The sequence below is a fragment of the Echeneis naucrates genome, chromosome 18 (genome assembly GCF_900963305.1).
Source record: "Echeneis naucrates chromosome 18, fEcheNa1.1, whole genome shotgun sequence".
Classification (NCBI taxonomy): domain Eukaryota; kingdom Metazoa; phylum Chordata; class Actinopteri; order Carangiformes; family Echeneidae; genus Echeneis; species Echeneis naucrates.
The window spans coordinates 1013030-1084150 of NC_042528.1; the positions used below are offsets into that span (position 1 = coordinate 1013030).

A 71121-nucleotide genomic window follows, 5' to 3' on the forward strand; every position below is an offset into this window, starting at 1 on the left:
TCATGTCTGTTTAATCTTTATAAAGATTGTGTGTCTTTTGTCAACATCACATATTTAGGCACACTGTTTTTTAAATCTAGCTTACAATAAAATCATGTATGCAACCTTTTTTAAGCATTTTTGTGTACGTAGCAGTTTTTTGTTTAAACTTTATTTTACATGGTTTGTGCCGATGATGTACAGCTGACACATCAAACAATACACAAACACACGTCACACCCTCAAACATAAGATATTTATTTTCAGTTCATTTCCATAACTAGCTGTTAGCCGTCAATGCTAATGTTGACTATGCAGCGATGGCTCCTCCTGCAAATTAGTAGAAGCTAACACGAAGCTAACATGCTCACAAGGCTATTAATAAAATGCACAACTTTAGCTGTGCTTGATGTGATTTGTTGTATATAAAAACGATTGACAGTAATGTGTAAGAATTAACTCTATTTATTTATTGCAGGGTCTATTTTTAACAGACAATAACAGCAAGAGCCAAAAACAGTACATGAGGATTTTAGATTTCTTTTGCAGCAGGAGTGATTTATTTTCTCCATCTCAGCTCTAACTGTCATCCTCATCCTGGCTGCTGTTCTTCCAACACACATGAAGTTTTCCCGACCGGTGTAGAAACAGAGCAGGTAAGACCAGACTGCAGGGCATGCTAAACCAGTGCAGACCCATCAAAATGAAACAATTGGTGCTTTTTGCATAGACGAAAAACCCGACCCAGAGCAGATCCCCGAAGAACCTGACCATCAGGATTGCTGTTATGCTTATGAGGATGTAAAAGGCCCGGTGCTTTGACTGGCCCACCCTGTCCCTGTCCCTAACCCGCTCCCCCGGTCCTTGACGGGCCAGAGCATAGAGGACAGTGAAGCTGCAGAAGGAGGACATGATGCAGAAGTGAACTACGAGTAAGACATTTAAGATGTTACCGATAAGCACAGTCATCCAAACAATTATGAAGCTGAAAAACCAAACGCAGCCATTGATGATGTTTCTGATTCTGACCCCTCTCTCCGTCCTCAGGCTCAGGTAGGTGACAGGATGAATGACGGCCAGGTATTGCTCCAGACAAGTCAAGACAATGAAGGGCATCTGTCCGAGCCAAGTGAAGGTAACACATTGGCTACCGATCATAAGCACACTGAGATTACTGAGGAAGCCGCAGCAGGACAGGATGTTTCCAAGGACGCCGATCAGCTCCAAAGTCATCATGTTGAAGGTGAAGCTGTCACTGTGACTCATCACCGAGCGCTGCAGCCGCCATCGCTGGAGGCCCAGATAGATGACGAAGACGCACAGAGGGGAGACGATGACGATGTTGGAGACGTTGTACAGGAGGAAGATCGTGGAGCTCGGTAGAGTCGTGGCGCAGTACATGTACAACAGAAGAGAGCTGTTGTTGGAGTCAGAGCCATTGTGATGATTGAAGTTGTTGGAGGAAGAGTTGACCGACATCATCTCCAGGAAGTCAGGAAGTGTTTCAGCTTAAACAGTAACAGAGCAGAAAGAAGGATGAATGTCAGAGTTACCAGAAAAACTAAATAAAAACACCCATCTGTGAAACTGAGTGTCTATGTGTCATTTAATTTTACATACAAAATCTCCCAGTTCCTTAAAATTCCTGTTTGTACTCCTGATGAACTACTCGATGAAAACACCAACCTGTCCGGTCTTCCTCCTTCTGCGTCCGCTCCGTGTTGCTTTATATTCAGCGTCACTCCACCTGTGTACAGCCAAAATTCAAATGCGAAACAGTAACACCCATTTTCCAGCCAGTAACACAATTCAAATGTTGTGTGTACAAATCATGGTGCATCACGTCAAAAGCAAATTCTGGAATAGTTCTGGTTGGACCACTTTTCCCTTCGGCCCCGCCATCATCACGACGACCACGAGATGTTGCCTGGCAACAGAACTTAACCACGAGGTCATGACGACCTGCTGCCAGATGACTGATGGGCTCCTTCCAAAAGTACAAAACGAAGGAAGAATAATCCGTAAAAAAGCTCTGCGGCTGTTTTTGCATGTGGGAAAGCCTCCACGCTGTAAAAACAAATTTTCCGTCCACAAAAGGCCTCAGCGATTCACTGCAGTTTGAATAAACACCAGCTTTAGCTGCGGGTCATTTGATTCCTGTCAAACTGAGGATGACTGCAGCTGCCAAATGTTGATAGCACTGAGGGGTTAGAGCCGGGGCCTCCGAAGACATCATGTTTGGGTTCATTGAAGACTCTAAACTGGCCGTCTGCCGGCTCTGTGACGGACTGCAGACCTGTCAGGGTGATGAACTGTGTTTAGGCTGTTGGCCGGCAGAGGGCATCAATCATTCAGCTGCAAAATATTTATGCATGTACATTTCAGTTCCTTCATGAATGCACAAACTTGATACCACATTTCCAAAAACACTGCATCATTTTTATTTCTGTTTTTATTCCTTCCAAACAATGAAGTCTGAGATTCACACTTCACACCCAGAATATAATAAAACCATGTCCAGTCATTTGACTAAAACCACTCACAACACATTTTTCTTGTTTATTAATTAAACAGGAAACAGATGCCAAAGATTTACAGCAGCAGGAGTTACTTAAAGGAAAGAAGACAGGACACAGTGAAATCATACTAACTAGTGCAATAGATAATGATACAACATACAGATGTGGAGGTAAGTAAGTCTAGTAAGTAAATTTATGCAGGCTGGTCTGGCCGGACGTCCTTCTTCCAGAGCGGTGTAGAAACAGCAGAGGTAACAACAAGCTGCTGGGCTGACTGAACCAGAGATCACACAGAAGGGTGTAACAGTCACAGCGTCCTTTCAACACAACCAGATGGACCCAAACCACATTCCAGGCACTTCTCAGCCACAGGACGGCCAGGATGATCATGATGGTGTAAAATGCCCTGTTGCCCCGCTGTCCCCCCGGTCCTGGACGAGACAGGGCGAAGAGGACAGAGACGCTGCAGAAGGAGATGACCACCGAGAAGAAAACAAAGATATAAACATCCAAGAAGGTTTCATTAGAAGCAAACAGAAAGGTCACGGCGATGCAGAGGAGAGAAACTGATTCTGACGCCTCTCTCCGTCTTCAGTCTCAGGTAGGTGATGGGATGAACGACAGCCAGGTATCGCTCCAGACAAGTCAGGATGTGGAAGGACATCTGCCCGAGCCAAGTGAAGTAAATAAAAATCTTTCCCACAACTAACGCCGTGAAATCAGCGCCGTAGAGGCCGCAGCAGCAGAGGGAGTGACCGACGATGCCGACCAGCTCGATGGCGATCATGTGGAAGGTGAAGCTGTCGGTGTGGCTCATCGTCGCCGCTGAGGTGGAGGAGCGCCGCCACCGCCATTGCTGGAGGCCCAAATAGATGACAGAGATGCAGACAGGGAGGATGATGAGAATGATGGGCACGTTCAGGGTGATGTAAGTGAAGACGTTTCTTTTAGAGTCCATGCAGTGAATGAAGATGTAAACGGAGGTGGCGACGGGGGAAAGTCCAGGAACCAGAGGACAGCCATCGGAGGAGGACGAGTTCACTGACATGTCTTCTCTCGCATCTGAGCGAACTCCTGATGATGATCCTGATAGAAAAACCATCGACCTCAGTCACTTCCCCTGACTGAGCATCAGCTGCGGATATGAACTGCAGCCATGATGAAATTCAAATGCTTTATTTGCATGATATATAATAAGCAGCAATAAGGACAACTATGATGACTTATTCTTTAATTTGAATATAATGTCATCATATTGTAGCATTGAAGTTTAGAACATGCAGCCCATTAAACACCAGATGTAACGCTGCATTAAACTGCAGCCCCTGAATTAAATATTTGACAAATGAGGACGGCAGGACGCTCATTCAGGACAGAACCAGGCACACGGACACACAGATCCTGAGTCAGATTTGAATCTGTGCTCGTGTTGCCCTGTTTCTGCTGGATGAGTAAAAAAGCTAACAGCTTAGAAATATCAGGCTGAACCGGGATGAAGTGTCAGCTATTCCTGGGAATAAATTTAGCTTCGGAGAATTGGAGAGCTCTCAGAGACGTCACGAGCGTGTTACGTGACTCTTTTTGATTTGAATATCCAGCAGGAATTTGAATCCAGTCAAATATTCATGATAATGGATGGATGATCAAATGTAATTCATCACTGAACTGCTTTTTTTTTTTTTTTTTTTGCAGGAGCTGAATGAAACATCAAGTCGAGTCTGATTTTACTCAGCAGGCTGAAACGTTAATGCTGACCGTGTCAGAGCTTCCAATGCTGATGCAGTATTTTATTATTGCTGCTGTCTCTTGTTCAGATGACTTTAGCCTCAGACGTTGATGTTAATGTAACTGAAGTGTTTAATGTCATTTCCCTCCTTCTCCTCTGCAGCTGCCAAACTAAAATCTGCTCTCCGTCTGAACAGCAGCCGTTTGGGGAAACCAGTGAGATTATTTTCTATGTCACTCCACACTTCATCGGCGTGCGTCCTCTCCTCCTGCGGAAATGAAAAACTGAAGCACCATTCATCACATGGAAGCGCTCCTCCTCCTCCTCGGGCTGATGGGATTGGGGCTGCAGCGTTTTTAGGACGAGGTGATAATCTTTTTACCGGCTCAGGTGGAAACAGGACGGCAGATGCTTCGGAGTTGAGGTGGAGAAGACTCGATTAACCCAAGTTAAAAGATGAAAACAAAGTTTATTTAATTCCTTTTTCCAATCAGAGGAACGTCTGAACGTGCACACATACTTCAGACGTCTGCTTGGAAAAAAAACAGAACGACGTGCTGAAAGACTAAAACTCAGCAGAGCTGGTTGAGTCGAATTAGCTAATGAAAGATGAGATCTGTTAAAACGAGCAACACAATGTTCCACATGACTGCACACAACAGGCACCGGGGAACCCCCCCACAGTTTCATCTCACTAAACGAAGGCTCTCTGCGGAATTGCCTTCACCCAGCCAGCACATCATGAAATCTCCTCTCCTTTGTAATTTTCTATTTTGTACCACGTGTGTGTCTGTTGCAGCGTTGAGCTGCAGCGCCAGACCAAAGTGACTTTATCGTAATCCAGCCATTTAGGTTTTTACACAACCAAAACTGGCAGAGAGGCCGGAACAGAAGAAAGGATGAAGGAGAAGGAGGAGGAGAAAGAATGAGAGCAGCTTTACGGGCTTATATAAAGACGTTTCCTCCGACCTCTGCCCTCTGCTCAAGATATCCAGCTTGGATTAGAAAGCCTCCAGCTGCGTCGGACCTGAAATGGTATTAAAGCTTAAAATTATTCTGAAATAAAGACGGTAAAAGCTCGTTTAAGTCACAGAGCTGATGATCGCCAAACTGTTGTCTTTGTTTGCTCTTTTTAAATCCTGATATTTGGACTTTAGTTCGTTTATTTTGCTTCCTGTTCTATTTCCCTCCTCGTTTTTGTTTCCTTTTTGTGCCACCTGGCGTCTTCTCGGTCGTTCCCTCCTGTTGTTCCGCCCACATTTTGGATTCTTTGGATGCAGCCCAGAACAACTGCAGCAGAAATCATTTGGCTCTCCGGCTCCTGACACAGATGGAGTTACATGTGAGGGATCGGTGATTCACACACAGTTATACCGTCTTGGTTTGGTGAAATTGGTTTTGCACTGCAGAAAAATAAACTCTCCAGAAGTAAAACGAGGCTCGACAGTTCTCCAGCTGCACTCACACAGATGCACACGTGACCACACTTAAATGTGAAGACGCACACAAACACACACGGGTCTAATTTACTGCTTGGCGGACCATGAAGGAGAAGTCAAGGTCGACACTTAGCCCCTAAAAGACCAGGATGAAGATGAGACGGAGGAGAAGAGTGACTGTAAAACGGTAAAAGGTAATTAACCCTTTCATTGTGTGACGGAGCAATGCATTCTGGGTCCACTCAGCAGCTCCTTGGAAAGCGTTTGGTTGACAAGTGAATGAGTGAAACCAGACAGACTGGAAGAATCTGAGTAGTTCAGGACGACGTTAGATGTGCTGATGTAAATTCAAAGACGCTGACGCTGGGCTTGTTTGGACACGTCTCTCTGCGAGGCCTCAGCTTGGAGTTCCTTTGGGAGTTTCATGATCCCAGAGGTCAAGTCCTGAAGTGACCCGATGACCTCTGACAGGCGACACGAGAAGACTGATGTTTGAGCTGAAGTCTCTGTGGTGCAGCCATCAAGTCCTCCAGCAGGAGGCGACGGATAACCAGCTCAGCTAATTTCATGACTGGAGAGCTTCCAGATGTGTCCAAAAGTTTGTGGACGTCTGTAGAAACCTGTCCGGACGTTGAAGATGAAGTTGGACTGTGAACGTTCGACTCACAGTCAAAAAAAGGAAAAAAGAAAGCCACAAATAAATGTTCATCTTTGCATGTTTGGAAGACGACAATAAAAGTGAACAACGAGACACAGACACACACACACGCCTCTTCTTCTGCTTATATGGTAACATAGCTCAAAGTGTGTGTGTGTGTGTGTGTGTGTGAGATCCACCTGAGCCAAATCCTGTAAACACACACAGACACACTTTTTACGTCAACAAGTGCGCGTCCTGGAAAATGTCACACACACACAGATCAACACTCTTTCTCTCATCCTCCCTTCTTTACCTCTGTCACCTTTTTCCTTCTTTCCTTCCTTCCTTCCCTTGAATGCTTCCTCCCTCCTTCCTGCTCCACCCTCCGCCGCCTTTCCATTCATCTCCTCATGATGATCCAGTAATTGAATCAGGTCCCCCGTGGATACAAACACACACACACACACACACACACACAGTGAGTCAGGAGTAATGGCTGAGGCACCAGGTGTCTGTGTAATGATGGATTATATGTGTTCACACACACACAGACACACAAAGACACACACTCCAACAAACACATTGATTCCCTTCGGATCATTTAACACCAGATTAGAGCAGGCAGTGAATTCAGTCCGACGGCTGACGGTCCCGTACGGTTACACACTGAGTGGAGATGCTGACAAAATTACTGTTACACAATTCTGTGACATCACAGCGACTCTGGCTGTGTGACATCACAGTCCATTTCCCATAGACTTCAATACAATGTGACTCAGTGGTGGTTTTGGCCAAAGAAAAGCTCTGCTGCTGCCTGATAAATAATCCAACTCTGTGTGTTTTAGGAATGAGGAAGAGTCCCTGAAAAAGCTGCAGGTTGGTTGTTTTTCTCGTCTGTCTCTTCTGGAGACGCCTCAGATCGGCAGTTTTGCTGCGAACAGACGTGGGAATCGACAACAAGATGTCAAAACACAAACAAGTGCTTTATGCGTTGGAGGAAAACATTTTGAAACGAGACTTCTGCCTGGATGCAGGAGTTTTAATTTTAGGATCCATATGGCTGAAGCAGAAGAACCATGCTGGCTCTGATGGCGAACAGGTGGGTTTCCCCGAAGTTCCTCTGCGAAGCTCTGCAGCGAAAATCTGCAGCGGCCATCTTGGGAGTTTAAACCATTTTTTTAATATCGCCTGAACGATCACAAGCTCCATAAAAAAGTCTCGTTCCCCGTCGATGCTTGGTTGTCACGGTTATGACAGTGCCGTCCCCTACCTCTGTCGCCATGGTTACTATGATAGAAGGTCAAGGCGTCGCTAGGACCGGAGGGAAGAAGAACCAGCAGAAACTAGATTTGGAGGAGAAGGTGGATCTGATCTGCTCTGTACTCGATCTGTCCCGATTGGGTGGTGCAGTCTGTCGGTCACACAGTAGCCCCGCCCCCTATTTCCACCCCCTATTTTCCTCTAAATTTAAAAATGAACATCACGTTGTGTTGAAGACTGAAAACTAGAGACTGATCAGGAAAACGCTTTCTGAGGAGGAGGAGGGACACTTTCCCATAGGCTTCAACACAGCCTGAGCAGTGACCCCCTGGTGGTCATCATATAGAATGCAGCTTACAGAAGCCCGAGCTCACAGTAACAGTGGATTGTGCTCACTTCCGGTTTCGAACCCAAAGTCTACGCCCATCACCTGTAGGTCCAGGAGGATGGAGGGCTGTTCCCCCCTCCCTCCATCCTCCCCCCGCCACATCAGGAGCCGCTCCTTCTTCTTCTTCTTCTGCTCCTCCGTCCAGGTAGGGAGGAGGAGGAGGAGGAGGAAATCCCGCGAGAGAAGGAGAGACGGGCGGACAGACAGAAGCAGAGAAGAAGAAGAAGAAGAAGTGAGGAACCGCCGCACGTGAGGTGCGCGCGCCCCCCCGGGAAAAGGACTAACGTTCATTTGAAGGAGAACAACGTCCATTTTTGTGTGTCTGTTTTTTTTTTTTTGTTACACACAGTCGGAGAAGGAGGGTCTCTGAGAGAAAGGTAAGAAACACCAAACACACCTCAGACCGGTCTCTGTCAGATCCGGATTCTGGCGGACCCGGTTCGGACACCTGTCAGCTTTCGGTGACGGACTCACCAAGTCCCGTCAAACAGACACACAAACACACGGCGGCCATAACGCAACACAACCGAGCCGGCTCAGGACTTGGATCTGGATTTGGACCTGGTCCGAGCTGGATTCGGGTTTTCAGGACTTTGGTCCGGAGCCTGTCAGACCGGGATCGTTGTGTAGTGATTGTTGTGTAGTGATTGTTGTGCCTCCACATGTCCGGATTCTGCAGAAACTGGGACCAGTCGGTTTGAATTTGCGGGTCTGAGCGGGGGTTGTGTGTCCGTGGTTGTGCTGAAGCTGCTGCAGGTTGTACAGTGTGTGTGTTTGTGTGTGGTGTGTGTGTATGTGCGCGCACGCTGCTGCAGTGAGGGAGACGCTTTGGGTGACTGGTGGGTGGTTTATGTATCTGAGTCTATTGACTAATGCTGGGGGGGCAGAGCGTGTGTGTGTGTGTGTGTGTGTGTGTGTGTGTGTGTGTGTGTGTGTGTCTGTGCGCGTGCGTGCGTGCGAAAGGCGGGCTGCAGAGTTTGTGTGTGGGTCTCTGTGGGCTCTGCTCTTTGCGCGTTCGTGCGTTTGGCGTGCGCACAGGATGGAGGCTGTGCGTTCTTGTGTGCGTGCACTTGCGGGAGGAGAGGGTGCACTGCAGCTCTCCTGTGTGTACAGACCTGTGCGTGTGCACGTGTGTGAACGCGCATTAGAGAGAGAGAGAAACCCAAAAGGAAAAAGAAGAGATGGAGCTGCAGATTTTGTGTGTGTGCGTGCGCGGTGCTGTGTTTTTACGGGTGCGCGTGCACATCAGCGCGCGCCAGGCTGACCCAAAGGGGTTTTCCCTTCTTGAATATTATACCTCCCAAGTATCCCCCCCCCCCACCTGAAGGAGGCAGAGCCTAAACAATAAGTTTCTGCTGCTGCCACACACACACACACACACACACACACACAGAAAAAGTCCAGCCTGAACATCCAGCAGACAGATTTAATAACGAAGTGCGTCTTTAATTATCATTAATGTCAGAGACGTGTTGGTCATTTTGAACTTCCTGTTTCTGCTGCAGATCAACAAACCTAAAAGTCGGTGCAGCTCTGTCCTCCAAACCAGGAAAACAACAAACAGCTGATTGATCAGCTGCTTCCAGGTTTTTAAAAAATCAACAAATTAAAAAACAGTCATATGTTTCTACTGTAAGAACAGCTCATGTATGTTAACATCATTTCCTTTATGAACAGAAGGACAGTTTTTTCCTTTTTTCATTCATATTTTTGGCTCAACAAAGAACATTCTGGCACCAAATCTCTGAAAACTGATCAATAAATCAGAAATCCAGCTGAAATCTCTGACGTTCGTCCACCTTAATGTTTTCTGACGTTCAGCGTCTCCCCGGAGACGAAATGTCAGATTTTGTTCCTGATTTGCAGCCATGAGATGTTCGTCCTGATGGTGTCGATTGCGTAACAGATTGCACTTCAGCGATCTCTCATCTCTCATTTTTCTTTCCTTATCTTTTTTTTTGTTTTGGGCTCCGTTCCAAATGTTACCTCAGCAGCCGCAGAGACGGACACGTTTGAAATATGCAGCTCTCCTGCCAAGCAGCTGTGTCTCCATCAAAACGCAATAAATAAGGAGGAACAGCGTTTCTCCGGCTCACGAGGAGTCAGCAGGAGTGTCGGTGCTCCGACGCGGTTCCCATCCGGCCGGACTTTAACTGAATGATGGACCTGAGTTAAAAGAGCACCTGGAGCCCAGCGTCTGTGTTTGCATTGCGTCTTTATTGTGCGTTTGTACATCCCTTTGTTTGTCAGTAGTCTCTGCTGCTCCGCTGTGAAGGGCTGTGAAGAGATTTACGTCCGGTAACGAGGATTTGTTTTTCCAGGCTGATGTGGTCTTGTCAGTCCACTCGTTCGGTCCAGAAGTCAGCTCCAACCAGACCGCCTGTTGACCTTTGACCTCCCGACAACAAGAGGATTTTTTTTTTTTTTTTTTTACAAAAATGTAAACATCAGCAGAGAGATTGAAAGTTTTTATCCGTGACGAACTGAAGCTGCTGCCACACGATTGGCTGCCAGCGCCTGTGTTCATAATAAAGTGCTCGGTGAGTGTGTGTAGAGCGTGTTGTGTGTCTGTGTGTGTTTGAGTGTAACCCGGATTTGTTCGGGGCTGCCTGACAGAAAGCTGAAATCCTCTTCCTCTCTTTTTTTTTTTTTACGGTTTGTGATTTTTGCTCATTCCACCTGAGTGGCAGAGGACTTTGAAAATGTTTTTATTTATTTTAAGACAATCACAAATCTCCCCCGTCTCTCTCTCTCTCACACCCCTCCCCTCTCTAACCCCCTCTTCCCCCCTCTCTCTCTCTCTCCCCGTCTCTCTCTCTCGCTCTCTCACCCCCCCCCCCTCTTCACTCTTTCTTCCTCCTCCTCCTCTTTTTTTTTTGCTGTTCGGCGTCTGATTGTTTTGTGCAGCGGAGTGAAACAGTCATTGAGCTTCATCCCACTCTGGACTTTCCCTCCATCTTTATCGTTCTATCTCTTCTTCTCTCATCTTTATCCCTCCTTGCTCCCTTCATCTTTCCTTTCCTCCTCTCCTTCCTCCCTCCTTTCCTCTTCTCTTCTTCTGTTGGACTGATACCTGATTTCTGTCTTCTTCGTCTCCCGCTCTAATTTAAATCGCCTCCTTCGTCCTCTCCTCTCCTTTCTTTTATTCTTCTCCTTCATAGGCAGCTTCATGCCTCCTAGTCTCCTATCCTCGTTGCCTTTGTCTCCTCACCTATAAATGATTTTCTCAGATTCTCTCATTGATTGCAACATGTACCACAACAGACTACGACTCACACACACATTTTAAATTGATGTATTGTAACACACATACTGTATGAGTGTAAATGCACACAGTTGACTGAACATGTGTCACTGCATGGAGAGAGCTGCACGTCCACCATGTGCTGCAGCAGACGCACTCTAATAGTGATGTATCCTGCAGTTGCATTGTTCTCTCTGAATGCAGTTGTTTCTGTGATGCAGGAAGTGCAGCTTCAATTAGTCAGAGCTGAGCGTTGTCATTGATTACACACACACAACCCCTCCAAATTAAAAGTTGTTTCATGAACTTAGCTAAAATCACATAAAAGCTTGATGCATTACAATGAAAAAATCATTTTGGTTTCATGGTTTGTTACAGGTGATGTACGAACGTTGAAAACAGAAGATTAGATTCCATTTGAAGTTGATTTAAGAATGAAAAGTGCTGCGCTGATGGAGGCCGAGCTGTATGTTTAGACTTTGTGCAAAATATGAAACGTTTGTCCCCGAAGCCGCAGCATTTGTTCTGAGCTGTTTTATGAAAATGATCTAAATCTAATGTCAGCCATCGCTGCCGTGTCCCGGTCAGCATAATGATCATTCTGCTAAAACCCGGATTGTAAATAGATGTGGAGGTGGAAGGTTTAATTGTTTCCTGGATTCTGGTTGTTCCGGTTTTTCCCTCCTTTGCATCCCGTCTCCTCGCCCTGATTCTCACCAGACTCCTCTGTCTGGCTGTTGCCTGGAAACATTAGCTAATTAAACATTTTATCAAGAAGCATGAGGGACATCAGGACGCCTTCTTGGTCTCCGGTGATCAGCCTTTAACCGTGCCCTGGTGGGAAATGGTTTGCTGCAGAATTAGCATTTCCTGTACTGGTCTGTGGGCGGACGGATCCTGTCAGTCGTTTTCTCGCCTGCAAATCAAAGTGCGGCATCAACGACCAGTTTCAGGCGTTATGGTGGAAGAGGCTTCACTCTGTGGTGACCTGAAGTGGCCCAGTACTTCCTGTTGGGGCAATTAACGAGCTAGAAGGATTTTTAGTCTTATAAATGATTATTGGGGTTTTCATTTCTGCAAATGAAGCTAATGGATTTACTGAAATCGAGCAGCAACGCCTCATTTCTGTTGCTGATGTAACCGTCAAACGAATCCCATCATTCAGTTCATGTGTTTGTCAGTCAGGCTCCAAATGTTCCAGCTTCACTGGATTTAATAACTGCAGGCTTGACTGTGCTGGACAAATACATTTTATGTGGCCTCGGGACTGTCAGATGTGACAGAGCAGTCAAAGGATCAGCCAGGTGAATGAAATAATCTTTAGTGGCCGCTCAAACTAAATGAAAACGCTTTTCTACAATAAAGATATTATATTGTGCTTTTGTCTTTTTGTCCGTTCCAACCTGATGCGATTATACATCATACTTCTTCTCCGCCTCACCATGTTAATGAGCCCTCGGAAAGAGACAGAGACAAACGAGGTGAGAGCTTTTCGTGAACTTCAGAGTAAATTTAACATCCTCTCCCCACATTGATTGTTTAACGGAGGACAATAGTGACCTGTGATATTCAGAGCGTCGATCCCATTAGAACAGACCTGATGTAATGGAAGAATTGTGAAAGGCCAGATGTTTGGAGCCCGCGAGGTCACAGAGATGGAGGAGAGTCGGTTTCTGTCTTCTCTGTGCTGGCAGTTAATCTGCAGAGCTGCAGGAATAAAATTAATTTTGCTCAAAACTTTTAAAAACACTGCGGGGAAGATGAAGCAGCCGGTTGTTCCAGTAAAATCACCAGGTAACAGAAATCCTGCAAATGTCGGTCCATCACATCCGTCCAAAGAGCTGGAGTTTTTCTTTCTAATGTGAATTCATTGTTCTTAAAATTTACAGAGAATAATGATTAATGCTCCTTTTAAAACAGAAAAGTGTGTCTTTTCTTTGCCGTTTCTGGGCCCACACTTTGGATATTTGTGTGTGTGATTTGTATGTTTAGGTTTATTACGAGGATTTATAATATTCATACACACATCTTTGTGTGTTTGTGTTCACGTGATAAACACAACTCCCTTTGAGTGTCACTGATGATCCGCTGTGGCCGTTTTCTCTGAACTGGAGCAGCGAGCTGGTTTCTCTCTGAGCTTCTCTCTTCCTGAGTAAACGATACACAACAACCTTCAAATCTCTTTATCCTGCACGCCGCCACGGCTGCATGCGTCCTGCCACACAGGACTCCAGCTCAGTCCCGACCCGTTTATGATCTCAGTCTTCAACACAACAAGATGTTCATTTTGTAAATTCAAAAGAAAGCGGGGGATAGATTAAGGGGCGGGGCACCAGTCTGATTGGCAGACTGTGCTATCCAATCAGGATAGAGTGCAGAGCAGGTCAGATCCACCTTCTCATCCAAATATGGTTTCTTTTGGGTAAAAAAAACAAGATGGCCGACAGACAAATTAAGAACTGGAGGCTTCAAAATGGCGGCTTACAAAGCGGCATTTTCTGGAAACAAAGTTTTTCTTTCAGCTTTTCTACCGTTTTGGGATCTGGGTGACTCAGAGATGCAAACTGAGCGATTTTCCCAATCCCACCAGACGTTGGGAACATCAGAGTGAATCTCTGGTGGGGGGTGAGCTGAAAACTCCGCCGACATGTTAATAACGGGAAACGAAGCAGCAGACGCCACCTTCACCCACTTGATCCTCTTAAGAGCAGCAACCTCCATTCACTTCGGCCCGGCGCATTTAAAGTTAACACACAAACACCAATCCATTACTTGACAAAGACAAAGCAGCAGCAGGGACAATGAGTGTCTCGTTTTCGAAATGAAGCAATTTATTTTAGCCGTAATGCGCAGGAAAGGCAGTCATCCATAATTTGATGAACAATGAGCGCAGGGCCATTACAAAAACACAGCAATTACTTTTAGATATAATGGGCTGAATTTCATTTTTGCACGGAGGGAGCGACCCAACAGACGAGCGTGTGCTGCTGTCAGTGTGTGTTTATCAGCACTCATGGCCAATGCATGTGTGTGTCTGTGTGTGTGTTGTGTAACTGCGGTTGCAGAGCGAGGGGGAAGGCGCATTAGAATAATAACCATCTTCCTCTTCAGTTTTCTGTCAGCAAGTAAACAAACAAATATGAGCTGTTAGTTTATTGTTTGGGTTTAAAATCGAGTCCATTTATTTATCCAGCAGCAGTCATTTCCAGGAACTTCGAAAGCCACGAGAGTCCTCTGCAGCAGCTCAGTCTGTTTCAGGACGCTTGAAGCTTCAATTTAGATTCAGTTTTGACAGTAAATAGACGCATTTCTTCTCAGCTCCACCTTCTCCGAATGGCTCCAAAGACGATGTCCGGTGTGTTCAAAGGCCTCAAGTAAAATTTGGCTTATTAGATCTCCAGAATAAGTTCAAAGCCCGAAAATAATCCAAGTACAGTTATTAAAACAGATGCAAAAGTCCAGAAGAGTTGAGCTGAGCTTGATTTTTTTTTTTTTTTTTTTTTTTGTGAAAACTGGAGTTACAACATCCACTCCAGCCTCTAAATTATTGTCTGAAAAAGACCTTTCATTGTTTACTTCGATGTTTTCATTACTTGGTATTTGTTGAATTGTCTTTGATCAAGGCACTGAAACCCGCAGCCTCTCCATATCTGTCTAAATGTGAAGGCAATTAGCCGCATCGAGCGCTCCCTCCGATAATGAAGGTTTGGAAACCGCAATGAGGGATGGCCCTCATTAGAATATCAGAGCGGCGCCTCCGTCGTCACATGGACGCTGCTTAAATGGGCTTTTCCAAAGATCAATAACCCGGAGCGGCTGGAAAACAGCATTAAATTCAGCTTAGTCTTCAGGTCTGTGGAAGGAGACGTATCACAGAAACAATCTAAATCTCCTCACTTCAGGTCTGCCGTGAAAATGAGTCAACAGAGCTGACTTCTCACCAGGACGGGAGCTTTAAAGACTCTAATGCTGCCACATAATCACCTTTGAGGAGCAGGAATTTATTTTACATGTGTATTTATCTGACGCCGGGCTGCTCTGCTCCAAATCCAGACACAGTTTCCGACTTATCAGGCGCCGAGCAGCTTGATGGGCTTCACTCAAGCTTCTCTGTTCTCTCTTTGTCGAAGTCACGCCGTGATTCAAACCAGCAAACAAGTCGCCGTAAAGTCGTGTAAACAAGCGGCTTTATCACGCACTTCGCTCACTAGAGACCCAGAGAGGTGTTTAAAGGGGATTCTGGGAGTTTAATCCTCCTCCAACACACACATTGATGCTTTCGCTTACACTCGGGGTCACTCAGGTTGTTGAGACAGGAAACAGAGATAAGGTGACATTTCTAAACAGAAAAACAAAAGAAGATATCTGTCACTGCGGGTCATGCGTTTCCATCATGGCGTCCTCTGGAGGAAGTCCAGCCTGAGCTGTTAGTGGCGTTGCAGAGATATAGCAGAAAAAGAAGACGTGAGGAATGTAGAAAGTCTCCCTGAAGTAACAGCAGCTGCTTTCTCACCTCTGATGACTGTCTGTCTCACTATATATCTCCATCTCGTCCCTCCCTGCTGTCTCGCCGTCCCCAGACAGCAAATGGGATAAAAAATTAACGCAGTGTGTGTCAGCGACAGGAGAATAAAGTGGTGGCTGCTGAAGCCCATTTATCACTATTTACCACCTGATTTTAGAGCCGCCTCACACGCCTCTTATTTTGAGGATTTTCATTTGAAGTCTGATGAATAGCATGAAATGAGTCCATAATTATCATTGATTAGTTGATCAGCAGTGATTAAGTTTGGTGATGGGAGCGTACACAACTTCCTGTTTGTCCTGTTTGTTACTGAACGTTTTTATAATGTTTTATGAACATCGATTTGTTTCTGTTCCGAATAGAGAGCGGTGGAAGATCGAATTAATCCAAACTCAATCAAAATCTCAAATCAGTTGAAGGCAAATGTACCACAATGTTGTTGTGTTGTGTTGTGTTGTGTTGCTGCAGAGGTTAAGTAGACAAAATAATTGTTTTTTTTTTGTGTTGTCATTGGAGACTTTTTGGAACTATTAAAAACAGAGAGACTCCTGAACTGAGTGCTGGAGGTGGCTGAATGTGGAAAAAGAGAAAAATAGTTGTGTGATTTATTTGTTTGTTTGTTTTCATGCAGCCACGACTCACATGTCTGCAGTCACATACATCATCTTTATTTCATGGCTTCTCTCACACAGCGCTGCAGCACAGATTGACTCTCCTCCCTCTGAGCTGCCACGATCGTGTCGAGCCTGAACTTCTTCATTTGTGTCTTAGTTTTAAAATAAATGCTGGATGTTCGTGATGCCTTCACTGCTGTCAGTGATAACGGGTCACAGACTGTGTTCATACTTGACGTTGTGTGCTTTCCTGTTTTTGTGATAGACGTTTTGTTGTAAGGTGATCCTTCACATTTATTTTTCTTTGCTTCGTCTTTCATTGAAGGGGGAATGTTGGCTCTGGCAGGTTTCTAAGGTTTTTAATAAAACATTCTCTCTGGTGACGTTGACGTCCACCGTACTAACTCCTGTTTGTTGAGGATGGAAAGCTCCAGAACAGCTGCTAATGGACCTTTATGGTGGAACTAAGAAGTTTTTGTTCACCTCAGGTTTTTAATATCGTAAGACAGCTGTTGTTTCTGGTGTAACTTCATCATGAAGCTCGCTGATACTTTCATAGTTCGATCCAAAAATGAAAACCGTTTCCACCTTCGCTGTCTTTCCGCTCTGCAGCTCTGTGCTGAAATTACTCCCTTATTTATTCTTTTATATTCTGTTTGAGTACTTTCTTGCTGCTCTGCTCCTCAATTCTATTACGCCTGCTCCCACAGCAGCACAGCTATTCTTCAGGGATCAATAAATTCTCGTCTAATCTAATCTAAAGGAAGACGTTGTTCAGGGTAATGCAGCTTTCTAAGGAAGACACCAGCTTTCACAGCTCTCACATCACAATTAACACGAGACAAAGAACCCAGATAAACACAAACTGCTGTAATGTAAGAAGAGAATTTAAGTTTGAAGCGATCAGGAATCAGCTGTTTGGTTTTCCAGTCTGTTAGAGCTGTTCTATGAATAAACTTTGCTGCTTCGGTGAGTTTTTAGGATCAGACTGAGCTGGAAACACGATGTAAATGATAAACAGGTAAAAAGTCACTCACACTTTGTGTTCATAATAAATATGACTAGATAAAGGCCGCGTTGTTCAGAGCGAGAGGAGTCCGCAGGAGATTGTTGACAACAAAATGTGAAACTCTGAGAGGAAGGAGGTTCCAGCTCTTATCGTGAAATACGATGCTGTTAACAACTTCCCTGACTTCATCAAGATGTTCTGCACTTTTCTGAGCAATTCTGTATTTTATTGGTCATTTTCTTTGCACTAATAGGGACATAATATTGATTTACACCATATTTAGCCTTTGGTGCTCAGCTCAGCCGATGACAGATTGATGACTAAATTATTCAGAATGTCCATTTCCTCCTCCGGACTCTGCAGGTCTGAGCGCCGCAGTTTAAAGGGATGTTAACTCCACAGTCTGACAACGAGCGTCACATTTCCCATGATGCTCTTTTCCAGCCCAGTTGGCTGTGAATAAGCAGGCAGAGGCAGGTTGGCATTCAAGGACACGCAGCAGAAACTCCACAGTCGGGCTTTAAAAAAAGGAAAGTGATTCCTCAGCCACAGAAAGGTCTTATTAAACCACTTCAGCAGGCGGCTTCTGTTCAAGTTTAGGACTTTGTTGTTTTTTTTTTTTTTATAGACTTGAAGAACGGCTGCCAAACAAAGTGATTTTATATCAGAGTCTCTGGATCAGTCCTGAATGTTTCTGAGTTTATTGTGCTGACAGAATTCAGATATTTGGAGCTGATTTTTCATCATTAATGAGCAGAACTCCTGATCAGATAAATCAGAAAGGACCCAAACACATGAGAGGAACTTTTCTGTGGCTCTTCTGCTTCACACGCAGCTTGTTTCCTGAGCTACTCTCCCCTGTTACAGCAGACGGTCGATCTGATTCAGAATATGACAGGACTTGGAGACAGTTTTAAGGAAGTTAAGAGGAAACCTCAAAGTGTTTCTTCAGTTATTGTGAAGATGACGTTCTGATGAGGAGCCTGAATGGACTCTCTGAAGCTTTTGTCCGTTTTTTTTATGATGCCTCACCTTTGCATGAGTTGCTTGAGTAAGCAGCCGCTCAGTGCAGTCCATCACAGCAAGCCACAGCGTGCTCTGACATTTAATTTAAGTGTCGGGAAAATCAATATCACATAAAAAGAGCTCCTTTAACTCCCGGACAGCTGATTTTATTGAAGCCTGTAATCATTGGTCTTTTGTGTTGGACACGCAGCAGCTTCCCAACATGGACTGAGTCGGAGAAACGGGATTCAGCACGAACGGAGGCCTCCATTTTGTTTCTAGTTTACTGTAACAGGAAGTCGACAAGGACAGACGCTCTGAAGGTGAAGATGTTGTGTAGATGTTGTGTAGTTATTCTGAGATGGTCTGAGCTCCAGACATGATGTTTTAAACTGCAGGATGTTCACTTGGTGTGTTTTAAATTTGACATTCAAAGAGATGTTAGCAGGTCACTGATACTGAATGTCCTCAGTCAGAAATGTGAATAAAAGGCTTCAGCTGTTTTGACATTTCACAGATTTTAATGAAAAACGACTTGTGTCCTAACAAATGACGTCCTTGGAAATTGAAAAGCCGGTGATTGAGAAAGTGCTCGACGTTCAGAGAGCTCATTTAGCAGAGTAACTGATCTGTGGCTTTTTAATCATTGCTGCCATTGATCTGGACATTTTATTACAAAAAAAGCTTTAATGTTTTGCACTTCTTTTTTAAAAAAAATTGCAGACAGATGATGGAGCGACTCTTCATATTTTCGATTGCGCCCAGCGAAGGAGGCGTCAGTTTGTCAACGTCAGGCTGACTGTGTGAAGCAGAAGAACCAAAGAAAAGTTCCTCTCATTCTTTCTTTATCTGATCAGGAGTTCTGCTCATTAATGATGAAAAATCAGCTCTAAATATCTGATTGTCTTCATTCTGTCAACATAAACTCAGATCAGATCAGAAACTTCTTCTAACTTCACGATGATTATCGTCTTATGTTCATTGTTGAATCTATTTTTCAGGCTTTCTGTATTTTCAGTGTCGACTGAATTTATCATTCAGAAAGATTCTAGTAAACTCTTTGCGTCGTTGGTTAAAGCTCATTAGGTTCTTGCAGGACGAATAAAAAAACAGTCCAGCTCAGCTTTTTTGTGACCTCCTGCAGTGAAATGTATTAACGCTGCAGCTTCTGCTCGTCTTCCTCTCTGATTGCACTCTATTGATATCTGCGCCTGAACATGGCCGCTGCTCGCCCATAAACATGTCTGTGCTGCTTTACTGCCGCACAAAGCCCCAAAACTGATGTTCCTCCTAACAGCAGGTCCATACATTGATCTGGACTGGAGAACACACACACACACTCTCTCTCTCTTGCTCTCTCTCTCTCTTGCTCTCTCTCTCTCTCTCTCTCTCTCTCTCTCGCTCTCTCGCTCTCTCTCTCTCTCTCTCTCTCTCTCTCTCTCTCTCTCTCTCTCTCTCTCTCTCTCTCTCTCTCTCTCTCTCTCTCTCTCTCTCGCTCTCTCTCTCTCTCTCTCTCTCTCTCTCTCTCTCGCTCTCTCTCTCTCTCTCTCTCTCTCTCTCTCTCTCTCTCGCTCTCTCTCGAGGATAAAACGATTTTAACTTGCAGCAGTGAATCAGCTTAATGCAGCAAACCAGAATGACCCTTTTCCAGGAAACAGATAATTGGATGTACGTTTTCTTTAAATTCCCATTTTTCTGTTTAGGAATCTGCTTCGATACTCAATACAGTATAATGTGTGTGTGTCTGTGTGTGTGTGTGTGTGTGTGTGTGTTTATACTCTACCTTTTTGGTTTGAGACCAAGCTGATCTGATCCTATTAAACTTTCACTTTGTGTCCAAATCATTTCTGGAAAATCATGTTATCTGCAGTAATCTTGGAATAAAAAACGCTTTTGTTGTTGTGAAGTGGAACGTTATAGTGCCGTGCTTCATTTTTCAAAAACAAATTTGCTGCAGTTAATGTAGATGTTGATGTGAATGAGAATGAAGCTGCTTTACTGACACAAATAATATTGCTTGGACCAAAAAACATAAATTATTCATTAGAACCAAAGAACCTTTAAGAAAATCTTTTGGAGTTTGTCTTAAAAGCAATCAATCAACAGGAAGTTAAAAAAGACAAAACATAAAAGTTTTCTGTCTATCTTTATGATCAAATAAAATTAAATGGAAATGAAATAAAAGTAAAGTGTGACAGCAGATTGAAAACCTTTGCGTTTGAAGACGATATTTTATGAATGCGGATTGTTTCTGTCGGATTAGCGAAGTAAAAAGAATTGAGGACGATGAAAAGGTTTCATTCTGACTTCAGTTTCTTTCTCCTCTCCTGCTGATTGAATTCCAGCTCTGTCGTCTCCCGCCGAACGACTCAAGAGCGCGTGAGTCAAAGGAGGAGATGAATTCTCTGCCGGTGGAAAATCATATTTATTCAGACCTGACGGGGGGAATATTAGAGGAGAATAAAAGGTCAATCCATCTGGTTTTATCCTCCTTTAGGAGCAAACGATGTTTCATTCTATCAGTTCATTCAAGGCAAAAAAGATAACAAGCTGTCACTTCCTGTTTCCTCTTGTGATGTCATCAGGCAGATTACAGACATTCAGGTGGAGAATTTTACGACCAACAATTCAGAAAGCGAAGCCTATAAGAGATAATATCTACATGACGGAGATGATATCTGAGGTGGGTCACTGAAGTGTCACCGAGCAAACAACAAGCGTGTTGGTTAAATGTCACATGTCAGATCGATTGTGGCGGCGGCCGAGTGTCCGACAGCGAGGACGAGGCCCTGAACGCAACATCTGAAATGTAAATGCAGAGGCACTGCAGGAAATTGGATCAATGACACACACACACACACACACAGATTCCTTCACACTTCCTACTACACACTGACCTACGCAGCAACACAAAGTGTGTGTGTGTGTGTGTGTTTGTGTGTCTTGCTGCAATCTCATTATCTTTATTTGTACATGTGTGTGTTTGCACATATTTAAATGTGTGTGTGTGACTGATGGACGGCTACATTAACTCTGATTAGATCACATGACGAGGGCGAGTGAGGGGGACAGAGAGACAGTTTTAGATTAGTGCTTTTGTGTGTTTTTATCTACAGACACACACTGTTCCAGCTGAGTGTGTGTTTTTGTGTGTCTGTCTTTGAGAAGATCAAAGGCAGACGCATGGGGGAAGTGACATTTGTGCTTGAGTTTGTGTACATGTTTCAAATGCGTGTGTGTGTGTGTGTGTGTGTGTGTGTGTGTGTTTCATTTACTGTGTTTATGACGCCACACCAACTGTGTGTCTGTGATTTGTTAAAGGTGTGTGTGTGTGTGTGTGTGTGTGTGTGTATGCTAATGAGTTCTACTGTTGGAATGTGTGTGGACACCTATGTTTGATTTGTGTACTTGTGTGTGTTTCAGGTTGTGCTTTAAAGGCTGGTTTTCAGTGTGTGTGTATGTGATGTGTCATCCTCAGACAGATTGTCCCCAGATGGCGTTGCGTTGTATGACACACCACGCTTGTTGTCAGGACAGCCATGCTGGTAACCATGACACCCGTGGTCGTTAGGGAGCCATGGCAACAAGCGACGGCCCCCAGGACAGGAAGTGCAGCCTCAGTCCGGTCCGTTTTAAGACAGTGATTCGGTCTCTCTGTCTGCGGGAGAATTTAGGGACTGAGCAGCAGCCACTTTTTAAATTTAAATCACAGTTCTTCATTTTAATCAGGTAAAAACAAAATTAACGTCCGAGAAGTTTTATTTTTAGATGATATCAAAAAGAGATGGAAGCTGATCAGCTCTCAAGCTGCCACTTTATTTGGAACAGGCACCTAAAACTGATGCAGCTCAGCGTTAAAGTTATCTCCACACCTCTAAACTCACTGTATTTTTCTATGGAAGCCCGGGAGGCACATTGATTTCTTTTTTTTTATTATTTTCATTCCTTTCAATTTAAAAGTTTAATAAAAAAAAAAAAAAACAAAGAACATTTTGAATGAAGAGATTTATTTAGATTTCTTCCCAGCAAACAGCAAAAACAAAAGAGAGAGAGAGAGAAAAGAAATGCCTCACTGTCCTTTCAGGGCTTCCGTAGTTGTATCTGTCTTCGCTCTCGTTCATCAGTGATGACACCGAGCTTCATCTCCAGAAGAATTCAGAGAGCCAGCAGTGAAATGAGTCAGACTGTCAGACGTGTCTCTGGTGTCTCTTCTTCACCGAGAATATTTGGAGTCTTTTCTTCCTGCTGATTCATTTACAGCTTTGTATTAAACACTGACAGCAAAGCCTCGTTTATTTCTTCAATAATCTCAAAGATATGAGGCTTTAAAAGTCGTTATGTAGTTTAAAAATGACGTAAAAAACGTCTCTTTCTGTCTCAACGCTAACTTTAATTTGACATTTTGACAAGCTGACAGGACGCCACATCGAGCTGAGTCAGTTTCTGTTCCCTCCTCCACTCGCTCCCTTTCAGGCCGTTCCCTTTTCGCTCGGCGGCTTTTTACAACCACAGTTTGATGCTTTTGTCATTTGCCTGCCAGCGGAGTCAGTAATGACTTCTGCAGGGTTAATAGCTGCTTAATGGACGGAGATCACATCACAATATATATGTTTTTTTCTAGGAAAGACAGACAAAGAGACGAGTAAAGGGAGAGCTTAATTCCTGAACCCACTTCAATAAAAGTTACGTTCCCGACCGGATCTGTCAGGGAAACCGGAGCTGGAAGGTCACGCCCTCACCTCGATTCGTTGATAAGATGCTTCTGTTCGCAGATGGACGTGACTTAAACCTTAAATCCGATGACCATCAGTGAAAGATGCACCGTTTAAAAAAAAAAAAAAAAAAAAAAAAGAAAGAAAGAAAGAAAGTTGAAGTCTTACTTTTATTAGCCAAGTAAAGGTTTTCCTGATGAGTTGATGGACTCCCCTTGGAAACCTTGGTTGTCATGGTTACGGTGTTAAACGTGATGTATGGATATAGATGATGAGGCGGAGGGAGGACAGTGGAGACTGAAGTGCTTCGCTGCTCTTTGAACTACACAGACACGCTATCTCTGAATTATCCATAATTAGAAAGTCTGTTGTGCTTCTGCTGTCAGAGAAACAATAACAGTGTGTGTGTCTGTCTTTCCCAGTATAAACACACACAACCTTCTCAGAGTCGTCCTGATTGGGACCAAAGTCTGGGCCATCTGATGGAAAAGCTGATCCCTGATCCAGATCCTGGTTAATAAATGGAGTGTGTGTGTGTGTGTGTGTGTGTGTGTGAGATCAAAGGAAGTCGTCTAATGTCTGCCTGCTGTCTTCCTGGTTAATTAACACGACACACACACACAGCAGACTAATTAGCCTGCGGCCTGTTTTTTATGGACGTTGTTGCCTTTATTTGTGTGTTTGTGTGTGTGATCTTCTCTCTGGCTCTTATTGATCAGTGATTAATGATCTTCAGGTAGATAAAATAAACCCGATTGCTTATTTTGTTCGCCTGCTAAAGCTCAAACTTTCGGTCGTCCAACAGTTTGTGGACGTCTCGATCAGGACAGAAAAATTTGATCATATTTCGCTTTTCTTCGGCAGCTGGACAGTCACCGCTCACTTCTTTTTTTTATTTTTCATTTTTAAAGTCAGGAATTGAACGTGTAATACGTGCGACGGCTCGTGTGAGGCGCTTCAGGAGCTCCGCCTCACACGAGGAAATCAAACCTGCTGCTTTAACCTTTGAACTGTGACTGCTGTTTCCATGGCGATCCTTCTGCCGTGACTAAGCACCGCAAGAGACATGTGTGAGCATCTGTTCACACGCACACACGTGCAGCTGAACTTGCTTAGCATTGAGAGGTTTACTGCGCACACAAGTAGCCTCTTAACACACAACTACACACAAACTACACACCTGACGCCTCACATAGATGTGATAATAGCTCAATGTATCACCCTTTAGGAAAAGTGTGTGTGTGTGTGTCCAACACTCACTGATTGGACACACACACCTGACGATACTGATAGCACCTCAGCCTTTCATTAGCATGCACAGCAACACACAGACACACAAACACATACACGCACACACAGAGGCCAGGCTAATTAAGAAGACTGATGTAGCGCAACAAACTCAATTATTGTTCATTGAATAATTACGAATGGCGAAATTAAAGGTTGGAGGGGACGAGTGCAGGAAGGAAGGGAAAGGAAGAAGGAAGGTTCAATTTGCATTTAACATTTCGCTTCAGTTTCTTCCGTTTTCTTCAGTTTTACTCAGCTTGGTGTCATCTGCCTGCTGCACCGTCCTGAGAGCCAGGAAGTGTTGGAAACTGAACCTGTGGCTCAAACAACAAAAACTAAACTACACAAACGCCACAACGGCGCAAATCACAACCTCCTGTTGGGACTTTCACAGTAAAATTGCAGCAGAAACTGTCGCATAATCTCAGAAGCTGAGATTCATCCTCTGGTTTGAGTTAAATTGATCCCTGTGAGACCTGCAGGGACACAAATGAACACACAATGTGTTGCGGCCAAAGACACACAAACGTAAAGCTTATTTTTACATCTTGAAAAGCTGAAGAAGCTGCTCTCTGTTTCTAATCATGGCAGCTTTAAAAAGGGCTCGTCTTCATCAGCACCATCAAACACAAACTTTTTCTGCCTCTGGCCAACTGGAGAAACAACCGACTGCCAAAACTCTTCCAGTCAAATTAAAGAAATGTGTCACATCAAAGACGCAGAACAAACAGAGTTTTCATTAAGTCGGCGTCCCTGGCCGGGACGGACCGAAGAGTCTTCAAGTGCAAGAGAATTTAAATTTGACTACGGGCAGGCGGAGGAGTCGACTTCAACGGCGTCTGAGGCGTCGCCATGTTTAGTCTGACCTCCGCTCAGTGTGTAAAATGTGAGGACAGAGAACAATGGAGGAGGAGGAAGAGGCGGAGGAGGAATGTTAATTAAATCAAACAGAAGCTGAAAGGAGGAGAGGATGAGCTGAGGACTGTTGGAGGAAATCATGAAGATGACAGAGGAAGGAGGGAGGAAGGTGAAGGAACAGTATGGAAGTCTAGGGGAAGAGGGTGGAGGGATGATGGAGGGATTAGAGGCGGAGGCTCCCCCAGGATTGCAGGTAGCGGCGGGGTTGAGATATTTTCCATTCAGCTGCTGGTCTCGTCTCCCCAAATGCTGAATGTCTTTTGCTTCTATATTTAGAGCGTTACACAACAAGGGTTGCATCATCTGCCAACAGAGTTTTATTTGCCAGAATATTCTCTCTTGTCTCATCTTCCTCCGTCTCCCTCCATCCAGGACGAGGCTGTAAACGAAAGTTCATCTGTGATTAAACCAAGAGGAAAACTGTTTTGGCCTTCAATTGCTTTTAATCCAACAATCGTGTTTCTGCTGATTCTTTTAGATTTAACTGGATTAAACTAAACTAATCTCACTGAATCAGAGGATTCAGAATAAGCTACAGCTTCCTGAAAGAAGCGTGACTTTTGACCTTTGACCGTCGAAATCCTGGAGTGGACATTTAAAGACTAACAGACGTGGACGCAGAGTTTATAGAAGCTGAATATGAAAAGGAAACTGTGATCTTGATGTTCGTCTGATATGACTTCCTGTTGAAACCCCCCCGACAGGAAACGAGGCCCCAGAGGACGCTGCTCGTCCGTCCTCGTCTCCGGCCTCCTCAGGTCTGAAGTTGTTTGGGGACTAATTAAGATTCCAATTAAGATTCCCCCATCTAGCCTTAGCCCTTTTTCATCAAAGCCTGCAGTCCTCGAACACAACACAACAGAGCGGGGGCTCGTCTTCTCAGGTTATCGCTCCCCAACATGAAGTGGGGGCTCATTATGCCTCACCCCCCCGTTTCTTTCTGCTGAGTCAAATCAACCAAACAGTCTTGACTGAACTGTCTCTGTCCGTCCTTCTTTTCTGCTCTGAGTGCACACCAACAGAAACTGAACCCGTCCTTGATGCTGGATGAGGATCAATATCCCGACTCTCCACATCAGCGTGTGTGTTGCTGCATAACAAACATGCGAGTCTCTTTTTCAGGATTAAACGCCGGAGTTCTGCAAAGTTACACGATGTGACTCTTTTTCCTGCAGTTTAGCTTCCAGGTTTTAATTTGTTCAGCAGCCATCTTGGTTTTTTGAAACCTGTATGGACCTTTAAACTTTTGGCCCCAATGGTACATTAACATTTAGAAATATTTTTCTGTGTGCTTTTTCTCCCCTTATGTATTTTATGCTAACGCGTCTGTTTGTGCACAGAAGGAAAAGGGCAAGATGGAGGGAGGAGAGGGTGGCACGGGCTGTCCTCTGAAGATGGAGGGGGGAGGGCGAGATGTTTGAGGCTGTGAGGAGAATACAGAAGGGAGAAGATGAGCAAATGTTTTTACGTGGTGGAGAAAAGGTGGACGGAGACGCTTGGAGAAAAAATGGCTGGAGGCCTCGGGTGGGGTGATGGATTGGAGACATGATGGAGGGAAATATGTGGGATGAATGAAAGATGAGGAAAGCAAAAGGAGGACAGAAGATGAGGGATGTTGCAGGAGGACGAGTCAATGAAGGATCGGTGTCCTGACAGCACCCTCCTAATGAAAGCTGCATGGAGAGTGTAATTACTCCCTTAATTTGGACGACCTGAGGAGACAAGTGACGAGCGAGCTTATTGATTATCATGGAAGGGACGAGTGAGAGTGGGAAAGAGATGGAGAGAGAGAGAGAGAGAGAATGAGAGAAGGAAATGTTAGAGAGCTGTGAAGACGGTGAGGGGGAGACGTGTGAAGGATGAAGGGCTGCTTTGGCTGGAGGGAGACACTCGGGAGAACCTGAGAGGAAGACGAGGGGGGGGCTACGGTGAAGGTGAGAAGAGAGAGAACCACCCACGTGGAATCAGCAGCAGTGAAACGTTGGCTCTTAACTTCTGCTCGCAGCACTTTGTCTCATTAGAGTTTACTGCTGAGTGCTGAGGACAACGGGACACTCTGTTTTTGTCCAGCAGGGAGACGGACCCTCCACTGCATCAGCACATCAGCTCTTTATTTACAGACTTCCTGTCAATAAAATGCAGTTAAAAGGGGATCAATGAGAGATGTGATGTTTGGCCGAAGGTCGCTGATACACTCGGAGACCAGCAGCGATAAAACCTCCTCTCGTAATTTGCTGCCAACAAATGCAGCCACTCTGCAGCCGGAGGGACGTTTGTTTCCTCCAACGTGTGCAGCAGATTCCTGTCACGGATTTCCTCCACGTCTGTTTTAATAACAATGAATCTGAATTATGAGCTTTATATTTCAAAAGTCGTCACATTATGATGACGTCACTGAGCTTTTAATGGTGAACACGTGCTGATTTAAATCCTTGTGTCAAGGTTTGCGTTTTATGCTAATTCATTGCCCCGAAATCGAGAAGCTGTTCGCCGTGATGACGAAGACAAGCAGGACTGATTAGCTTGAAGTCGATGCGTGTTGGTGGAGGCAGAAACACGAGACACTCCTCAGCTGCGTTTTTGTATATTTTCTGAAGATTCAGATGTGTGACTGTAAACAACTGCTGCTGAGGAGAAACGGAGGGAGAGATGTTTCTCCTGCAGTCAGACGGGAAAACAAGATGATGGAAACAGAAGAATTATCAGGAGAACAGTTTTTGTTCAGGGAGGCAAACAAACTGAAAAATAGAACAAATTCTGGAAGATGCTGGAGAAGATTTAGAGGAGGGAGTCTGCGGACAGGAAATGAATGATCCGTGTGGGAAAAATGAAAAGGGGTGGAGGGGAGCGATGGAGTGAGATCAGAGCCGAGGAGGGAGTTTATCTGCATTGCTGTACCGCCGTCACCGGAGCATTGTAGAGCCGTCAGCACAAATTCCCCCCCACCATGCAGAGCTCCAATGCATCTGCATTCCAGCAACTGCACGCCCACCCCTGCAGGATTCATCTCGTCCACATAATTTAGGTGTCAAAGGCCCGCAGCAGAGGGAAGTCCGGCCCGAGCAGATGTCCGCTGCAGGAGGAGTTAATGGTCTGAATCAGAGAACTAGCAGACAGCAGCAGAAAATAAAAAATCCTCGACCGGGGATGAACTAAAAATAGATTTTTGATCCAACAGGAAACGCAGCTGCTTGTTTCTCTGCAAGTTTCTCACTGCGTTACAACTTTTCTGAGTAATCACAAGTTTCCAAATTTGGTTTCATTCATTAGAAGTTCTGCTCCTTTTTGTCTGGGATGGAAATAAACTGAATGTGTTAGCAGCGTCTCTGCGTTGTATGCATGAAAATATAATGAATTGGGCTGCAGCCTTGGAGTGAATGTGAATATGAAATAGAAATGTGCTCAGAGACATTTAGCATCATGTGAGTGGAAAACGGGTTGAAATTCTTTTTTCCTGCAGGTTTGTTGGAAATCTTTCAGACAGTAAACAGGAAGGACTTCATCTCCATCCGTCTTGTTTTGCAGCACAGAACAGTATCCCAACTTACAGACAACATTTATATTTTGGGCTAATGATTCTGACAAACAGGTCTGTGGTTCAGTCAAATCCAGCTCCGATCCCCAGACTGGACTGGAGGTCTTCCTGGCTCTGAATTCATTCCTCCTGAATTAAAACTGCGAAGCTGCAGCTCATTACAGTCGGTCCCTCCTGCTCCTCTGCTGTGGTCAACAGAGTTTATTCTGCCTCATTATAGCTGCAGTAACTGATGCACACCGGGGCTCCGGCTGTGAATCAGTCCTGATGGCGTTTCTACACCAAAGCTCTGTCAAAGCGGCCTCCGTCACTTCAGTTAAGGATTTCCATTCAACTTGACAATATTCCTAACCAGAGGCATTCATTTATCTGTCAGCCGCTGCCAGCAGAGACATCATCTTTTTATTCCCACAAACCTGAAAATGGCACAGTGTCAGGGGAGCATCACTCCCCGACCAATAAATCTCCCGCCCTCCAATCACGACGGCGCTCAGCGATCACTCACAGGATCCATGTTTTTCGCCCCGTGGTCAGCGTTAAGATTCGGGACATTCATCTCTCTGCCATCGGTTCGTCGTCTCACGCTGCTTCTTCACAAGTGAACTGTGTTTGAACCAAAAGTGTATTGAGCTCCACTGTGTGTGTGTGTGTGTGTGTGTCCTTGGAGTATCTTAAAGGTTTATGGTCCAGATTTAAACCACCAGGAACTTGTCAGCACTGAAGATTTCTTCGCTTTTCGCAGCTTCGTTAGAGGTTTTTGACTCAGAGGCAGCAGCAGTGTTCACACGGAGTTGAAAATACGTCACAAACACTGAGAACTGAGCTTAGAAATCCATTTAGAAGAACCACAATTTTCCGCTTCTCCTCCAATCGACAGGACATCATGGAGAGACAGCCGTCCATCGAAGTGCAGAGAAGAAGAATTAAAGAATTTTCAAAAAAAATGCTGTTTTATTCTGTTGTTAGACTTCAAATAAAACGGCTTTAATTATTTTGAACTCTGCAATCAGTGCCTTCGTTTGCTTCCTCAGCGAGGAAACAGCTGGGCGTGAACATCTGTGCAGGTAGTTAATGACATTCAGATGTGACTAAGTTGATTTCAGCAGATTTTATTGTTTATCAAAGTCTCCCAACTTTAAATAGCTTTTCTTTGCACAGTAGCAGCTTCAGTGATTAACTCCGACTGACTGTTTCACAGATTGTTATCGCAGCTTTTTTTTTTTGTTGTTGTTTAAAATGAATCCCCACTCTGCGGAGGAAAATGTAAAACGATCTAAATCCATCTGTCTTCAACAGGAATTCCCAAAATAAACAAATGTGGGGCAATTACAGTGCAAATAAATCTACAGGAGGAAACCTACACACACACACACACACAAATGGATGAACAAGCCCGTGTGGTGAGGAAACAGGCGTGTTAATAGAAGTTCATCCTTCGGCTGTGTCACTAATCTGCACTGCTTCGACTCGCCGTCCATCACCGAGCCGCCTCAGGCTCAGGTCTCAGGAAAACTCACTTCTTATTTCTGTGTTTGTCCCAAAAATATGATGGATCGACTTCAATGCATGCTGAAAATGGGAGTAACTAATCTGCATTAATTTATGTTTCCAAGACCAACAGGGAGTTCTTAAATACAGCGATTTTCAAGTACAGTAGCTCCATCATCTCATTAAGGTCAAAGGTCACGCATAACTGCAAAGCTGGAAAAAGTTTCCACTTCTGGACTTTATTTGGTTGAGAAAATCAGAAACTCTGCTCTCTTCATTTATAAGTGTATTTATTCTTTGATCTCTCAGTGGATTTCTGACGAGTACGAGTCACACTGAGTCTGATCGCGTGTTCGCTGTGTGTGTTCTAACTCGCAGAAGGAGTTTAAAATCTTCATGAGCTGCTGCTGACTGTTGATAAATCAGGAGATAAGAACACGCTGAAACTTTAACCATCACCGCTTTGTTTAATATGATGTGCTCACATGGAGATAATGTTAATTAATTAGCGCTTTTCTACTCACACTAATCTTCTTCAGTTCGGCTCCAGTATTTCCTGCTGCTCTTTGTTTTCCGCTTCCTGACCGGACTTCTCTTCCGTCTTCTTCCAGACCGGCGTGATGAATCCCATGACACAGTTGTACTACAAGAAGGTGAGTCAGTTTTGTGTAATATGTGTTACTTTGTGTATTCTTTGCAGCTGGACGTGTGTAAAAAAGACTGAGATGACAAATCTTTGGATCTTCAGTCGCACAAATTAAACCAGGAAGTTTTGCAGCACCAGTTGGTCTCCGGTGTTTCCTGTTTTCATTTAGTAAATATGAGCTCTGGCAGCCAGACTGACCTCTGACCTTTCGTCTGACCTCTTCTCAGAAACGAGTGGCTCACTTCCTGTGGTTGTTGTTTGTGTTGGGGTTTAGGCGACTTATTCGCCGTACCGCGACCGCATCCCGCTTCAGATCGTGCGGGCCGAGGTGGAGCTGTCGGCCGAGGAGAGGGCCTACCTCACCGCCGTGGAGAAAGGTACAAACGAGTTCGCTCCACGCCTTCGCCGTCAGCTGTTAAATGATGCTGATCTAGCGGCAGCATTTTCTGTCTACGTAGAACCCGTGATGTTTGTCTTCGTCATGGGGTTTCTGTGGCAACCAAAATATGAATGTCATTCAAAGGCCCGTATGTTTTTGTCCCTCCAGGCGACTATGCGGGCGTCAAGCACGCCCTCCGGGAGGCCGAGGTGTACTACAACATGGACGTGAACTGCCTGGACCCGCTGGGCCGCAGCGCGCTGCTCATCGCCATCGAGAACGAGAACCTGGAGATCATGGAGCTCCTGCTCGACCACGGCATCCACACGGGCGATGCCCTGCTCTACGCCATCAGGAAGGAGGTGGTGGGCGCCGTGGAGCTGCTGCTGTCGCACCGGAGGCCCAGCGGCGAGAAACAGGTGTGTGTTTGTGTGTTGTAACAAAAGAGAGAGAACTAAAGATGTATGTCGATCTGTTGCATCCCGGAGCGTTGGTGCATGTACGTGTTTGGATTTACTCAGCCATGATTGTGCGCCTGTGTGTGTCCTTCCATTTTAGTGTGTGTGTGTGTGTGTGTGTGTGATGTGTCATCTATTCATTGTGATGCTCCACGCCACATTCTGCTGAGTGAAGGAAAATTTAACATCTCACATTAAAGGCACACTGTGAAATAGGATTTACACACAGACGGTGTATTTGTCTGCCTTTGCATGTCTGTGTGTGTGTGTGTGTGTGTGTGTGTGTGTGTGTGTGTGTGTGTGTGTGGAGAGAGCGGGCGAGAGACACTGGGCTGAAAAGAGATCAGAGATAGAGAGAGAGACGACAAGAGAAAGGAAAAAACGACGACTTCTTCCTCTAAATTCATTTTCTCGTCCGTCTCGAAGCTGTGAGGTGCCGCGTCACCATGGCAACCAACCCTTGGCCGAAGCAGAGGATTGTGGGAAGGTTTTGGTCGCCTCTCAGCTGGACGAGGACAAGAACAAATCTGCCCTCACTGCATTTCTCTTTCTCTTTTGTATTCTGTCTCTCCTCACAAAACGGCATTTATACGTGAATCGTCTGTAGATATTTGTACAGCGTTAACATTTAGAAACAGGATTAGAGTAAAAAGTCATTTCATATTTTAGAATTGTGACATTAAGTGGAGATGTTCTGCCCCTTCATGTTTCTTCTTGACCTTTAAAACGACGCAGCAGCACAAAGTCAGGTCCAACATTACACCACACAGAGCAACACTTCTGCTGTACGTGATGCTTATATTAAGAGCTGCATGTGTGTGTTTTCTAAACTGCTCTTTAACAGCTGACAGGTACAGTCGATGCCTTTTATCTTCTCTTAGAGAGCGAAACTGTTGACCTTTCTGCCGTCCTCTCCATCTGACTCAAACCGACTCCCTCTTTCTTTTATTACCTCTCCCCCTCCCTCCTCATCCTCCTCCTTCACCCCCACCTCCTCTCCCACTTCATGATTAACACCAAAGCAAATGCAGTTTTTTTACACCAGCGGCTCTCTGGGAATGGAAGGGCGGAGGGAGTGAGGATAGGATGGAAGGGAGGAAGGGAGGAAGGGAGGAAGGGAAGTAAATAAAGGAGGGAGCGAGACGGTGACACTAAATAAAGAAAGAAGAGTTGAGGCCATGGTGAAAACGAGGGAATAAGGAATGAAGGACATGAGGAAGAGTTAAACAGAGAGAGAGAGCGATGCAGATGAGAGCTTTCTCCCTCCCTCACTTCCCTTTGATGTGTGAAGTGTGTGAATAAAAAGATTAAGTGTGTGTGTGTGCACGCAGTCGGAGAACATTTCTGCTTGTTTTGATCTGCGTGTTTACCTTCAGATATGAATCATCCTGCAGTTAGTCGGGAAGTTAAACAAAAGCTCAAAATCAGTTTCAAATGAGTGTTTGAGGGCAGGAGTCTGTTTCTGATTCGGTGGAATAAAGTTAAACTTTCAGTCGAGCTGCAGAACACATTAACAGTTTGAACAGCTTTTCATAAAACCCCTCAAATGATAGATGAGGTCAGACTGTTCTGCCTGTCAAAATGTTCTTTTTCCTGCTGCACAAGATATTCACTCAGTCCTGGTGAACCCCGAAGGCCTCACATGGATCAGATAAAATCAGATCGGATCAGATAAGATAATCTTTTATTTGTCCCTCAGATGGGAAATAACATTTTACAGCCGCAGAAATGGAACCGAATATCAGAGAAAACAGAAACACAACAACAAACCAGGTAAAGTCAAATGAAAGCTGACAAATAAAATATAAAAATAAATGTGTGAAATGAAATTTAACCTCAAAGGAAGACAGACCTTAGTTTGTTTTTCTAGTTAGAGGAAACACTCAGGAGTCTTTTCTGAATAAATAAATAAACATCCCATTTTCTTTTTTTATTTTTGTGCCTCAAGGTAAAACGCATCCTTTCAAATTAAAAGACATCAAATTTTTGCCCCAACCAACACAGATGTACCCAAACTATGTAGGATGTTTTTTTTTTGTGTGTGTGTGTGTGTGTGTGTGTCCAGCCCATGGCAGCTGCTCCCACACTCCTTAAAAAAAAAAAAAAAAAACAAAGAGCGGGATCAGATGAGGGAAAAAGCTTTTGGCAGGAGAGAGGAAGGAGGGAGGGAGGAGGGGAGGAGGTTAGACGAGGAGATCGGAGGTGAGGTGAGGAAGTCAGTGGAGACACACACAGAGTGAAGACAACATGAAGAGGAAGAGGAGAAGCACTCTGCTTCATCCTCCCTGTGAGAGATGAAAGCCTTCGCTGCCCTCCTTCCTTCCCTTCTCTACTCTGCTCCTCACACTTCTGACGTCTCAGAACTTTGTGTGTTCAAATTCACTTTGTGTTTGTAGTTTGGTCTTTTCTGATAGAATCAGCTGATTCTGAATGCTTCACAGTGGGTCCACTTTGGTTCTTCTCCAGGTTCCCTCCCTGATGATGGACAGTCAGTTCTCAGAGTTCACCCCGGACATCACTCCCATCATGCTCGCTGCTCACACCAACAACTATGAGATCATCAAGCTGCTCGTCCAGCGGAAGGTGAACGCACCGAGTTTGATTTGAGTCACACGGAAAAGCAAGCGGTTTAAAAGTGGCGGTTTATTTTACGTCTTTACTGTCGTAGGTCACCATCCCCAGACCGCATCAGATCCGATGTGACTGCGTGGAGTGTGTCTCCAGTTCGGAGGTGAGTCGGAATAAGCAGAACATTTATGTTTTATGAGCCCAGTTCCTTCAGTCCAGCACGACGAGCAGGATCCTCGTTCTTCATCTTAAATCTTTAACATTCGTCTTCCTCTGTAGGTCGACAGCCTTCGCCATTCTCGGTCTCGACTCAACATCTACAAGGCTCTGGCCTCGCCGTCCCTCATCGCGCTGTCCAGCGAAGACCCGATCCTCACGGCCTTCAGACTGGGCTGGGAACTCAAAGAGCTCAGTAAGGTACGGAGATCACCAACCACAGCTTCCTTAAACCCGACCTTCAGTCCTCATCCTCTGATGGAGGCAGAATCAGCTTCAGCTTTTACTGTTCATCAGAAGCTTTGCCTTGAAAAGCAAACAAGCGCATTTCCCATCATAGATCACCTCTCGTGGGCTGAATTTAAAGACATCACACATAAAACATAAACAGAGGCGACATGTGAAGGGCTTTTTATTTTTTTATTTATTGAAAATTCATAAATAAATGAATGCATTATTATTAACGGGAGAAGCAGGTCGTTGTCTCATCCAGTCCTGTGAAGGAGACTGATGTGAACTTTGCTCTCCGGGTTAGAACAGTTCCTCAGTCCATCAGTTATTGGACTCGGATTGAATTAGCTTTGTGATTTCTGCCAGTTTTATTTGTATATCCAGATTAAATGTCACCTCCGTGGCAGCTTCAGTCTCTCAGTCTCTTTCCAAAGGAAACCAAGTGGACTCTCGTGGCCAGGAGCTACATCCTGAACCAGACGGGTCATAATTTCTGTGCGGCTTGTTCAAGAGCAGTTCAGACTTTAGGTTCATTAATGTCAAATCAGTGTTCAGGAGCTATTATTTAACATCTCGGTCCTCTCAGGTGGAGAATGAGTTTCGTCAGGAGTACGAAGAGCTGTCTCAGCAGTGCAAACGCTTCGCCAAAGACCTGCTGGACCAGGCCAGGAGTTCGAGAGAGCTGGAGACCATCCTGAACCACCGAGACAACGACCAGAGCGAGGAGCTGGACCTCAGGCAGTGCCACGACCTGGCCAAGCTCAAACTGGCCATCAAATACCACCAGAAGGAGGTAAGAGCTCGGGCTTCTGTTATTCTTTCAGCCTCCAACAAACGTGTGGAGAAGGTCAGGAACACGTTTTTCCCTGGTTGGCCACTTTGCCCAGCTGACCACAGAGATGTTGTGTTTACGTGTCTGCAGATTCTGTAGAAAACACGACGTTGTTGTTCTTTTGTAAATCTGCACCAGGACGTTAATGAGCACGATTCCAGAGCTCCTTTTGTGCAAACATGCTAACAGGAAGTGAGGAAGTTTGTTGTTGCTGTTGTGGAGTGTCGTTCGTTTGAGGACAGTGGATGAGAACCTTCTGCCCCAGTTATGTCTGTTCGACACACACAGACACACAATCCTGTTTTACCTTGTCATTGATGAGTTGAGGGACTCGTCAGAGGAGAGTGAGGATGCCAGACAGACAGACAGCGTGAATAAAGCAGTGAAGAAGAGGAGGAGGGGGGAGGAAGAACAGGACGGGGTGAGATAATGAGCTGAAATAAGTGTGAAGGAGGGAGGAAGCCGGAGGGATCCGGAGGGATCCCCCCCCCCCGAGGCATCCGTGGGTCCGTCTGCTGCCTGGACGGATGAAAGCAGCAGTGAAAGGACGAGGGGGGGCTGACAGCAGCTGGATGGATTGGAGGAGACAGGTAGGCAGAAGGGCAGGAAGTGAATCGCTTTCATTCTCTTCAGGTGATGAAGGTGAATATCTGAGCCTCGTTAGCCACACAAGCTTTTTATAGGAGGCCTGAATACGGCGCTTAAAATCTCCACAACACCAATAAGAGATCCGTTTTCACCTTGAAGTAAGACATTTAAAGATGTTTCCGACAAAACATTTAAATTTTTACTGAAGCAAACTCAACGCCTTCACTTATCTCAGTTAGAAGTTCGTAAATCTGGGCTCATAAAATGCTGACTTGTTGATCATTGGATGATGATCGTTACATTCAGAATAGTTTGGCCAGTGAAAGGCTTTTCAGAGGACGAAGAACTATGATGTCAAAAGACAGATGAAGACGGAGGGGGAGGAAGGGGATGGATGGAAGTTCCCTTTTTTTTTTTTTTTTTGGAGCGGCCAGGAGTTATGGCACTGGGTGAGATTAAAGGAGGAACTTTATGTCCTGGTTGGCTGAACAAGGACGAAAGAAGGAGGGAGGACCAAGGACAGATAGGAGACAGTTAGAGGAAAGGAGGAAGGAAGAGGAGGATGGAAACTGATTATTTACAGTGATGCAGACATTAGCATATAAATTGAGAACTTACTAACTTCAATAATAATTTTTTTAGTCTAAACATCAACCTGGTTTTGACCAGTGAAGACAAGTTATCATCGCCACCTTAAAGTTTAATTCAATATTAAAGTCGACACAGTGGGACACTTTTGCTTCATGCTGTTCTTTAAAAGATGAGTTTTAACTGGGGGAGAACCAGCTCAGTCTTTTATAATCACTGAATATCTTTATTAGCACCAACAGCTTTTAGTAAAAATAATCAGGGCCAGGGAGCTGCTACCTGACTGTGAGCCTTTGTATATTTTATGTCTGTCATCGGCTCATTGTGTACCAAATGAGGATTTTGTCAAATGAAACTTTAATAGAAACCAGCTGTAAGCCCGTTGTGCCGGCAGCACAGTCGAGAATCTTCCTTGATCCAAATCAGTTCCCTAATTATCCCACCACCCCTCCACTGTATCGCACCATGGACAGTAATACTCTTTCATATTGCGATGTGACTCAGGGAAAACGACTAACGGTCTGCTTTCCTGCTTGCTCTGAACTGATACCATCCACGACACCTTGCTGGGAGGTATAATTGGATGCAGCTCTGGCAGAGAACCGGTCGTACAGAAAATGGGAAGGTTTTTTTTTTTTCCAGAGCATCCCGTGGCGTTGAGAAGGCTGAACTCTCAGCTCTAAAATAAGACACGTTCTCAAAATGTAGAGCGAGGGCAGGAGGGGAGGATTTGGAAAGCTGCTGAGAGGGAAGCTGGAGGAAGAGAGAGCTGTCAGACATTTTTAAATTGTTCAGAAGAGGATGAGGAGGGGAGGGAGAGGATATGTACAGCATGTTGGCAGACGTCTGAGATGCTGAACGTTCTTGTGTTTTTCACGTAATTAGAGGAAAATTCCTGCCATTTGATTTGGCTTAATTGGAGCTTGTCAGACTTCCAATCCATCCGGTCCCAAGGTGGTCTTAGGTTCTAAATCAGGTCTAGGATCTGTGTTAATCCAGTATGAAAGGTCTCAGAACAATGGTGACAGCCTGGATTCAGGAACTGAACCTTAAAACCAGCCGCTGGGACTTCCTTAACTTTGTGATGTCACAATGAAGCAGTCCTCTGCCCAGCTCTTCAAAATAAAAGTCCATTTCTGTTTATGAGCGTCAGATTCTGTTAAAGCAACAATGTCCTAACCAAACATTTTAATTAACTGTGTTAAAAGCTGCAAGAAGCAACAATTCAGATCTTCAGTTTCTGCCTTCGCTCCGACTCCAAGTCCGCAGCTGCCCCAACAAATGTGAGGCTTTGGCAGCTTTGTCTCACAACAACGGCGGTGCCAGTAAAAGTCACTTTACTCACAGAAACAGACGAAGGGATGAAAACAGAGAGATGAACTGAGATAAACAGACAGAAAACAGGGAAGGAGAAAGTGGGAAAAACAGAGGGAGAGACGGCTGTCAGCAGAAATCAGACAAATTCCTCCAGAGAAGAAGAAGAAGAAGGAGAAGAAAGACGGAGCTGGACGGATCTGCTTTCTGAAATCATCAGAGAAGAAGCAAAGGAGGGAAGGGAGGAAGGATGATGAGGCTGATGTTTAGCATCTGAAACTGATGAAATCTCCTGTTGAGTTTTACTCCTCGGACTTTAGTTAAGAGAATAAACAACCTCCAGATGTATTTATCATTTACGATTGCTGAAATCAGAAATATGGCAGCTTCAGATGAAGATGATGATGATGACAGGAAGAAAGCCAACCTGTGGAGGCCATGACGACGACAGACAAACAAACAGATACCACAAGAGCTTCTGCAGACACCTTGTGTGTGTGTGTCAGCCAGGAGACAGCTGACGAACGCTGTCAGTACACTTATGTAAGCCGACTTCTCTCTCTCTTCTTCATTAACTCATTCATTATCTCTCTCTCTCTGTCTGTCTGTCTCACTTCCTCCTTCCTCTCTCTTCCAGATTACACCACACACAGTGTGTGAGTGTGTATCTGTGAAGTGTGCATTGTGATATTGGACTTCCTGTGAGGTGACTGACACCATGACAGAGGTCAAAGGTCAGACTCCGCTGCTGTAAAGTCGACCCCTCGGGAAGGAGCGTGATGCTGTGCACACACACAGAAGCCTTCTAAACTAACACATACATCCAAGATGGCCGCCAGAGACATTTAAAACTGGAGGGCATATGGCGTGTGTGTGTGTGTGTGTGTGTGTGTGTGTGTGTGTATTCTCCAAAGGGATCAATGTAAATTACATTTCCAATTTACTCCCCATTTTTCTGAAGGATCAATGCAGGCTGTGAGGCACACACACACGCACACACGCACACACACACACACACACACACACACTCCTCTCCCACTTCTCCTTCATCGTCCTCCCATTCGTCCCATTTTGTCCTGTCTCCTGGGAAATTTGGGAAATTCAACATGTCCTTCATCCCCTCTACTCCTCCTCCTCCTCCGTCTCCTCCCTTCTCCTCCTTCCTTCCTGTTTCCTCGTCTTATCTCCTTCCTTCTTTTCTTCTCTCACCCTCCCTCATTTCCTTTCCTCTTTTCTCTTTCCTATTGAGTTACATAACAACAAAGTCACTTCTGGGTTTTGACTCAGTGGTTCCAACTTAATGGTTAAATTACACACTTTTCTCACACACACACACACACACACACACACACACACACTACAGGTTGCCCATCATGCCACGGGTCCTTTTACAGCTGACATAAAAATCTGATTGGCTGTTTAACGCACAGGAAGTAATGAGCTGTGTCTAATGGGCCGGTCGCTCTGATAAACAAGTGTAGCTGGAAAAAAGCTGAACGGGTGAAAGAACCAGGACATGATTGTGTCTCTATCAAATATGCTGAGGAGGTAAAGAGAGGAACAAATGAATCAGTAGGGGGGAGAGAGAGAGATGGAAATAGAACAAGTTTTTTGCTGAATATTAAACAATAATTCAGTTCTTCCTCACCTTATGGCTTGGCACTGTGAAGTGTTGCTCATGTGCGATTGTGTATTTGTTTGTGTTAATCCGTCCAACGCTGCTGACAGAGGGAGAAGAGTTTGGAGACTTTCCAAAATTATTCACTGTCCTCTTTAACTGCAGCAGAAAAAAAATAAAACAGAGAGGAAAAATCAAATGACGGAGGCATTCAGCCGGTTGAATTTTAGAACAGATGACACTGTTTGGGTTCGATGGAAGGCAAACAGGAAGTGATGAAGGTGAGGAAGAGGGAGGGAAGCCGAGCCAGAGCGAGGTGGAGAGGTGGAACAGAAATAGTCAACAAAAGAAGGAGTGACTCACATCCAGCAGGGAGGTGGGATATAGATTTCCCTGTTTGCTCTATTTTTCTTTTACTTCAGCTTTACTTTATTTTTTTACTGTCTTAGGCAGGTAAGAGAAAAATATGGACGTCTGCAGGAAACGGGAAGTTTAAAAATGAACATCATGTTGTGTTGAAGACTGTAAACTACAGACTGAGACCATAAATCAATCAGGAAAACGTTTACTGAGCTGATAAATCAGGGTAGACTGAAGCTACGCGTCAATCTAATTTAATTTCATGACCAAATGGTCAAAGGTCAGCGTCGCTGTGACATCATCCCGTTCTGAGGAGCTCGCCCAGACGGTCCTTTCAGTTCAGTCCTCTGTTTCCTCTTGTGGCTTCAGTTATGTCAGCCCATTTTCTCCAGAACACTTCGAACCTTCGATATTTACAGCGCCTTGAAAGAAAGCATTAACTGCCAACAACGGAGGAGAGGCTTTGTCGACTTCCAGCTGCAGCACGAGGGGAATTACCGTAATGACCCGATATTGGCTGTGAAGGGAAACTTCTCAGCTTTCAGAGGCTGCTGGATTTTCTCCGACCGAGCAAACATTCGGGAACTTACGGGAATTCAAAGTGCGGTTGTGTGAATGCCCCGCCGGCGGCAGCATGCTCGATTTAATTGAGGTTAACCTGCAATAAAACCCCTGAAACATTAATGTGTGTGCGTGAGGGAGTCCAGTGATTGTGTGTGTGTGTGTGTGTGGTTGAATAATTTAAATGTCTTTTTTTGTCTTTGGGCCTGTGATACCTGCAGTCCGACTAAATTATATATTAAGAGCTGCCTCAATAATAAATGGATTTTGTGTGTGTGTGTATGTGTGTATGTGTCTAACAAGTGTACTCAAGTGTGCGATTGTATTTGTATGTGTGTGATAATCCGCAGCAGCAGCTGAATAATATATTGACCTTTATTCATGTTTTATTCAGCGTCTCCAATTGAATTATTGCTTTGATTAATCTATCAACATGTGTCCTCAATTAGAAGGATTCACACAGACGCACACACACACACTCACACACACACTCACACAAATACATGTGCAATAGTGACTTTTAGTTCTTCCTCCCTCATCTTCATAAATAGTTTGTGCTGATTGCTTCTCCACAAATACACTGCAATTGTTTCTTCCATAAACATATACAGCAACGACCAAATTAGATGATGACACACACACACACACACACACACACACACACACACACACACAGTTAGTCTACACAACATGTTTCTAATCTGATCAGTGAAATCTTCAGTACAACACAAAACACTGCAGGCAACCTGTTATTTCACCCTCATTGAATTTCCTCCTGCTGTTTGGTTTTTATTGTGTTTTGTTTCATTTATCAAAACGTCCTGCCAACATGTTTCGTGTTTAACTTGAATTAAACTGAACTGTGAATTTGAAGAGTGAGAGAGAAGAGAAAGAGGAAGTAAGAGCCAAAAAATAAATAAAAAATCAGGGAGACAGATAGCAGCGAGGGGAGATTACGTCAGGCTGCAGGAGTTGGTGCTACATAGTGTAGCAGCAGTAAGCATATTTCTTAGTTTGGTGGTCGAAGGCAGATTGCCCAGAAATTGAATTAGCTGGAAAGAAGCTCAGGAGAGCAGATTGTAGTTTAATGTCGGGGTCGCTGGGTGACATTGAACCGGTTGTCTCAGCACATTCACATTCAGACACTGGATTATGGATCGTTGGGATGTGAGGGACTGAAAAGTGACACCAGACGGCTGTCGATGCTGCAGTTGGAGTCCACTTTGGTTTCTTCTTTCTTTTTCACTCTCACTGTATTCCTCTAATTAACCCTCCACTGCAGCTCTTTGAGATGATGGGAGTGGATTTACCCGTCTAATTTGCATATGGTGACATCACAGGGCAGCAGCCATATTGGATGATGTAGCTGTCAGTAAAACTAAACTGTGAACATATTTTAAACATATTTTTGTTTTTGACAAATGACTTCATCACCACAAACACTCCTGACATTTCGCCTGCTTTCTCAGGAATTCGCTCCGTGTTGCCGACTACGAGCACTTCTTCATCAGCAATTTTGGAACTTTTGAGCTCAAACTTTTAATGTCGGCGAACACGCGAGGATGGGAATGCAGATATAATGTAAAAGTCTCTTCATCTTTCAGCACTGCAGGATGCTGCTGCTTCTCTCAGCAGGTTAACGTGAGTCATCAGGACTCGACTGAACCGCTCCACAAAGGCTTTCATTAAAGGGGGTTTGGGGCCTTTTTTGGAGAGCCAAGCTTCCCACTCGGCTAATATCCCCGTCTGCGCCCCCCCCCTCCCCGGAGTATCTGCCGGATGGCTCACTGAATTTATTAGTGATTAAAAATACTTTGACTCTCTGCTCCTGTCACAGCGAAGACAAAAGGAACGTCTCCAGTGGTTAGTGAAGAATGTTTTCAGCAGTTTGTAAGCAGCTCTTATTTAACGTGAGTGAGTGAGTCTCTTTCAGTTGGCAGCTTTATTTCTCCTCAGATATAATTCACAGATAACGCTCGTCTCTGATTCACTGCTGTATGTTTGGAGATTGATTTTTAAATGTCACTTGAAACTCGGTGGGCTGTGAGTGCTGCAGATTTCATGGTATATTTTGTTCTAGTTTGCTGTTATGGTGCGTTGTTGTGGGGGCATCTGTCGCTGCGGGGGTGTGACTTTTTTTTTAACGCTGTTTTATGAAAGAAAAGTAGCAGTGAGATCTGGACCAACAATCAGTTGGTGGTAGATTCTGGATGTTTCCCCTCAACAGCTCCAGCTTTTCTTTAAAGCAACTGGCCACGAAGCTCCATCTGGTCTACAGGTAGACCTCCATGTGGTCTCTGATTCTAAATCAGGTCCAGGTTCTATATTAATGCAGTCCACAGAGAGAAGTCTGTATTCAACCAGCCAGGACTTATTTAACTTTGTGATGTCACGCCGTCTTCAGCCAAGCCCCGCCCATGTTGATCATCATGACAGTCAGCCAATCACAAGAGAGTCTCAGGAAGTTTTGAATTGTAGATTTGTCATTTTGGAGTGATTTTCCTCTGAAACTTTTCTGAAAAGCTGCTGTCCACATCCATGTCTCCTCCTGAGCATCACCGCCAGCTGTGTGTGTGTGTGTGTGTGTGTGTGTGTGTGTGTTTTATGTGAAGCTGCTATTGGATTAGCATGAAAGAATGTGTTTTGTGCTGCAGGCACACTGAGATTAAGTTTAACACTTTATCCTCTGCAGTGATCGTGCTAATCGATTTAAGACGGGCTGTAAATTTATCATGCTGGCACAGTGGCGCTTTTTCACTGCTCAGTAAGAGAGACCTTAAACAGCAGGAGACACAAGCATCTGTGTGCACGAGGAAACAGATTTAAAGTCAGAGTCCCTCCAAAATGGAGCCATAAATTAGTCCACGCTGCTCCATTATTTCATTTAAAGCAACCAAGAAGGCCAAATCACCGACCAACGAGCAGTGACTATCAGATTTTCATGCTTTTCACCAGCTGGGCGTCACTCTGTTTCTCCCTTTATCAAAGTTTTTCTTCCCTGGATCTGTCGCCGGCCTGTGTGCACAGCCGACCTCCCTCCTCGCCCACAGTTCCAGCACACAGGCCTGGAAACAAACCACATATTTATCCTGACGGTGCCGGCTGATCTTCTCCGACCGTCCGCTGATGAAACACTCCGCCCACCAGCCGCCGTTCACTCATCAGTTACGCAATCCGAGCTGATTCATGGGTTGTTTGGTTAAAACAGTCACTTTATTAATATGTGAGGTGGCGCCTGTTTGTTTGTCATGTCTCTGGTGGTTTTAGTTCTCTCCAGCTTCGCCCCGATCTCGACCTCTGATTGGTCGATAACCGGGAACGTCGGGGGAATCGAGGCTGAAATAAAAAAAAAAAAAAGGACAGAAAAGAGCCGACTCCTGTCGTTCAGCGGAGCCCAGAGATCAACTCGCTCATTAACATGCTGCTGCCATGGCAACAAGAAACCAAACCGGAGACGAGCGAGGGATGGAGGGATGGAGGAAGACGGAGAAGGAAAGGACGGAATAAAAGGAATGTGGAGGGGAAGAAGAGACCAGGAGGTCAAAACGAAGATGAAGAGGAGGAGGATTAGGGAGATAGATGAAGAAGAAAGGGAACAAGGAGGAAGAGAGCGAGAAATAAATTATAGAGGAGGAGAATGAAAATGAGCGATGGAGAGGATGAAATGGAAAAGGACCGAAGGTTAAAGGTGGAGGAAAGAGGAAAGAGATGGAGCAGCCACTTTGGTCTGACTTCTGACACTTTTAGCTTCCATCATTTCATCTGTATAATTAGATCCTCTTGTCTTCACCCACACACACAGTGACCCTCACATCAGGCCGACCAAACGGGGACTGCAGTGATCAGTCAGTTTGGAAAAAAGAACACAAAGAAGTTTTTCTAATCTTACTATCGACACAACCATAAATCCCTACAAAGAAAGAAGAACATTCAACTGTACTGATCTCTTTGAAAATCATCACGTTCTGCAGCAGGCTTTAAAACCTTTGCAGAACCTTATTAATATTTAATATTAGTTTAATGAAAACTGCAAAAACCTTCCAACACTTTTGCCTTTTTAATTAATTTCATTTATCTGTGTCTTTATTGTTATCGTCCTTCTGTTTTTATTGTGTTTGTATTATGATTATACTGATTTATGTGTTAGAGCAGTTTGTAAGCTGTCTTTTTAGAGGTGCTGTATTAATCCACTTATTGTTATTAAAACCTGATCCCTAATTCTTTAAGAATAGCGTTGAGGTCGTGTCACCTTTGTGTCACCTTTGCTGTCATGGTAACGGACAGGTCGGGTTGTTGTTGACCAGGAAATGAAACTCCAGCAAAGGTCATCTGACTGCAGAACGTCTTGTATAGACTAAAAAAAAAAAACCCAAACTTTTCATTGAACCAACTCCAACAACACCAGTGAGGAAATGTCATATTGCTCCGGGGATTTTTTTATGTTTTTGTTTAGCTTCTCTGACATTTTCCATCTTGTTTGTTTGTGTGTTTTTCAGCCCGACACAGCGAGCTGAGGGTTCGTTATGGACCGTCCAAATAAAAAGAATCTATTATTTATGAAACAAGCCCACACTTGTAAGAAAACAAGGAAAGTGTGGAAATCTGGAGCCTCCTCCAAATGTTCAGCTGTCAGGAAAAAAAAAGCAGAGCGTCGCATTTGATTGACAGTTTCAGCCTCCGACCTGAGAAGTTTTGGCAGTTTGCCTCTTTAAGCTTTTAGCTAAATGTTTGCTTGATAACAGTTGTTGCGTCCTTGTGTGAAGGTGGGTGTGCAAAAGTGAGCTGGATGTTTATTTGCCCCATTTTCATGATAGGTTTTTTATTTAAAGGGAAAGAAGAGTCACTTTAATGCGGGGGCTCTGCCTCAGTAATAGATAACCTGCTGTCTCCTAAAACCTTTTTAGAGCATCAATCTTAGTTACAGTTCTGGGACTTTTACCAGGAACAATCACCCTAAATGAAATAAAGGGGAGAAGGAAAAGGAAGGAGAGGAGAGCGGGAGATTAAATGCTTTGTGCTTCTGGTTGAGGCAGAAAGGAAAGAAAGGAGCAGAGATGATGAGATGGACAGAAGACAGAAGAGGAGAATGGAGGGCTCATCCGGTTCCTGGTGACTCAGAGGACATCTGAAGGGCTGACAGGGACTAACAGCCTTTGGTGGAACGCCAGCAGTATTAGTGGATCAGCTGTAATGAGATGTAAATGGAAGCAGCATGAACAGCAGAGCGGCCGCGGCCCCGTCAGGGCGGGAAGTAACCTTCGCTTTGTCATTGCTCAAACAAACGACATAAAAGTTTGACCCAAAGACCCGTTTGAGGCCCGTTGGATGGTTTTCCAAGCTGCTGCACATTAGCTGGTCCTGGTTCAGTTCAGGTCACAGCTGTCCAGCCGTAGGCCGTAAACGCTAATGGACGGAGATGCTGCTGAAATGTGAAGTGAATGAAAGAGAAGTCCGAGCTGGCTTTACCTTAAAGAGTCGTAAACAAATAGAACATGAGAACATTAGTGTCTGAAGACTGAAGCTGGAGATGATGAATGGTCCACTTTTAAAACGGTTTGTGTCCCAGCGTGAGGTAAACGGGTTTAACGCACTTTGTGGTTTCACTTTTATGCCTTTATTTGGACATTTGTTTCCAGAAAAAGGACAAACCGTCTCTGTCTCTGTCTGTCTTCAGTTCGTGGCCCAGCCCAACTGCCAGCAGCTCCTCGCCACGCTCTGGTACGACGGCTTCCCAGGCTGGAGGAGGCGACACTGGGCGGTCAAACTGGTCACCTGCTTCATCATCGGACTCCTCTTTCCTGTCTTCTCACTGGTAGGAAGGAAAGGGGGAAAGGATTCAAGGAGTTAGGGGCAGGGCAGAGGAGACGAGGAGACGAGAAGGAGGGAAGGAAAGGAAAGTGGTGAATCTGTTGCTGGGGAGTAATGAAGCTAAAATCTATTTATTCCTGTTGCCAGGAAACATGAAGAAGATAAACAACAGCAGACAAACACAAACAAAGGAAGCAGGAAGTGAAGGCGAGACTAAATTTAACACTGAAACACTGAACCTGCAGGTGCTGGTCCGGTCCATGTCAGCTGCTCAGAGCTGGAGACTCATTATCAGAGGAAATAATCCTCATTTCTAAAAATCTGAAGTCCAATTCCACGAAAAATTTGAATATAACCAATGAAACGCATGAAAACCCTGAATTATAATGAATTCAAATCTAATTTGAATTAAAAACAACCTGATCTACATACAATTAAATCCGATTTTCTATGTGACGTAAAACCAAAAAAAAAAAAAAGGCCGAGTCACAGTTGATTCTAAACCAAAATCAGAATATAATAGGTTTTGTAAACAATAACAACCCTGAAAGACGACGAAGCTGCTTTTTCCTGGAGAGATGATGTAACGGGAACAGACCATCTTCTCGCTCCTCGTCTCTTTTTCTCTCCTCCCACCTCTTTTGCATTTTAAAGTTGATTTTATTCCAGATCAGCTAATCTTCTGATCTCTCTCTGTCTCTTCACCTCCATTATCTCCTTTCACCTGCTCCCTCTTTTTATTCCGACTCCTCCTCTTCCTCAGATCTACCTGTTAGCTCCGAAGAGCGCTGTGGGCCGCTTCATCAAGAAACCCTTCATCAAGTTCATCTGCCACACGGCGTCCTACCTGACCTTCCTCTTCCTCCTGCTGCTGGCCTCGCAGCACATTGCACGGACCAACCTCCACATGCAGGGACCCCCACCCACCATCGTGGAGTGGATGATCCTGCCCTGGGTGCTCGGTGGGTGAAGCTTGATGACACCAGAGTCTGTTTGGACAGATGATGAAGATGCGTTTTGCGGTGCAGAGGTCGCAGATGGAGCTATATTTATAAAATGAGAGATGGTTGGTGGGTCAGTGGAAGAAAAATGAGTGCAATGACGAGATGATTCAAAGCAAAAGGAGACACAACACAACAGCAGTGAAAGAAAGTCGAGTTTTATGAAGCCAGATGTCTGGTTTCTCCTGAACTCTGTAAAAAATATAAATACATTTGTTTATGTTGGGAGTCAAGCGGATTTCAGGATCGACTCAGAGAAAGGCGGAATGATGCTGACCGTTCTGTTTATCACAGATTTTCTCTCTACTTGACTTTAGATCACACCAACATTAGCTGGCTTCCAGAACATGACTCTGTGTCTCCTCTTGACTCTTAATGGTTAAATAACAGTTCATGTTAATGTGAATTTCTTCTCTTTAATAAATGACTCATTCACTATTATAAGGACCGAACACACTTCACATTTACATGTTCTGAAGAGTTGAATGAGTCACTGTCCGGGAAGTAGCTGTAAAAAAAAAACCAACAACTTATTATGTCTGTTGTTTTCATGTTGATTGCTGATCAAGAGGCCGTCAACAGCGTGTGTGTGTCTGCGTGTGTGTGGGTGTGTGCCTGGATGTGGGTGTATGTGTGGTCGGCCGCCTGCGAGTGTGTTTGGCGGGTGGGTGGGTGTGAAAATGAGTGATTCCATCTCTATATTCTCTCTGAGCTGACACGATCATTTCCAAATCAAAACCAGAATCACTTGGAAGAATACAAAACCATCTGTTCTCCTTCATCGTCTCTTCTTCCTCTTTCTGTTGAACACTCCTGATAGGAAGAAACAGGGTTCACAGGATTTATACCCATTAATTAATATTAAGAGTCTGATTCTTAGTTTGAGGATTACATGTGAAGTTCAAGAGTCCAACGCTAAATTTATTCAGATCATAATGGATAAAAGTCAGAGCTAACTAGCCACCATTAGCATTAGCAGCTGTTGTTGCATTTACAAGTTGTAATTTGTGTGTGTGTTTCAGGGTTCATCTGGGCGGAGATCAAGGAGATGTGGGACGGAGGATTCACAGAGTACATCCACGACTGGTGGAACCTGATGGACTTCGCCATGAACTCCCTTTACCTCGCCACCATCTCGCTGAAGATCGTGGCCTACGTGAAGGTAAACAGCGTGTCTTTCAGAAGATTTTATTTTCAGCCCCTCAGGACAACAAATGTAAACACATGAAACCCAACAAAAAACAAATAACAGCTCAAAGATCATTCTCTGTGAGTCTGAGACGTTCAGTAACTCAGACTGTACATGCAAACCTTCGTCCACAACTGTGTCCGTTTTTATTTTTTAGATTTCTCCTGCATGAGTTGATTACATCACTCTTCTTTTCCAAAGCTGCTGAGAGGAAACAGATTCTTTCATCAGCGTCATTGTCGGTTTGTTCCTAAACATCAGCCTCTAATCATTGTCCCGCTCTCACCGCTCAGCTTTCAGATTCAGTAATATTTTATACTGAAGCTGCACACGAAGTTCGGTATATTTATTAAGAGCAAATGGTGACATCGCACACACACACAGACACACACACCAGACGCCTGGGCCATCTGCAGCAGCTGTGAGTCACTGATGGTGGCGGGTGGCCCTCCTACACAGGTCCTGCACACACATATAGATGAAGATATAACACACAAACACACAACTGTATATGCATGCATACAGCAACACAAGTCTCCACACACACACACACACACAAGGTGGAAGTATGTTTTTCTTTTATTTTCTTTTTCTGAAATATTTATCTAAAATCTTGCAGAGAATTCTGCTTTGTCACTGTGTGTGTGAGAGTGTGTGTGCCTGTGTGTGTGCATGTGTGTGTGTGTTACAGACAGAGAGTGCAGAAGGTGCAAGAAAGTCTATAAATTAATGAATGTGCGTGTTTCTGTTTCCAGCTCCTCCCGTGTGTGTGTGTGTGTGTGTGTGTGTGTGGATTGGGGATGCTAATAGAGGCAGCGTTAACAAGACAGAAGTCCTGTGGAAGTCTAATGGTGAATCTTGAATGAGGAGGAAGCCGAGCATGAGACAGCTGAGGGAGACGAAGGGAGACAGAGAGACGAGCCAAAAAATAAAGAGACAGCTGCAAGAAAAGACTTAAAACTTAAACTCTTCAATTCAACATGATGCTCCATTCAGACCAGGAAGGAGGGGTTAGGGGGCGGGGCTACTGTGTGACTGACAGACTGTACCATCCTTTGGGCTTTGTGCTAAGCTAACGATGCTAAAGAGGAGTGTTTGTGTCTCCGTCCTGCAGTATAACTCGTCCCGGCCCAGGGAGGAATGGGAGATGTGGCACCCCACGCTGATCGCCGAGGCTCTGTTCGCCATCGCCAACATCTTCAGCTCGCTCAGACTCATCTCACTCTTCACGGCGAACTCCCACCTCGGGCCTCTGCAGATCTCTCTGGGCCGGATGCTGCTGGACATCCTGAAGTTCCTCTTCATCTACTGCCTGGTGAAACCTTTTCATTCCTTTTCTCTCCCAGCACTAATCTTTCTTTGTCGCTCTTTCATGATCCCTTTTCATCGCTCGGCCTCGGTGTGTTTGAAGATGATAAAAGCTGTACCCTTCCTGCTGCACCCTTGATTGTTGGTAGAAGGGCGAAACTATTTCATTACGTTCGGCTCTCATTAATTCCGCCTCAGGGGAGCTGCTAACCTACAACACAATCCACATGTGAATTGTTTTGCTCCCTGAAGTGCTCGAATCACTCCCAGCGAGCCGCCGTGCTCCCTGCTCTCTTTACGTAACGCTGTCCTGCCTCCGTTCCTGTTTGAAATCTTGTTTGTCTGTCTAACCGACTAACTTTAGCTCCAGAGTCCCCAAACAGCTGAGCTTGTGTTGTGTTTGCTGTGCAGGTCCTTCTGGCGTTCGCCAACGGTCTGAACCAGCTCTATTTCTACTACGAAACCAAGGCATCAGAAGAACCCAACAACTGCAAGGGCATTCGCTGCGAGAGGCAGAACAACGCCTTCTCAACGTGAGTAGCCTCCGAACGCCTCCGTGTGTGTGTCATCTCAGATCTGTGGCAAATAAAGGTGAAGCTGATGTGCAAACATGTGCTGTTTGAGCTCAGCTCGCACTGCTTTAACCTTCAGGAGGATAAAACTTAATCCTGCGTTCTCCTGCTGAGGGCGAATTAAAGATGGCTTTATCCTCATTTCACTGATTTTAAGTTTGAGTTTCAGACTTTAAAATAAAACGTCTAACCCCACAGTTTTATTTCGGATCAGGATCCACTCAGTTGTCATCTATAAATGCAGACGGTGAATCCTAAATGTGGCCCCCGTCGACAGATTGAGGTTTAATCAAAACATCAGATGCATTGACTTGAATGAAGTCATGATCGCAGTAAACTCTAGCACAGACATTAATGTCCTCTTCGACCTTTGATGATGTCATCCGATGGCATCATCACGTCACACTTTGAACTTGGACATCACTTCCTGTTTTATCAACGCAGAAGCTAAAGAGTGAATCATATTTTATCTGCCTGGATGTTCAACAAACGTTAACGTTTTCTAATAAAATCTGTGCTCAGCCACCAACTCCTGGTCAACTACAGTGTGTGTGTGTGTGTGTGTGTGTGAAACATTCAGACACACACACACACACGCACAGCTGCACCAGATAATAATATGGAAATGATCTTTGGTGAGCGCCTTCAGTTGACGGGAAGAATATTAATGTGTTGGTTGTTTTTTTTGTGTTTTGTTTTCAATGAACATGGAAATGAAGCCGGAGTTTAAATTATGGCTGATGTGTCAGCTCTGCAACACACAAACACACACACACACAGATCCAGTGAGTCTTTGCTGAGGGCGGCACAGCGGTGGCCAAACCGGGTCAGCCGCCAACTATTGATGAGGCACGTGGTTTGTTTTAGATAATAGTTTTATTGATTTTCACTTGATTCCATTACAGTAAAGAGCTTCTGAGTTTGTTTTCACCGGAGGGGGATTTGTGCCTTTATGTTTATGGAGCTTAATCATCAAATCATCATCCAGGTTCCAGCCTTTAAAAGTGTGAGCGTGGCTCCTCTCCTCGTTTCCTGAACCGGGACAGTTTTGGTTTTAATAAACAGAAACATGAGCATTTTATTTCCTGTCCGTCATCAGCAGGTGATGTGAGATTGGATATTTGACTAAACTGAGTCAGACCTTCACTCCGCTCGTCTCCGTGTTTCCTGCAAGGAAGCATATCGGCGTCATGCTGAAGCTAAATGAGCGAGCAGATCACCACGGCGACAGCTGAGATGATGCATTACACACACACAGCGAATACAGCGCCGCCGGCTACAGAGAGTGCATCAGCATTCATGAGTTTACAGCGCTGGGATTATATCTGTGTGTGTGTGTGGTTGAATTGTAATTCGCACTTGTCAGCCTTTCTGAGTTATTTCACAGGATCACTTCCTGTTTCTGCTCAGGTGCTTGTGCTTCACACACTTATCACTGATAATGTGTTTTGTTGTTGTGTGACTGTGTGTGTGTGTGTCTCTTCATCGCTCTCCCTTTTCTGCTGCTGTAAATCTCCTTCACTTTGCTCTCACACACAAACGCACACAAATTTCTCTTGCTCTCCTCTCATTCCTCAGCTGGCAGCTCGACACTTTAGTTTATCTGCCTCATGAATATTTAGGCAAGGATACAAAGATTAGACAAAAAAAGTTTAAGGACGAAAGGGGGCAAGGAAGGAAAGGACAAGGAGGGAGGAGATGAGGAAGAGGCGGAATAATTAATGGATGATTAAATTGTGAGTTTATTTACTTCATCGTGTTTGGTCTTCTTCTGGAGACGCATTGTCATCTAAAAACTATTATCACCCTGAGCGTCTACACATCAGGCTCATACTGTAACACACACACACACACACCTCACGCCACAACACACTGTAATGCCAACAAATGTTGAAGTGTTGAATATTTTATGCAGCACAAACATGACGCCCTGCAGGCAAAGGCTCTCTCTCCCTCTCTCCAATTGTTACCTCATCAAATATTCACTAACCTCTGCTGTAACTACAACTGTCGCAGAAAACCAACACAAAGAGAAAGAGAGATGGGTGGAGTATGGGGGTGGGGGGGTGGAGGTCTTACATCAGCGTCAGAAAAAATATTCAGAAACTGCTAAAATGTTTTTATTTAAATTTCATTTACAAAGTAAACCTTCAACACCATCACCCATTGGTGGGAATTTATCTGTCAGCCATCTTTTTTTTTGGGAGGGGCCTCCCTGACCTCCCTGATTGGGTGGTGCAGTCTGTCAGTCAAGAAGTAGCCACGCCCCCCAATCATCCCCATAAACTCGTCAGGAAAACATTTACTGAGCTGATAAATCAGGGAGGAGAGGGGACATTTACCCATAGACTTCAATACAACCTGAAAACTGACCATGGACCTTGACTGACCGATCTCTTTAGGCCTTGAAATCAAATCTAAAGAAGACTTCTCTGAAACTATCAAAAGGAAAGTAAACGTTTCCGTGCTCGTCAGGAGAGGAGCTCCACAGGGAACGTCCTTCCCTTTTAGGATTCGGACGCACAGTAAGAGCAGAACTGCTCAGCTCAAGGTGATAATCTTCCTTTCTTCAGTTCGCTAGTTTGTCGTGTCGCTGCAGTGAATCTGTCTTGTGCAGCTTGTGTGCGTTTTGCCATCTGGAGACTCATTTTGTTCCAAGTTCCCTCAGTTCAACACCATTAATGCAGATTTTACCGACTGTGATCTCTTAACGTTTGTTTTTATTTCCAGCTGATCTGCAGCACAATCAATTAAACAAACAATTAAAAAAAAACCGAACAATTAAAAAAATAACCAAACAATTAAAAAAATAACCGAACAATTAAAAAAATAACCGAACAATTAAAAAAATAACCAAACAATTAAAAAAATAACCGAACAATTAAAAAAATAACCAAACAATTAAAAAAATAACCTAACAATTAAAAAAATTATTAAATAATAAAAAATAATACAAAAAAATTAAATGAAAATAAGGAAATAGATACAGCCACACAGAACTCTGTTTTTATTGGTTCACACAGAAAACAATCAGCCAATCAGCTGAGAGAATGGATCTGATCCTCTCTTCTGATTGGCTGACTGACCTGAGTTAAAAATGGACCTTTCAAATGAGATGTTTGCACGATCAGCACAGTTAAATTCAGTTATTGGATGTTCCAGGTTATTTGAGACCCTCCAGTCGCTGTTCTGGTCCATTTTCGGACTCTTGAACTTGTACGTCACCAACGTGAAAGCCCGCCACGAGTTCACGGAGTTTGTGGGGGCGACCATGTTCGGGACGTACAACATCATCTCGCTGGTGGTTCTGCTCAACATGCTGATCGCCATGATGAACAACTCCTACCAGCTGATTGCCGTGAGTCAGCACCTCAGCAGAGATTGCAGGCCCTGAATAAAAGAGACTTGTTATATTTGACCGTGCTGAATTCTCCGCCCTCCCCACCTCAGGACCACGCCGACATCGAGTGGAAGTTCGCTCGCACCAAGCTGTGGATGAGCTACTTCGACGAGGGCGGCACGCTGCCTCCTCCGTTCAACATCATCCCGAGCCCCAAGTCCATCTGGTACCTGCTCATGTGGCTGCACAACAAACTGTGCACGAGGGGCCAGCCCCCCGGGGACGACTCGCACAAATGTGAAAACCTGCGAGAGTTCACGGTGAGTGGGGGGAACTCAGGGCTCCTGCACGTTGTTGTTGTTGTGACGGATAGAAAAACTTAGATTTTATGGTCCAACTATTTCGTGTTTTTACCTCCAACAACTCAAAACTGGCTGTTCGACTTGGCCTGTAGAGGTATTTAACGGCTGTTGACCTGTCTGTGTCACATGATCAGATGTGAGTTCAATGTTTATGTCTACCTGCACCTTTGTCCTCCGGCTGTTCCTCTTTGTTCACCTTTCCTCGAGAGTGAATGAAGAAACGAGATAAAGCAAAGCGGAGCTTGAGTTTGGGTTTGATGGATGCTCACAGAGCAGGAAGCAGCTGTCCGGCGAATGTCCGTACATTCACGAGCAGCAGGGACTCTTTGGCACGAGTTCCCTCCACAGCCTCAGGTGCATTTTCACCACGGTGGTGATGATGATGATGATGATGATGATGATGGAGAGCTCAACAGGAACACCAGAAACACAGACGATCACGAACAAACCAGGTCGATTTATTGAGTTCAGCGGGTTCATGATGAAGATGTGTAGAAGACAAGTGGAGCGGATATTTGTCACGCAACGGAAATACAATCACACAAATGAACAGACAACAGCTGTGTGTGTGTTCAGTAGTCCAGTCACCTGGAGAGAGACTAAGTGAGCAGTGGCTGAGGCTTTGTCTCACACAGACACACACAGAGGGTGCAGCTGGCATGTTCACCTCAGCTGTTATATAAGCCAACCAGCCCACATAGATCCACCGAGCCACACAACTCTGCAGAGATCTGATCAAGGCGGTAAGCGTGTGTGTGTGGCAGTGAGCTGGAAAACAGCGAGACATCGCCTTCGAAGAGCAGGAGAGACAGATTGTTTCTGTGTGTCTGTCTCTGTTACGTACAGCGAGGAGACGGAAGACAAATTAAAAGCGGCGCCGAGTTAAGACGTGTGGAACATGATGAAAGTGAAGCAGAGCTGGAATGGAAATAAAATGAAATAGGAGTGCATGAAAGAAAGAAAATGATGGAGTGTGTGAATGAGGAGGAAGAGAATTTGAAGGTCAGGACTTCTGGAACTTTGTGATGTCACAACAAAGCAGTGTGTAAAAGAAGAAGCAGGCTCAGGTTTAACATGATCTCCTTTTTGTCTCTGCAGGAGCGTCACGCTGACAGTCTGATACAAAACCAGCATTATCAGGTCTGTATGTGTGTTCACGTCACGACACTCTGAATGAGAGAATCATTTAAAAAACTACCATCCAGGTTCTGAAACCTGGAAATGACTTTTTATTTCAGCACCTTCTGTTTGCTCGTCACTAAAGCGTGTTTCAAATATCTCGGTTTTATTCGAGGACGTGAATTCCTGTAACTCTGTCTGAGTCAGGTCGACGACCTTAGAAAAGGTTCAAGTGGTGGTGATGTCGCAGTCATGTGACCTTCAGGTTCTCATTAGCTTTTTATACCTGCTGACTGGAAATGAGGAGGAAATAACCAGCTGCTGATGATGAGCCACCAAAATAAACACAAGAAGGACAGAAACACAAAGAATCATTTCAATTCTGATTATTAGTCATTTAAAGAAACACAAGCAGAGCAGACTGCATCTCCCCCGGCCAAGTTACTGTGGCAGCGTGCAAACCAACACCAGCTCCCTGTGGACCCACAAACTGCCTCGCTGTGTGTGTATTTGTGTTTCTTCTTTTATTGTGCGTTTATCCAGCTGTTCCTCAAAGTGAAAATGTGTGTGTGTTTAAAAAGGGGCATTAACATCATAATGTGGATTTGCTTTAATCTGATTGGGTCAGTAATAGCGTGTTAATATTAAAGGTGCCCTGTGGAGTTGTAAACAAAATAATGTTTGTGTTCTCTCTTCCACAACGATTATTATAACTACGTTTGCGCCCCCAGTTGTGGATGGATAATGTTGATATTCTCCTTCCTGCTGTTCATCAGCGTGTTGCATCACATGCATGCACCGGTTTGATCCTGGACCAGTTAAATCCTGCAGCTTCCTGTCCTGATGGTGCAGCCTTTCCTGCTCCGTCTGCCTCGCTTTCTTCCACCTCAGCAGACAAAGTGATGTATTTTTAGATTTTGTCCCGAAAGTTAAACTCAGCCTGAGCTGGTCCTGGTTGTATTGATAGTAAAAGAAAGACACGCTGGCTTTGGCAGCCATGACGTCCAGTTTCAAGGAGATATTTGTCAGAATTTGTCCGGCCCTTTGTGGTTTGACACCTCAGCGCTGGCAGCGAACACAAACGCAGGAGCGCCAGTACTTTTTATTTGGCCGCGCTCATCGTGGCTTTGATGCACGTCCATGTTTTTAAGGATTGTTGCAGCAGTTTGTCCTTCAGCCGTGTGTGTGTGGCGAGCGTTGGCAGCGGCGTGAGAGTGACAGCACGCCAGAGCGTCCTGTTTGGCAGTCACAGGTGTTGGCTGTGGGAGGATGTAGTATCTTAATGTGTGTGTCTGTGTGTGTCTGTGTGTGTTTGTAACGCCACCCACTGAGCACCAAATGCTGGTCTGCAAATCAATAAGAGTCAGTCGCCTCATTGGCTGATTACTTAATGAGACAATAACATGTAAATCCTGCTGTGATCAACCAGCAGCAAATACACAAAGAGTGTGCAGAAAAACGACAAATGCTGCGACGATCATGACTGAACATGTAGTTCCAGAAAATGAAAAAAAAAATCCAGAAATTTAGGGATGTAAAAAACCCCCCCCCCTCTCTTAATTATTACAACAACAACAACTTTCCTCCATATTTATTCTGAAGGTGTCTGAAAGTATCAGCCCCAAAGAAAAAACATCTGATGAAACAGAAACGACTTTGTAAAGTTACTGTGGAGTCACAAAGACAATAATCTTGACTCGACCTCGTGCACGTTTATCACAACGAGAAGGAAAATGAAACCACAGTCTGCTGCTTCAGCTCCGGCCACGAAAAAGATAAAGCACATCAAATTAAAACAGTGAAATAATAATGTGTGTGCGGTAACCGTGGCAACTATCTCTTGCAGGAAGTGATCCGAAACTTGGTGAAGCGGTACGTGGCGGCCATGATTCGCAGCGCCAAGACGGACGAGGGGCTGACAGAGGAGAACTTTAAGGTGAGAGCGAAGCTGCTCCGGAGCTCGACTCAGTTCCCATGATGCCTCTGGAGCTCAGCTGGAGCTTTGAAGTGGAAACGTCATCTGAGCTTTTTTAGTGTGTAAAAAAAAAAAACAAAGATGGAGTCGCTGATTGAGTTTTAAGAGGAGATTAAAGGACTTTTGTGGGATCTTGGTTTTCTTTGTTGCTCTTAAAATGTCATTTCCTGCCGTTCTCTCTCTTTCCAGGAGTTGAAGCAGGACATCTCCAGTTTCCGCTACGAGGTGATGGATCTCCTTGGAAACCGGCGTCCTCCCCGGCGAAACTACTCCTCCTCCAGCGAGACCACGAAGGACGATGCCGCCGTGGCCTCGGAGGATGACAGCGAATCGGGCGATGGAGGCAGCGGAGGCGGTGGAAGCCAGAAGTCAAAAAGCGTGACCTTCATGACCCCGCTGGAGGACAACATGGGGCCGGAGCCAACGCTCGGCGTTTCTGCCCTGGTGCGCTCCATTTCTGGAATGACCCAGATAGAAAAAGGGGGCGAGGGGACGGAGGGGGATCTGGAGGAGGGCATCGGATGGGGGGAAGAGGAGGAGGAAGAGGAGGGGAAACCAAAGAGCAACGGGCTGAAGACGACCGTCCTCCCTCTGTCCGCCACCACCATCCTGGCCTCGCCATCTTCGTCCTTCTCCTCGTCCTTCTCATCATCTCTTGCCTGTACGAGGAGTCGCCTGCAGCGGCTCTCAGCTCCAAGGGCGAAATCAGACTCTTTCAAACGCCTCTCCTACCTGTTCTCCCGCTCCAAACGCAAAGCCCCGCCCACGCCTCTCCCCCTGCAGTCTCCGCCCTCTTACACCATCTCTGACGGGTTGCTCCGCCCCCTGGGGAGCCACAGCCACTCCAACTTTGCACTCAGTGATGTGACCAGAAGCGAGACTCACCTGAACGAGGTGGGCCGCTCAGTCGACACCAGTAACCTCTCATTCTCGCCACGGAGGACGAATGGGCGGGACTCACTCCTGACGCTGCCCCTCCCCCCCCCGTGCCCCTGCCAATCCCTGCACTGTGCTTCCAACATGTCAGAGTCCAGCTCCCGCCTCCTGGACTCCAGCGAGGACGTTTTCCAGGGCGGAGGCGTGGGAGGAGCGGGTGTGGACGTGGACGGAAGAGGGGGAAGAGTGATGATGGGCGGGTGGGTGGGGCCGTGCGATGACGTCATAGAGGACAGCTGTGAGGTCATAGAGGACTCGGTCACCACGCAGCTATAGGAGCGACGGACAACCAAACTGTTTTTCTTTGTTTGTTTGCAAAATGGATGAACATTCAGTGGGAGCGAAGCAGAGAGAGAGGCGGGAATCCAAATGGAAGCTGTTTGCGGACTCGATGGGACGCGTTCCGGGAAATCTGCTGCGGAGCGCCGTCATTTCACCGAGCTCGTTCGGAGCCTCAGCAACGGCAGCAATCGCAGAGGAGACGTTGAAAAAATGGCGGACGTTCATAAAGGCGGTTTGTTGTTCCAATAGAACAACATGTTAGCTAACCAGCTAATGTAGCTAGCAGGCACCATAATATGTGACTGTACTTAGCTGGAGAGCTAACAAACTATGGCGCTAACCCACAAAGGAGTGACGTAACCAGCTAGCTAACGGTGCCAGGATTAAATGGCATGGATGGATTTATCAGAAGAGAGACATTACCACGTCACGATAACATGAAGATAGCTTTTCTAGGATCTGTAGTTCTTTCACCTTCACACTTTAAAAGTTCTTAATTAGCCTTAAATTAGCTGTAGTTTTCTAGACGTCTCATTTCTGATGTTGCGGATGTGAGGAAGATGTTTTTAAAGCTTCTGCGGACGAACCAGCAGCAGGTGGCGTCTTTTCAGGGCAAACAAACGTCTCAATGAACGTCCGCCGCCGGATGAGGTTTAAAGGGAGAATACACATTTTTCTTGTCATGCAGGAGATTTCTGTGGAATTACAAGGAGCCAAAGCATCTTTTCAGAAGGTCGTTGTTTTCCCTTTAACGTCGGATCTGCAAAGGAGTAAAATCAATCATGGAATTAATCTTTTTTTTTTTTTTAACCTCTGGAAATACAATTAAACTTGGGCCACACAAAATGGAACAAGCCCCCCAATGCAACAGGAAATCCATCTGACAGCAGGACTGATGTTCAGTCTCCCCTTTAACTGTGGAAGCTCACGGAGCTCCGTCGCCGGGAATGAGCGGGAATGGAACCGTCGACAGCCGGCACCCTTTCTCTCTCTCTGCATCAACAAGGGCCAAGGAACTTTATTTTATCCTAATAACACTTATACTAGTAATAATAATAACGATAATAATGATCATAAGAGACTTCTAATAATGATAATAATAATAATAATGAGGAATATTTTAGTTTCATCAGACTGTCTTTGCTTCTCTTTGAGTTGCCTACGATACTCTGGCTTCTCGTTCAGCTCTTCCTTAACACGTACACTTTAACCTGATGAATAAAAATATATGGTGATATTTATCGTGAGTAGGAGGAGGATATGAATGAATGAATGAATGATGGATGGATGGATGGATGGATGAAAAGGAAAAGAGGGCAGGGTTGAAAAGGATGTAAGGAAGTGAAGTGAAGGAAGAGTTTGCCTTTTATCTATTTGGGAAATCTATTTTAAAGGGAAATTTCATCATGACTTTCTGTTTTTCTTTCCTTTTCTTTTTTTCCTGAAGTTGCTGAAAGCAGCGACTTCAGAGGGTTGGCATGAGCAGAGGCTGTGGAAGTTTAATATACGACTGTCAGCAGTGAAGTAGAGAATGTATGCATGTCTGATCAAAAAAACGTAAAAAAATCAATAAAAAATACAGTTACCTGTAACACACACACACACACACACACACACACATCATCTGGTGTGACGAGTAGCTCGTGGCCAAACGTTTTGCCCTTTTTCATTTCCCGTCCTTCCTTCCTTCCTTCCTCTTCCTGTCTTGACTGTAACGTTTCCTTCCTCCATCAGCCCCCCAACACTCTCCCACAGCGCACACACATCGGTCCGGCCCCCTGCGGCAGACGCTGTGACCTCGTCAACAGCTGTCCTGGCGGCAGAAAGCGCTCAACCCTTTCCGATGAATCGACATCCCAAAATGTCACGGGCGTCACCCTGGAGACTCGGTTTCTCGCTCAACAGCCTGTATTCTTCATGTCATGTCCAGAGCCTGAAAGCTGGAGCTTGGCTGAGCGGTTCGCAGTGTTTTTGTGTTCACCAAAAATCTGTTTAGTGCAGTCTACAGGGCATCAACAATAGAGGTGGGGGACAGCGGGGGACAGCGAGGGACAGCGTCCTTATGGGACAATAAAATGCTTGTTTGTCTGTCAGCCATCTTGGTTTTTTGAGCTGCACCATCAACTCTTCGGGAAAATGTTAAATAAGCCAATAAATAAGGGAGAAGTAGGGCCATTTTCAAAGCAGCTTCTCGAAAAGGATGAAGAGGAGGATGCTTTGGTTACCACGGCAACCGACCTGCATGTCACCGCATCCCATAATCAGGGGCCACACATCCACTGCTCCGGAGGGCTCGGTGGTCAATCACACTTTGATCAATCACCGTGACGACTGGAGGCGGACGCTGTGGGACATTTGAGCGTTGCCAGGGAAACGGAAGGAGAAGGCTCTTATTTTGAAATCTGCAGATGTACAGTTACTGCAAGTGTGTGTGTGTTTTCACCAGACACACACACACACACACACACACAGAGGTAATAATTAGGCAGCACAGAGAAACACACAAAACTGGTAATCAATCACAATGACTGATCAGTATTGGTGAGGTCTGTTGTGATTAAGTCGGTGTGTGTGTGTGTGTGTGTGTGTGTGTGTGTGTGTGACCCCGTCAGAATCCATGATGAAATTCTGTTCAGCCCTTGATTGATACCTACAATATGGATTTAGAGGAGACTTCTATCTGAAGTGTGTGTGATTACAAAAACAAACTGAGTATCAGAAGCAGATGTGAGACGACATTCGTACACACTTAGATCACAATAGGCGGGTTCATGCCATCCATTACACACTCACACAGACACACACATGAGCACTGATCTAACAGGTGTGACTCTAAATTGTTTAGAGCCCCCCAGTCCACTTTAATAACTGTGTGATGTCTGTAATGTGCCGCTCACAAATACACACAGACACACACACAGTCCCATGTGGCTTCACTCTGCCTCCAAGGCAACTGAGGACAGCCTCATCCACTGATACACATCTGAGTGTGTGTGTGTGTGTGTTACAAAAATCCATTAGAACAGGGAGCTTCAGACCACCTGCTGAAGTACACACACACAGACGCTGTGATTTGCTTGATAACACAACTCTGAATCACACAAACACAGAGGAAGCTCGATCTCGTGTGAAAATTGAATTGAATTTATGTTTCTGACTGAAACTTTGAATGCTTCTACGCTTCATCAGAAATGTTTCGCCTTCTGTTCGAGCAGAAAACATTTGAACTGCACAAATCGACCTTCACTGTCCACCAGTAAGGAGGAAACAAAAATCTGGTGAAATAACGTTCAGTCGGCTCGATCAGCTATCCAATCCTGTTATTTACTGCATTTAAATGTGAAAAACGTTCCTTTAAAAGGGCTGAAATGATTCGGGACAGCTACTCATCACACAAACAGACACACTAACACTACACACAGAAGGCATCAATCAGGTTCCCCTCTCGCCTTCTAAAAGGGATTTTGAGCTTTAAGAATGAAAACCTGTCCTTGTTTTCTTAGTTTTTTTTGGATTTCCACGTGGATGAATGTATGACTGTGTTATTTTTCTAGAAGCGGACGGCTATCGCACGTTGTTGACTCTTTAATAAAGGCATCCTTAGAAAACTGAGCTGCCGTCTGACTGTGGTTTGTTTTGGGGTTTTTTTCAGAAGGTCAGACTATCTGTGATTATCAATCAGGTCGAAGTTCAGTGAAGGTATCAAAGAATCGCTTCCTGGATTTAGAAACGGAGCCTGAACTTTGTGATGTCATCACTCTCAGCCGGACCTTAAACCGGTCCACCTGGATCCACCATCCAGCAGGGTTTGGTTTTTCTGATATATATAAAAAAAACTTTCAGCGTTGTATTCAGTTCTCCTGGTTACTTTCACTTAAATACAACAAACAAAAGAAATGACGCTTTGTTTATTGAACTCTTTCAAACTTCTCTGGATGCTTTTGAAAAGTTTTTAATGAGAAGACGGTTTGTTTAGAGACAAAGTCTGCTCCCTGTTTTGGTTTGATGCTTTTAGCGTCGAACTCAGTTCACAGTTCAGCTGCATGTTGGTTTAAACTGATGAAAGCTGCCTCTTCTCTGTTCGCTCGTTCTTTTTATTATTCTGTACGTGTCCAGAGCAAGAGTGCTTTTCAACAACCTGCAGCATAATCTGAATGTATTATGATTTTATTCAAGGAAGAGCTGAAATGCCGAGCGAGGGAGAGGGAGCTAGAGAGAGATGAGAGTTTCTGAACAAAGCCCTCGCTTACCCGTTGTGTGGGCTGCACTGCTGAATAAAAACCAGCTTTCATCTCTCTCTCTCTCTACATCAACCTCCCCTCCACCAACTCAGTGTCAAGTTCTGCCATGAGACACACAATGATCTGTGTGTGCATATTCGTGCGTGTGTACGTACAGTAGAATGAGAAGCTGGCTGTCCTTTTGGCAGGCAGCAGCACACTGAAGCACCTCTCAGAGAAACTGGACTATTATTGAACAGCTGAGAATCACTCTTAGCTCACCGTGAAACATATCGCTGCTCTCTCTGACACACACAGATGCAATAAAAGACATTCAAGCACACGCAGAAAAACACCAAACACAATAGTTTCCGCAATGCGAGGATGCACAAATCTATTCGTTTGTGGAAAATGCTGCCTTCATGGTTAATCTGACCTTGATTAGAACAGGAAATAGAAAAAAAAAAGCACCTATCTGTCCGCTGAGGTCTCTCTGCAGGTTCTTTGGTAGATTTCCAGCAGCGGGGGGGTGAAAGCGGGATAATGACACAGCTGGGCTCATCCTCGTGTCTGAATACAAACTGAGACCTGCAGATGGTACAGATTCTGTGAAGGACGCCGTTTGGATGGTAAGTTTCAGAGGTCAGAGGTCAAAGGTTAAAGGTTGTGTTCAGCCACACGGGTGTGTGTTTTTTTTTTTTTTTTTTAATTTCATGTTGTGTAACCAAACAGCTGATTGTTGTGTTTGTGCGTGGCTCCCTCTGCTGGATGACACCGGAAGTTACACAACACTGAAGTCAAAGAGCTTCTTCATAAAAGAGGAATCACTCCTTCATGGAGGGCTCATTTCCTACTGCTTGTTTTACAGCAATATTAGACAAATTATCACACAACTGTAGAATAGATGAAAACTTCCTGGTTATTTTAACCAATCAGTCTTATTTATTCTATAATTTTGTTAATTTTAAGCTTTCGTTGTTGCTGATTTTATCACATTTTAACATCAAACACGCATACAGTCATTCATCCTGCAAGCATTTTACTCTTTGGCCGCTCTCTGCCTCCCCATTGGCCCAGCGGCTGCCACTTCACTCTCTCTGATTGGCTCGGAGCGCGTGCTGCGTCACGCCCAAAGCGGAAGTGAGCACTTGCACATCTTCGGCTCGGAGGAGGAAGAAGAAACCGACAAAAACACGTTTTAAAAAACAACACAACAAGACGGTTTCCAGCGGAGCTCAGATCGACACCGACATGCTCTCCGCGGTGTTGGTGTCGGTTTTGCTCGTCGTCTGTCCGGTTGGAGCAGCCAAGAACGGAGGTGACGACGAATGGGTCCATCTGCCGAACAAATGTGAAGGTCTGTCCGAAAACAAGCCTCCATGTCCGGGCATCCGTCAGGATCATCACCGCTGTCTATAAAATCTGTGAAATAATCTGACACCTGTTAGCTCAATCGTTTCTGCAGATTTGGCTTTAAAATAAGTAAAATCGACAATAATTTTCTATCTAAAGTGATTTATAGTCTTTTCTTCTCTGCAGTGGTTTCATTTATTCAGGCTTGTTTGTTTTGATTTTAAATTGTCTGAGCTGTGCTAAAAGCACTATAAATAAATCTATTATCATTATTATTGGATGTGAATCCCTTCAGATAGCTAGTTTTGTTGTCTGGAGGAAATTTGAAAATGCAGAAGTTATTTTGTCCAAAAACAGACACACATGCAGCAAATGTAAATTTCCTGGTTAGATTTCTGGCCAGTTGCAGATCAACACCCTCCGTCTGTTTTTCAGTCTGTAAGTTCGTCAGCATCGAGATGAAGTTGGCATTCGAGGAGACAGGGAAGACCAAAGAAGTGATCGACAGGAACTACCGCTTCATCGACAGCAAGGGAGCACCACCAATCAAATATGTCAAGTCGTAAGTGTTGTGTCTCATTGTGTGTTCTTTCTGGGGGTTTGTGCACGTGATTCTGTTGAACCTAAGACCTGTGGGAGGACCAGCCACTCACACACTGACAGAAGCAGCTGCTGATAACAGAGTGAGGCTGTTTCTGACTCTGAGCAGGATTCTACTTCCCCAAATGTGCTCATCTGAATTATTTCCACGATTCATTGATTTGAAGTTGACACTGTAACTTTTGTGACCATGTCAATAAATACCTGGATACTCAACAGTCAGTAAAGGTGCACATCTTCTTTTTCTTGCACTTGTTTTCTTTCCATTTCCTTTTTTTTTTTAGCAATTTTAGTAATTTTAGTGATTTTTTTAGTTTCCATTTCTGATGTGGTTTGAAAATCTCTCGCTCTGCTTTGTTGCGTTCTTGGTGCTGCTGGTTGACGTTAATGACATCACACAGGGAGAGGAAGTTGGAGCTTAACAGTTCTTTTCTATTAAAAGAGTGAAAATACATCCATATAAACTTTGTTTTGTGACATTGCACATCGAGGTCAGAGTGATATGTCCCCTATGAAGGGCAACTTTCTGAGTGTCTGCTCATGAAGTTGGATGGTACGAATATAAATGGAAACCTATTTTTGGGTAAAACAGGAATCTAGTTCGCTGAACCAGCTGCAGCAGAGCAGACACACAATTCAATGACTGATTATCTGCTGTAAATAAAAGGTTGTGATGTTAAACCTGACTCTCTCTCTCTCTCTCTTTGGGCAGAGACCTGAGATTCATTGAAGTTGTAGAAAATGTGTGTCAGAGGCTGCTGGAGTACAATTTGCACAAAGAGAGATCCGGCAGCAACCGCTTCGCCAAGGTCAGTGTGCCTGATGTTTGAACTGGGATTCTGAGCTCAGTTTTAGTTGTGTTGCGTGAACATGAGCATGTTTTAAGGTCTTCTTACAGTGTGTGTGTGTGTGTGTGTGTGTGCGCAGGGCATGTCAGAGACCTTCTCCACGCTGCACGGTTTGGTGAACAAAGGCGTGAACGTGGTGATGGACATTCCCTACGAGCTGTGGAACGAGACGTCAGCTGAGGTGGCCGACCTGAAGAAACAGGTGAAGCCACGGCAACGCCACATTCAAATCTCACTGTTCTTACTAATTCTTTGTGTACTTTATGTCAACAATGTCACCTCTTAAGCTGACTCAGTATTTTGTGCAAAACGCGTTTTCACGTCACAGAAAAAAGGAGCGCGTTCTAAATTGTCACTTATGTTGATAGTCATACTAATGTGTGTGTGTGTGTGTGTGTGTGTGTCAGTGCGACGTTTTGGTGGAGCAGTATGAGGACGTGATTGAAGAATGGTACAAAGGAAACCAAGAGGAAGATCTGACAACTTACCTGTGTGAGAAACACGTTCTTAAAGGACAAGACAAAGGTACACAGACAGACACACACCGTTAACGCTTTCATTTATTTCATTGATCTGTCCTCCCTTTTTATTTTTCTCCTTCCCTCTTCATCCTTTTCTAACCCTTTTTTCTTCTTGTCCTTCTCTGTCCAGCTTGTCTGGACGAGAATTGGACCGCCAAGAAGAAGGGAGACCAGGCAGCTATCGCAGAGGACAAGAAGAAGAAGAAAAAGAAGAAGGGGAAGGGGAAGGGGAAGGGCGAGGAAGGAGGAGAGGGGGGAGACGGCAGCTCTGAGGGAGAGAAAGCTGCCAAGAAGAAGAAAGAGAAGAAGGTGAAGAAGAAGAAAAAGAGCAAAGCTCCGGTGGAGAAGACGGATGGAGGGGTGACGTCCGACGAGGAGATCCAGCCTCAGGTGCATCTGTCCGGGCAGAAGACGGAGCTGTGAGTCCTGGTCTCCATCTGGGCCTGGATCAGGACCAGGACCGGCTGCTGGAAACAAAATCAAACTCTTAGTAAACGCAGTCTGCGGCTTCTGGAAACGTCTTGGAGGTTGGGATGAGATGGTGTCCTGCTCGTCACGGTTTTAAAGTCTTTATTTTAGCTGAGATCGATCCCGCTATGTCCAACGTGACGATGGTCCAAACGACAGCTTAATTCTTTAGTTCGTCTTTTGTTACACCTCGGTCGTTTTTGTCCTTCTGGACTCATAACAAACATAAAACTTCACATAAACATCCAAATTTAGTCAAACGTAATGAAGCAACTGGTTGGATTTTAATTCAGTTATTAATCTGATCAGAATATCAGCGTCTGCTCCTCCGGTGACGCCATTTTAGGTTTTCTGGATTAAAATCTGAATAAATTCATCTGAAAAAATCCAGAACTCCAGAAACCAAACAGTGTTGAACTTCCTGCTTCAATTCATTTTTCATTCATTAATTTATTTTTCATATTTTCTTCAGCAGTGTATTTATTCCATTTGTGCTCACTTTGTCAGCTCTTTTACTCTTTTACAGCGATGACACGGCTGTATTTTATATCAGAGCAAACCAACTCCACAACTCAAACATTTTAATCGCGTGATGCAAAACGATTGTTCCTTCTTCTTCACTGTTTTTTTCCTTCCCAGTATAAACATGAAAATAACTCTGAGGTGGTTTTTGGTTGTTGTTTTTTTTTTTCCGCCCATGATTTGTGTTGTTGTAATTGTTCTCATGTTATTTTCCATTTTGTGTCTCGTTTGCTGATGAAAAGCTGCTATTTAAAAGTGTGTGTGTCAGTTTGTTCATGTCTGGACTGAGAATTAAGGTTTTGTATGTGTTTTTTGCATTTTTTGAAGGATGTGTGTGTGTTTGTACAGATTTTTATTCTGAATGCTGCCTGTGTTGTTGTTGCAGTTGCTTTTTGAAACCACAAGCAGAAACATCAGTGGATAAATAAACAGGTTGGAAAACTCTGTACATGATGAAATGATTTATTCCTCAGTGGAATCGTCATGTTGATGTCGTCCCTCCGACTTCTTTAAACTAGAGTCATTGTCTCTCCATTCCAAACATTTTGAATAATTGTTAGAAACAGAAGTTTATTGTAGTTCTCCGTGTTCACACAGCTGTCAGGGTGTGATGTTTAAATTTGACCACCAAGGGGAAGCAGAGTTCTACATTTATCCAACACACACAACTTCTGCTGTAATAAATAATCTTTACGAAAACATTGTGCTTTAAATTGGCAGCAAATCTTCCCCAAACAATGATATATATATATATTTTTTATTATTTATTTATTCTGTCCTGAATATTTTTGACTGAATTCAGTTCTACAATTATCCAGACTGATGTGATTATCATTATGAATTTTGGACAAACTAAACTAAACTAGCTGTTTCACCCAGTTGGGCTCCTGATGCTAAGCTAGGCTAACGCAGGAGTCACATTTCCTCCACTGTCGCTCACAAATAAACGAACTGAACTAAACCTTTAGATAAATAAAGACTCTGTGGTTGGCGGTCTTTTTTAAGGGGATTCTGGGTAATCAGCCATTTAATTAATAAAACATCAATGAAATAAGATTTTAGTGAAAACATTTTGATCGAAGAGTTCTCTGATTGGTGTGACTCATCGGTCACGTTATAAATTGCGTGGAAAGGGGGCGGAGCTTAGAGGACATCCGGCGCTCTCGTGCCGCAGGAGTTCGGGCGGCCGTTTTCGTGTTCGCGGCTTTTTTAGGCACCGAAGTCCGCAGGAAGTCCATTTGGGGACAAAACGGCGCCATTCGTGACCTTCAGCAGAACCCGTCTGCAGGAACCTGTTCGGATTTATTCTGAAGGAGCCATGCGACGTTAATTACGAAGACCCGGAACACCCAGGAGGCTTTGGAAGCAGGAAGTGACGTCACGGACCCGCCCCCAAAACACCTGGCATGAGCTCACCTCCCTGTCGTCATCGAAGGTCAGAAAATTTCATTTAATCAAAAGTTTTTAATTAATATGAGCAGTCTGTAGTTTTAAGTGCTATTTTAAAAAATATCTGAGTGAAAATGAACAATAACAGCTTTATTTTATGACGTTAAAGAATTGTTTTGTATGTTATAAAAAACTTTTAATTACTGATATCTTTAACTATCACGTTAAAATCATCACAACAGGTACAGTAGAAAAAAAAGGTTTAGTTGTTATATATGTGTAGAAAAACGATTAAATTAATTTTTTTAACTTGAAGGTTTTTATTGGAAACTAAAAAAAAGGTTAAATTTTTAACACTTTGCTCAGTAGGGAAGAATTTGATTTCTAGTTTTTCTTTTTAAACTTTCTTATATAAAGCACAAAATGATCGAAAATATCGACCAAAGATGGCAGAAAGTTTAAGTCCGTATCAGATGGACGACATCGATGACCTTCTTAAATCTGATCATAGATAACTTGACAGGATAAAACTTCTCTCTTTAACTTTGTACACATTCTATAAATTAGTGAAGAAAAGCTCACGTTTTGTTTATTCCTGAAACGCCATCAGTGTTTTGTCCCATGTACCTGATGATGATGATGATGATGATGATTTAACTTCACCTGTTTAAGTGATTCTCCTGCACTTCTTCTCCTGAACTGAAGGTGTCGCTCCGTCTTTGAATGTCACAGCGTTTCTGTTTCACCTTGTACTGAACTGACCAACAGCCAAATCCACTTAGGCTGAGACAAAATGAAATGGCCGTGTGTGTGTGTGTGTGTGCGTTGTGTGTGTGTGTGTGTGTGTGTGTGTGTCCAAAGTAAATTCAATCCATCAGCCTCTTTTCTCCCTTTCAACAATCAAATTCACACACTTTTATATTTCTCTGAGTGTGCGTTGTGTGTGTGTGTGTTCATGCAGAGAATAGAATAACATTTTCCATCTTTAAAGTATGTATTTTGTCTGAATGTGTGTGTATCCATGCTGTGTGTGTGTGTGTGTGTGTGTGTGAGGTGTTAGATGTGTTTATTTGTTGAATAATTCACAGCTGGGTGTTTATAGAAGACTCTGTGGCCTCAGCGCTGCAATAACACAGGACAAATATTGTCACACTCACACACACACACTTTATCAGCCATTCCAGGGTTGACAGTTTATTTGGACGCTGTGGATGGTGGAAATGGAATGTAGAGACACAATGTGGACACACACTTATATTACCTGTGGAGACTCTTTTTCTGGTGTTATTGGGGACCAGCAGGTTTCTTTCTTTTTTTTTTTTTTTTTAATCTTTTATCAGAGTAGTTTATTTTAGACAGCAAATGTCATTTCCACGAAGTACGACTTCCTGACTTATCCGTCGTCCTTGTCGCTATCACTAACATGTATGGGAAGTCGAGCTAGCAGCTAGCTGCCATGTTTCCCGGATAAATGAGATTAATTTCTAACATCATCCTGCGGCTGAGTGTGACGGCCGACTCTCAGCGATCGGAGGCCACTTTGTCCTCGTTTCTGACTGGACGATGCTAGCATGTAGATCTGTCTGCGTATGAAACATTAATGTGAACACAAAATCAGCTCAACCAAATTAAAACGGAACTCTAATCTGGATAAAAACCATCAGTGTAATTAAAACCGTCGTCTGTTTCCCTCTAAATGGAGCTTCATCTAAAAAATGAACATCATGTTGTGTTGAAGACTGCAAACTACAGACTCATCAGGGAGGAGAAGGGACATTTTCCCATAGATGTCAATCCATTTTAAAATGTTAAATCTCTCAGGATGTAAATTTACTCCAACTGAAGATGAATCGAATGAGTCAGACTCATTATCGTTGTTTTGGTCTCAGCCAGTTAAATTTGTGTTTTCTTCTTGTTGTGTTACCGATCAACACCAGAGTTGTTCAGGTGGCTTCAATCTGCCCATCTGTGTTTAAGATATCCTGACAACTCTTCAAAAGTCAGGTTGTTTCCTTTTGGTGATCAGCGATCGCAGCTGAAGACGCACGAGGAAAACATGTTCCTCATCTTTGGCACCGCGAACTGAGAACAAAGATAGTCTTAAATGAAATAATCATCTCGTGCGTCGTGATTAAAGCCGCTCTCCGCCCTCCGCGGTCTCGGATGTTGACGTTGCAGCTCGTTCTGAGTTGATCACATCAACACTTTCAAGCTGTAGCAACAAAATGTCGCCCCGCTCTCCAGTTTCTCCTGATATGACCTGAATGTGACACGAGAGGCAGAAAGAAGAGGTGAGAGTAATTACAGGAGGGAAGGGAGGTGTTTGAGACGGAGGGGGTTCGTCTGATGTTTTAACCTTTGCTGACCCGGAAGAACAAACTCCATCATAACGGGAGCTGCAGAGCTTTCGAATTTAAATTTCTCTGCGGCCACTGTAATCCATTTTCCTCTGCTTTGTTTGGAGGTTTGTTGTGTTTCCATTTTCACGGGTTAAACAACAGACAACCTGCCGGTGTTGACCCCCAAACCCCCCATTACTCTGCAGACGGAGGGAGAAAGAGATGGCGGCAGGAACGACTGCAGAGGAAAAGGCAAAATGAGTCAAACGCTTAATATCCATCAGTTATTCTCCTCCCTCCAGCCTCGGCGCTCCCATTC

At 44.5% G+C, this 71121-nt stretch overlaps 3 protein-coding genes across 3 annotated transcripts; 2 read left to right on the forward strand and 1 right to left on the reverse strand.

Moving 5' to 3' along the window:
- Positions 1 to 147: 147 nt before the first annotated feature.
- Positions 148 to 1661, reverse strand: LOC115059146 (uncharacterized). Its single transcript, XM_029526760.1, has 2 exons — positions 1600 to 1661; positions 148 to 1487 (listed from the first exon to the last, which is right to left on the reverse strand). Exon 2 carries the CDS (start codon positions 1459 to 1461, stop codon positions 559 to 561), a length of 903 nt encoding a protein of 300 aa, XP_029382620.1. The 5' UTR covers positions 1462 to 1487; positions 1600 to 1661; the 3' UTR covers positions 148 to 558.
- A 29246-nt stretch (positions 1662 to 30907) lies between these two features.
- Positions 30908 to 58536, forward strand: trpc5a (transient receptor potential cation channel, subfamily C, member 5a). The gene is made up of 17 exons (XM_029526913.1): positions 30908 to 30944; positions 31212 to 31314; positions 31485 to 31735; positions 34241 to 34357; positions 34443 to 34505; positions 34622 to 34759; positions 35376 to 35582; positions 46325 to 46462; positions 47222 to 47420; positions 48482 to 48621; positions 49763 to 49963; positions 50368 to 50489; positions 53691 to 53886; positions 53979 to 54188; positions 55329 to 55370; positions 57196 to 57285; positions 57514 to 58536. Exons 1-17 carry the CDS (start codon positions 30912 to 30914, stop codon positions 58534 to 58536), a joined length of 3273 nt encoding a protein of 1090 aa, XP_029382773.1. The 5' UTR covers positions 30908 to 30911.
- Positions 58537 to 63925: 5389 nt separating this feature from the next.
- cnpy3 (canopy FGF signaling regulator 3) lies at positions 63926 to 67520 on the forward strand. The gene is made up of 6 exons (XM_029526587.1): positions 63926 to 64119; positions 64551 to 64677; positions 65428 to 65524; positions 65643 to 65765; positions 65971 to 66088; positions 66215 to 67520. The coding sequence occupies exons 1-6, from the start codon at positions 64014 to 64016 to the stop codon at positions 66505 to 66507; spliced, it is 864 nt and encodes a 287-aa protein (XP_029382447.1). The 5' UTR covers positions 63926 to 64013; the 3' UTR covers positions 66508 to 67520.
- The last annotated feature ends 3601 nt before the right edge of the window (positions 67521 to 71121 follow it).

What these genes read in the sequence shown, in the direction of transcription:
- LOC115059146 (XM_029526760.1), bottom strand. Translation starts at nt 1,461, where the DNA reads ATGATGTCGGTCAACTCTTCCTCCAACAACTTCAATCATCACAATGGC.
- trpc5a (XM_029526913.1), top strand. Translation starts at nt 30,912, where the DNA reads ATGAATCCCATGACACAGTTGTACTACAAGAAG. An exon ending in AGCTGCTCGTCCAGCGGAAG is followed by an intron (nt 34,358 to 34,442) that starts GTGAACGCACCG and finishes TTACTGTCGTAG; the next exon opens with GTCACCATCCCCAGACCGCA. An exon ending in CAGAACAACGCCTTCTCAAC is followed by an intron (nt 50,490 to 53,690) that starts GTGAGTAGCCTC and finishes TGGATGTTCCAG; the next exon opens with GTTATTTGAGACCCTCCAGT.
- cnpy3 (XM_029526587.1), top strand. Translation starts at nt 64,014, where the DNA reads ATGCTCTCCGCGGTGTTGGTGTCGGTTTTGCTCGTCGTCTGTCCGGTT. An exon ending in CCAATCAAATATGTCAAGTC is followed by an intron (nt 64,678 to 65,427) that starts GTAAGTGTTGTG and finishes CTCTTTGGGCAG; the next exon opens with AGACCTGAGATTCATTGAAG. An exon ending in TCTTAAAGGACAAGACAAAG is followed by an intron (nt 66,089 to 66,214) that starts GTACACAGACAG and finishes TTCTCTGTCCAG; the next exon opens with CTTGTCTGGACGAGAATTGG.